At 44.4% G+C, this 72089-nt stretch overlaps 1 long non-coding RNA gene across 1 annotated transcript; it reads left to right on the forward strand.

Annotated features, from left to right (window-relative positions):
• Positions 1-1015: 1015 nt before the first annotated feature.
• LOC310850296 lies at positions 1016-42487 on the forward strand. Its single transcript, XR_014567285.1, has 3 exons — positions 1016-1141; positions 37970-38136; positions 40099-42487. It is a non-coding gene; the product is annotated as an uncharacterized lncRNA (long non-coding RNA).
• Positions 42488-72089: the final 29602 nt, after the last annotated feature.

Here is a 72089-nt window from a genome sequence, read left to right on the forward strand (position 1 = left end):
ATTATTATTATTATTATTATTATTTTATTATTAGTTTAGCGGGTGGCGCTGTGGGTTAAACCACAGAGCCTAGGACTTGCCGATCAGAAGGTCGGCAGTTTGAATCCCTGCGACAGGGTGAGCTCCCGTTGCTCAGTCCCTGCTCCTGCCAACCTAGCAGTTCGAAAGCACTTCAAAGTGCAAGTAGATAAATAGTTACCGTTCTGGTGGGAAGGTAAATGGCATTACCATGCGCTGCTCTGGTTTGCCAGAAGCGGCTTAGTCATGCTGACCACATGACCCGGAAGCTGTACGCCGGCTCACTCGGCCAGTAAAGCGAGATGAGCGCCGCAACCCCAGAGTCGTCCGCGACTGGACCTAATGGTCAGGGGTCCCCGTTACCTTAACATAGTTTAAAGGGCAGCAGATTCTCTTTTCTTTTTAAAAAACAAACAAACAGGAAGCAAAAAAAGAAAGAAAAGCAACCTGGTCAGGTATGATGCTAGTTGTAGGCCAAACATGTGGAGGGCAACATGTTGACTACTCCTGCTATAAAGTTTCACATAGGCCTTACAGTCTTGATGCAGACAAGATCAAGGAACAGTGAGCTGCCACCTGCAACCTGCTGTTCCTCTCCCTCCTGATACCATCTGCTGAATTTGAAGTATGAAACTTGCTCATGCCATTAATGAAGATATATAGACCAATGGTTTTCAGTCAGTGTGTCGTAGCACCCTGGGGTGCCTTGAATGGTGGTCAGGGATGCTGTTCTTTCCTTCCCTCTCTTCTCTTATGCCTCTCATTTCTCTGCCTCCCAAAGGCTTGCACAGCTGTTTGTTGCAGCAGTCCTGGCTACAAGCTCCACAGGCAAATGGTACCTTTGTGGCTGGCCAGGGGGTGCTGGTTGCCAGGAGCTGAGGCAGCCTTGGAGTAAGTAAGCAACTGGGTGAGGGAGCCCAGCCAGTCAGTTCACCAGCCCTTGCTGCTGGGAATGGACTGACAAGTGGGAGGCTGGGGAGGCAGGCAGGCAGGTGTTGCCCTGGCCTTTCTTGTGTTTGCTGTGTGCCATGCCTGCCTGGGAGCTGAGTGCCCAGTGCTGAAGGGGAGCCTTTCTGCCATGCAAGCCTGCCAATGCCTGCTTTTGCCACTGCTGCCTCCCAAGGTAAGGTGCTGGCCTCACATTCAACTTTGGCCAGTCTCCTTTGGGCCACTAAGGCTGGGGGCATCCTCTTCCCAGGCCCGTGGGGCAGTGTGAGGAGGCACCTCTCTTTGGGGCAGGGGGGGGGGTGCCCAGCAGCTCAGAGACCAGGGATGGCAGCAGCGGCTGCCCAGAGGACTCCCAAGGAGAGGGGAGAGAAGAGGAGGCTGAGGGAACACTCCACAAGGGGGAATGTCTGGTAAAGGGTGAGACGCTTTCAGGCAAGGGGTGACATAACTGGGCTCCTGAGCCCCACAGGAGTGCTGCAGAAAGAATGTAGTTGGTCAAGGAGCCATGGATTCAAAAAGGTTGAAAACCACTGATATAAACCGATATTTGAGTAGAACAGAGAATCTCTTAATGAGTATATATACTTGAAAAAGAGAAAGGGGTGAATGCATATCCACCTACAAAATAGAAAACTCTTGCCAACAATGTTCTAGCTATAGTCCTTTGGAAATACTTTTTCTGCAATGTGGCATTCTGCATTCCATTCAGTTGCTCCTCCCTGTTTTCCATGTTTTCTCTCAATAGCCAAACAGCATTCTGTAACTACTGAGCATGCTCATTCCTGTTTGGCTTGTTTCTGGCATTTTTTTCTGGTCTCAAATCACCTATCTGTCAGGCTCGTGTAGTGGTGAGAGTTTTGGACCAGGACCTGGGAGACCAGAGTTGAAGTCCCCACTCAGCTATGAAGCTCACTGGGCCAGTTACCATCTCACAGCCTAACCTACCTCACAGGGTTGCTGTGGGGATTAAATGAGGAGGGGAAGTATTGTGTATACCACCTTGAGCTCCCTGGACAAAAGGAGGGCTATACATGCAATAAATAAATATTAACCAGAAGTAGAAATGATAGAAGTTAAATTTGCAGCACAGTAAGTGGGTGGGTGGGTCTGAGTGGGTGTGCATTCACACTAACAAATATGAATTTTCAACATTTCATCAAAATTATAAGGAAAGTTCAAAGAATGCTCTCTCTCCAGGGAGGTATGCCTAGCACCGTCTGTTTCTGTTTTAAAATGCCAGGTAAATACTTTTCTCTTTACTCAGGCTTTTGGCCCTTAATTTGAAGGGCAGCATTGTGGTCTCCTTTAGTGGAGTACCTGTATAGCTGTGTTTTTAGATTTTTATTGGGTGTTCTTAATTGGTTATAATGTATGTTGCTTTGGGTCCCTCTGTGAGTAAGGTGGCTAACAAATATCGGCCTCAGCATAATCTAAAGCTGCAGTACTGTACACATTTACTCGGGAATAAGCCCCCTTGAGCTCAGTAGAACCTACTTCTCAGTAGGCACACCAGACTTCTGCTTCAGTGCCAATTATTTTTATTGATTTTCCAATATAAACCCAATTACACAGATTCGTTCCAAATTAATACAATTTTGTTAAGAGACTTCCCACATACCATTCTTGATGGATCTTTATGATCTAATAATACTGTGTTTCATATTCTTATTTATTTCTATTACATTCAATTTTTCCCCGCAACATCCTTCCAAACAAAACAACCAGGTTCTCCCCCCCCCTTTACTCCTTTCAAGCCGCACACAGCTTTACATCTTCTTTTAACTCTCAATGTTACATTGTACATCAAAACACCCTCACTTGTATATCTTAAAATTCAATATTAGGAGAGGGCTGCCAAATCATAAATGTAAAAACTCCCATAAAATATAGCAGAGAGCCCCCCCCCCCCTCCATCCATCTCCAGTACAGGATAAAATCTTCTCCCAATTTCAAATCTCAGTTCCATACAGCTGATTGACTGCAGTTACAACGTCCATCTCCTCCGGTGCGAGCCTATTCTTAATGCCAATTAAAACCCAAGTATAAGGAGAACCTCTACATCCAATGGCAAAATTTTTTTGGGGGGGGGTTGCATCAGGCAAAGTGCATAGCACCCAGTGCCTCCACCTGTCCCCATGCTGATCCGTGAGGGACGAGTCATTTAGGCTACCACCAGTACCTCCCGTGCCCATTATAAGAGATGGTTTAACCCCTTCCACCCCCTTTTTCAGCCTTCAATGTTGAGAGAGCCATCCCCATGGCAAAGGACAGGAACCAGAAGCCTGCTTCAGACTGTTTTTCACAGTTTTCAATAAAAGCATTCCAATTTATAATGAAGTTGCCACATCTTTGTCTCATTTATTTTGTTGTAATGTGATGTATTAGTTGGACCATAAGGGTTCAAAACTAGTTGTTTGGTGTGTGGGTGTGAAGAGTAGTTGGGCCCTAATGAAAGCCACTAGCCCTATCCCTGACTCTCCACCTACAATCTTCTGAAAAAGGATGTAAAAAAAAAAGTAGGAAAAGTAGGCTCCTCTACGCTACTCCCCACAAATAATAATTCTAGCACTGAATCATACATAGCTTGGAGCTCAGCTCATTGAATACAAGAGGCATGAAGAATTGGACTGAAATTCACTGAAATATTTCAGAGCAGAGGTTTCCAGATGGTGGTCTGTGAACTTCATTCAGATAGTCTGTTGCATGTCCGTGGATTTGTGGTTAACAATGGAAGACAGCACATCCATCAAATTGAATACTGATATTGATTATTCAGTTTACTTTTATTGCTTCTTTTATTTCTTACATTGTATTTCATTGAATTACAAATTGAATTCTATGCTATTACAGGCAGAAAAATCAAGTGGTTTGCTTGGAGTCTTAGATCCTCAGCAATAAACAAGTGGTCCATGGGCAAAAATGTTTGGGAGCCACTGCCTCAGAGCCAAAAGCACCTTAGCTATGAAGCACGAAGCCCCTGATTCAGATCAGACCTGTGACATACAGTAGGAAGATTACAATTTATCAGCTTCAAGACCCCCACCCTTATCTGCAACATGTCATATAAAAATGATAGCCCACCTTTCAAGGTTGTTGTCATCAAGATAAATGTCGCAGAAGTGCTTTGGACATGCAAAAGCACAGTACAAATGCTGACCATTATCCGACTTTTGCCACTCTCATGGTTTCTATGCTTTCACATTGTGATGTGATGCTTATCTTTCCTTTCACCATGGCACAGACTCCTTTCATCTCAAGGACTCTGTCCTATGTTTGGGAACCTGAGAAATTCCTCAGTTTTTTAAAAAAATCTCCCTCCTTCAAGATAAAGTGACTCATAAGAATAATTGAGGTGGAGTCCTTGAAACAAGGAGTGTAAACGATTATGAAGGGAAGGTCAGTGTACTTGTCTTTCAAGCCTGAGCATGCCCCACTGCTGATGGCACATAAACAATACTCATTAGATGCCTGTGGTTGTGGATAAATGGCTAATGCACTCCAAAGCTTCGTCACACTTTGCTGACTGGCAACATTTGGCCTCAATGCAGAGTTGCCATCACAGACTGTTTAGTTGGCTGAGTGGGCTCAGGCCAGTAGCCCATCTAGTCCAGCATCCTGTTCTCACAGTGGCCAACCAGATGGTTATGGGAAACCTACAATCGGGACCTGAGCAAAAGAGCACTCTGCCCACCTGCAGTTTCCTGAAACTGGGTTTCAGAAGCATTGCTGCATCTGACCAAAGGATAGCCAGCATAGCTAGTAGCCGCTGATAGCCTTATCCTTCATAAATTGGTCTAATCCTCTTTTAAAGTCATCCAAGTTGCCTCCTGTGGAAGAGAGTTCCATAGTTTAATTATGCACCGTGTGTCCTTTGGTGGTTCTGCTCCAGAGCCATTTCTAGAAGGTATTTATGGCAGAGGTATTCTCCAGTGCCATGGAAATTGTCCTGCAGGGTTCCATCTTGCCTCCCCATGTGAAGCCACTGTGAGCTGCAATTGGGAGATATGGAGTGAAGCGTCACCAATACGCAGATGGCACCCAACTCTATCTTTCTGTTCCATCTGAACTGAGAGAGGTGCTTGAAGTGCCATGGAGGCAGAGCACAGCTGCCATGCAAATATTCAGGGGGCAATTAGAATGGAAAAGAAGTATCTGTTGTATTCAACGTATGTATCTTTGGAATATATTTTAGGGCATTTGGTTAAAGAGAAACAAACAAGGTATTAGGTGAAAGTATAACAACATGCAGGTTTGCAGGGGGAATTGCACTTTTGCCAATTTGCCTCAATTTGCCTCAGTTTTGTGATATAGTTCATAATCTGACATTCAAACACCAGCTTGACCTCTGTGCTCATTATTTTTCAAGGGAGGAAAGAGGCAAGGCGTGTTTCAATGCAATATCTAGGCCTCCCAACTGTTGGGCTTTATTAATATGAACTTTGTAAGAATACTTCAGTGAGACTATTTGGAGTCCAATCCAGTTGATTAGAAAGGGCTCCTTGTTTAGTCATAATCTGAAGCTAGCTTGCTTACATAAGCATTAATTAAAAATATATCTGCCTTTGTGTGTCATCGGATGATGACGAGTTCCTCACCAGACTCTGATCTGACAAAGATCAATATTGGATGGCTTTGAAGAATTAAAGCTAGATCAGGTTGACTCTCCTTTCTGTCAACTTTATGGAATATTCCAATGGATTAACTCTCTGTTTTGTAATGAAGGACTATGGGTGGGGAGCCAGTGTGGTGCAGTGGTCAGAGTGCTGGATTTGGACCTGGGCGAGACCAAATCTTCACTCAGCCATGCAAGTCCCTGGGTGACCCTAGGACAGTCACTCACTCTCAGCCTAACAGTTGCACGACTGCTGTGGGGAAGAGAACTACGTAGGCCACCTTTGCAACTACAGTTCTGAGTCACATCTCAAGTGGCTCTCTGACCTATGAAGACAAAGTGGACATCTTTAAGGTACTACAAGATTATTGTCTGTGTGTGTGTAAGAAGAAAGACAAGTTTCCTTGGCTACACATCACTCCTCGGCATGGATTGTTAGCACTTTTAATCTGATTCCAGTGACGCCTGTTCCAGAGTCACCTCCCACAAATTAAAAACGTAATCCATCCAGCACAGACGTCACCAATAGCCCCTGCACCTCCCTACTGCATGATATATAACCAACAGTCTGGATGAGTTGAATAAATTTTACATAGCTTTCCAAACTCTGGCATAACTTGTAACTTTTCCCCTGAGTTCCAGAGCACTGCACTGGAGCTAAAACTGAGTCCTAGCCTCCTAATGCAGTAGAACAAAGTGAAAGAGTCCTTTGTGGTAGAATGTGCAGCTTCAGACTGCAGTTGAGAAGAACCTTACATTTTAGTGCAAAAACAAAACACAAACAAAAAAGAACCTCTAAGTGAAAAATCAATCTTCTGGGAAGAGGTATGGTCCAGAACCTCCTTGCTCTACGATGGTTTTCCAACTAGCTTTCTGCTTGCAAGATTTTTCTGGTGGGGAGGATTCAAAATAACACCCCCTCTATACACATGCAGTCTCATCATGAAGAACCCCCCTGGTATCTCCCACATTGCATTTGCCCCCCCCCCCCCGGAAGGAAATATAGGAGCAAGAGAGATTGCAGAATAAGGGTGCAGATCTGCATGGCATTAGATATGCTCAGGCACACATAGAGATGGAAATTTAGAAATAAGTACTACAGTTTGAATAAAAACACAATACCATCTCACTGTGACCTGTCTGCCTGCTTGGTCTGCGGTTCAGGTGCTGCTCTTGGGCTCTTCTTTTTGGGGCTTTTATCCTTAAACTGGACTTGGACCCAACACCCCTTCAGAGAACTCCTTCACAGGACTCTCCTCTGTAAAATAGCTAAGTGACTGAAATAAAAATAGGGCTGTGTGCAGTCCTCCTGAACTGGGGCCACCCAGGGGCCACCAGCTTCACATCTGGTCCTAAATCCATTTTGGGGCAGAGCTGTTTATTTGGGGTTTTATGAATGAAGGCTGTGCAGGAAGAAATCTGGTGTTCGTGGCCCTTGACCTGGTGGGTACGCCAGAGCTATACATGGAGTAGGAGCTGAGGCAGGAAGAAATCGAGCAAAAGAACTGCTAGTTACTGAGCTCCAGAGGGAACTCTTAAGTCAGGAAAGGTCCAGAGGTGACTGGAAGACTTAGGCAACAACAGCCAGTTCTTGCCCTGCCTTCTCTCTTCTGTATAACTACGTGCAGCTTGGTCTTCTCCATCCTGAAGAGAGTTACTTGGCAGCCACATGGGTGCTCCAGGTTTCCTGACAGGTTCATTGCTGCTGCCACTCTTGAGACTTACATGGACAATGGGGAAGACTAAGGGATCAAGGCAGGGATCAAGATGGAGTCAAAGAGGTTCTTGTGGGGACCAGACAAAGAATCCCCCCAAGTGGGCTCTTGTTCCAGCTGCCTTTGGCCTCCTGTATGTCCCCCTGGACTGGATTTCTCTGCAGGGACCAAAGCCCTTTCCTCCAAGAGGTCTCCCTAGTGATTTGGGCCAGATGACTTGGGAGCGCATGTCATCTCCAAGGCACTTCTGTGGCATTTGTAGTGAGAAAAGGTGGTCTCACTGTTTTAGGCCACACCTCAGCTCTGAACTTTATTTTTAAAACTTTATTGAAATGTTGTTGTTTTTTTCACTCGGGGTAACACAACATGGCTCCCTCTCTCCTGCTGCTGGATATTATTAGCCACAACAATTAATCCCCATTTGGAGGATGTTGATGTAATATCATAAATACCAATCTCTTGTGTTTATGTAGTGTTGTGTTTACTTGGGCAAGCTGCCACCCACACTAAAGAAATAAACAAAGAGTCAGTCTTTGTGGAGAAGGAAAGCTTTGTGGGGGTTTTTCACAGTCCTCTCTCCCTTCATAAGGCACTCCTTGTTATATTGCTGAAAGTGGCTCTTTAAGATATCCAGTTTTGATAAACCATGCAATTTCTGGGAGAGTTAATTGGAGCACCTACAAAACAGGATTCCTGCCCCCCCTCCAGGTTGTTTTAAAAAATAAAGGCCTAACTTGGCAAAATGTTGCTGAAGGAAAATGTTGGGCTCATAAAGGATAAGGAATGTGGAGTGTCTCTTCTGACTGGTGCAACCCAATCCAAATCTACTTTACCTGTGTGGTTGGTGGAATTACAAAGAAGGCTGGAGGTTGGACAAGGCTTCACATTCCATTGGAGCCACACGGAAAACCTCAGTTAGCTTCAGTTCCCCAGCTTCGCAGAGTGCCCTTCCAGTTAAAGTACTTGCTGGCCAGGGGCGTAAAATATGCCCTGCATTTGTTAGAAAGCAAATAGTTAAGCTGTGGAACTCACTCCCACAGGAGGCAGTGATGGCCACCAACTTGGATGGCTTTAAAAGAGGATTAGACAGATTCATGGAGGACAAGGCTATCAATGGCTCCTAGCCACGATGGCTATGCTCTGCCTCTGCATTTGCTATCACATGACCCCATAATCCAATTTGCAAAGGCTGCCTCTTGTACAAGTGCAGTCTTGGCTATATGGAATAACTGGTGGTATTTGACAACCTACTTTTCGTACAAAATTGCAGTAAAATCAAAACATCAATGGAAACAATAATAGATGGTCATTTACAATATTTCATTCCAACTGCTAATTGGGACAAGTTGTCAGATATTATGTTCTCTCTATCCAAAACACTTCCATCTGCCCAATTTATTATTACAGGCGATTTAAATGTGTGAATTAGGACCAACAACCAAAATATTGTATCCCAATTGGGCTTTGAAGGAATAGATATAATACCTACCCTGCTGTCTGTTCCCCACTCTTCTAAGGATAGATTAACTAACAGAGTGGGGTTAAAACTTAGGGAATTTTGTATTGTCCATAATGTAGCTATTTTAAATGGACTGGGGTCAAACCATCGCTAGAGGTGTTGAAATTTTGGGAGGTTGGATAGTTACAATGGAATGGTCTCGATGGTGGGGTGCACATTTTTATTCTTATTTATTTATGATTATTACTTTGTCAAAATAAAATAAAAGCTAAATCTAAAGTTGCCTGATTTATTCACTGGTGGCTATCTAGTCTTTTATATATTGAATGTGTTTGGATTATCAGTGTATTTGGATGACTTTGTATGATTTTATGACTGTTTTAACTTATGCCAAAAAAGGCTAGTAGTAGTAGTAGTAATATTTCACTAGTCACTGATCTGCATCTTGACCCAACATAAAATAAAGAAAAAAATAATTCAGCTGGTTAACAAGAGGACCATATAATGCATTTGAAGGCCCCAGTCTACATCCTTTAAAAAAGAAGGATCATAGCACATATCTTAAAGGAAGATGCAGAGCACTTTCTGCTCCCCTTTCCAGGCACTTCCAGGTCAATGTGATGCGCACATATGCAGTTGCATGTCAATCGGATGTGCATAAATTGGTCACTGTCTGTATCTATCTATAACCCACCCTTCACCCCAGAGAGGATTACAGCATTAAAATGCAACACTAAAAGCAGATTAACTTCATTTGATACATGACAGGCCCTGTCATCTGAAGGCAGCAGTCTTATGAGTATGTGTCACCAACTGGGATTTTTAGCTGACCCAATGTGGTCACTGATGTTTGCTGGCCCAGCCACAGTTGTCCTGCTCTTAATCTCCTCCAACAGCCAGACAACTCACTTAGCAGGCACATGCTTTGCAACCAATGACAATGACATAGCAAGTTCAGGAAACACAGGAGGTCAAGACTGCTGTGGTCAGTACCCAACAGTTGGGAAGAGGTTTGGCCCCTTTATGTGTATTCTCCACATGCAGGTCTGCAAATAATCTTAAGGTTTGTTTAGCTAGTCAATCTTGTACTTGCTCCTGTGTTAAGGATTTATTGCGAAAGTGAGTAAATACAATTGTTGTGGTAACAGCCTAGAGGTATATCAGAGATCTTTGCCTTGGACTGGGTTCTGTTTACATTGCTGTTGTTAAGGGGCATGTCTGCTTCTCAGAGAGAAACTTTGCATTCAAGGGGCATTGTTCATTTCCCCAAACCTGGTGCAAGTGCTCAGTCAATGAAGGAAAGTAAATGAAGGGAGGGGCCTCAGACAGAAGGAAGCCAGAATGCCACACAAAATACCCTTTAATATATATATATATATAATTGGGTCACTTTGGGGTTTGAATCCCTTGGCTTGCTGATGAGCTAGTCTATTCCTCTTGTAGAAGCCAGCAAAAACCACAAAAACGAGGCATTTCGGGGGCAGGGGAGGAGTGGGTTAGGGGCCCCTGGGCCTAAACCTCCCTCAGACTTTGTACAAACAAATCAGAATGCATGTTGAATAAACTGATTGTCAGAAAGCAACCCAGGATGGCAAATAAAAAGGTTCTCAGGAACAGCATTTCTGAAGTCACCCACACTATCACTGCTATCTGAAAGAAGCTGAAGGCTAGAAGATTCAGAACACATAAAAGAAATGATTTCTTCATGCAGCACTTAGTTAAACTATGGAACTCACTTCCACAGGAGGCAGAGGTGGCCACCCACCCAGATGGCTTTACAAGTTGATTAGACAAATGCATGTAGTTGAGAACTATCCATGGTTAGTTGCCATGATAGCTGTGCTGTGCTGCCACAGTTGGAGGCAGCAATGCTTCTGAATACCACTTTCTAGAAACCACAGCAGGAGAGCATGCTCTTGTGTCTGTGTCCTGCTTGCATTTGGTTGGCCTCTGTGAGAAGAGGATGCTGGACTAAGTGGATTGTTGATCTTATCTAGCAGGCTCGTCTTATGTTACGTAAAGTGTGACTGTCCTGGTAAACAGAAACAGCTCAAATATATGTCATTTGGGATTTGGGATTTGAATGCACATGAGCTCTCAAAACACCACCATCATCTTCCTCCTTAAATCTCATCTTACACAAAGATCTTCTTTGTGGTGGCTAGAATAATCATCACTATAGTGGATTACAGCCTGGGAGAGGATTGGTGCAGATAAATATGGACGGTGTTCTTGATGGAGAAACTAACAAACCAAATTAAAGCACAAAAGACACTTTTCAGAAAGAGAAGGCTTCTTTACTTGCCTCTAGTTCACAAAAGGAACAAGGCTGGACGCCCCCTCCATTGCTCAGTTAGCTGTGGTAGGATACACTGGATTAGACTGGACACCCACAACTGACATAAGTTACATATATCACAGTGAAACCTACTGGGATGTCTAAACTGCATTGTAACATAACTGCCCTATTTATTTTTGTTAATGTTACTGTCATTATAGAACTAATAAAATGTTGTTATTGTTGTTTTTAAACTCTTCTTGCAAAGTTTTCCCTTTGTCATTCCTGTGACCGTGACCCATTCCCCTTCTGCCCCCCACATACTATCAGCTACCTTGGCAAACAAATGTTCACCCAGCAGAGACTCAATTACAAAGCCCCGCTTCAAACATGTTGAGCAACTCGCATACCAAGCATACTCTAGAATACCCCCAAATCCTGAGAGGGAGGAGTGTGCAAAATGTCCCAGACTTCTCGAACTCAGGAACTACGCTTCCCATAATCCCTTGAGACCCACATTAGCTGAGTGTGCTCAAACTTTCTCATAGAAGTCCTATTGTTCCTACAGCTCAGCCTTCACCACGAGCCACGACACTGGACCACAGCCTCTGGGGATATGTTCCAGCTGCACAAAACCAGTGTCTCCAAACAATGGAAGAATGTCCTAGCCCAGACGCCGACATTCTGACCTACCATGTCAAGCCGACTCTGTTTTCTCTTAACCTTTGGGGGAACGTTTCTGAAAACACCCAATAATTTCACCTTTCGCCTACTAGCCACTTAAAAGTTTCAGCCCCAGTTAATGTCTGTTTGCAATCAGAACCCCTTTGGGCACATAGATGTGACCTCTGCAACAGTGTTTAGCTGTTGTCATTATTTCTTAATGCCAGATCCACAGTAATAATATGAACATGTGGTGACAAAAACAAAATAATTTAAAACGAAAAAACAAAATCCAAATGGAAGTTCAAATGCAGTACCATTAGTAGCACATGATATTCACATACATTCAATAATAGAATCATAAAACTGCAAAGCTGGAAAGGACCCCAAGGGTCATCTAGTCTAACTTCCTGTAATGTAGTAATCTCAATTAAAGCATCCATGACAGATGGCCGTCCAACTTTTGCTTAAAAACTTCAAATGAAGGAGAATCCAACACCTTCTGAGGGAGTCCATTCCACTGTTGAACAGCTCTTGCCATCAGAAAGTTCTTCCTGATGTTTAGTCAGAACCCTTTTTCTTGTAACTTGAATCCAGTGGTTCGAGTCCTGCCCTCCAGAGCAGGAAAAAACAAGCTTGCTCCATCTTCTGTGTAACAGCCCTTTGGGTATTTGAAGATCTTTATCCTATCTCCTCTCAGTTTCTTCTTTTCCAGGCTAAGCATACCCAACTTTTTCAACTGTCCCTCATAAGGCTTGGTTTCCAGACCCTTGAGCCTCTTGGTCACCCTCCTCTGCACATGTTCCACATTCTCAATTTAAATGACCAAGTGTTCCAAAAAGACTGGAGTAAATTTATACAATATTCGAAGGATCATTGTAAACAACTAACAACTCTAGCAGGGTTGTAAGAAGACTTGTAATGACAATTGTTATTACCTTTTTATATTTATTTATAAGTTGGGATTTTTTATTTAGTGAAACATAAATTGGAAAATATACAAATGCTATGATATATAATATTAATGTTGAAAACCAAGAGGCAGGAGGGAGGGAAGTCGACAAGCTCATAAGAGCAAAAGTATAAAGTGGATAATAAGAATGTGTCATAATTGTTATAAAATGGAAACTTAATAATAATATTAGGTCCCTTATCTTATATTTGCACAGCTGGCTCTTCCTGGCTAACTGTAGAACCTTACATTTGCCCCTAGAAAAATCCATTTTGTTGATTTTGGCCCATTCTCCAATCTGTTAAAGTCTTCTTGAATTCCAATTCTGTCTTCTGCAGCATTAGCTACCCCTCCCAGTTTGGTGTCAACTGCAAATTGGATGAGCATCCCTTCAATTCCTTCATCTAAAACATTTATAAAGATGTTGAACAATCACTGGCCAAGGAGGGAGCCCTGAGGCACCCCACTTACCACTTTGTTCCAGAATGAGGAGGAACCATTAGTTATCACTCTTTGGGTTTGGTCAGTCAACCAGCTACAAATCCACCTAATAGTTACCTTGTCCAGCCCACATTTTACCAGCTTCTCAGCAATACTATCATGAGGAATTTTGTCAAAAGCCATACTGAAATCAAAATACACTATGTCCACAATATTCCCCTGATCCACCGAGCTTGTAACTATATTTAAAAAATGGGATTCTTCTGGCATGACTTGTTTTTGAGAAACCCATGCTGGTAATCACAGCATCTTTTTCAAAGTACTCTCAGAATGACTATTTAGTTTTGCATACTAGGACCTTTTCTGTTACTGATGTCAAGCTCACCAGTCAGTAGTTACCTGGGTCTTCTCCCCCTCCCCCTTTTGAAGATAGGGACAACATGTGCCCACCTCCAGTCTTCAGGGACCTCACCTGTTCTCTGAGAGTTCTCAAAGATTATAGACAGAGGCTCTGAGATTACATCAGGGGAGGGATATTTTCAGGAAAGTGAGGGGAATTTTGCCTAAGCCTTAAATTATCTGGCAAGCAGAACAAGAACTTGGGTCATAAATTAAGCTCTAAACATTGCCTTTTGGAATACTTAAATGCTCTGTAAACAATACAGTGTGGTTGAAACCTACAATCATTATTGGTACTTCCACAGAACCACCATACCCAAAACACTCTCTCCTTATTTTGAGAAGACAGTAGGTAGAACAGTTGGAATTATGCTTCCTGTTAAGTCCTGCCTTTCTCCCTACAGATATTTTTCTTTTTCTTTTTCAATGGTGTCTATGTGAGAATTTTTACGAAGAGTCATATATCATAGAGGTGCTCCTAGGAAAGTAATCAGCAACATTTTAGAGGATGGGGGCAGAGATAAGGGAGTTATGATTTTTAAAAGCTGCCTCAGGCTTGAGCTCTGCTCAGTTGACACAAAATGTCAGAGAAACCAAGTGCATAGTTGATTTGATGGGAGTGGATGCGTGAGCAGGTGGCCCAGAGGCAAAAGGCCTTGAATGTCCAGCATTTCCCAAGCAAGAGCACCATGAGATGAGCAAGCAAAGGGCACAAGACAGATAAGAACAAGGCAACATCATTGCTTCAACATCCTGTTTCCAAGGCACTGTGGCTGGGGAGTCCTGCTAAAGCCAATCCCTTTGCTCAGATGCTAGACCTGTCAACCACATAAAATCTCCCCGCCTCTCTCCCCACTCTGACATTTTCCAAGCTTGGGAGGTTTTTTTGTTTCCAGGTTTTGCAGGAACCTGTCTGTAGCATTTCCCCAACGTCTCTGTTTCTTAAGTGCTCTGAAGCACTTCTGTTTTGGACGAGGGTGCGTTAGGGAGATTCTGCTTTGGCTTGGACAAGAAACACTTTTGGTTCCTGATCCAGGATTCATTTGAATATTTCACATATTCCTGGTTTATTTGTGTTATACACAAGCAACATCTCCAAGTGGTGAGAGACTCTGGGGTTCCAGGCTCAGGTTCAGTTGCAGGCTCAGTTTCCTCGGAATGAAGAGTCTGTGATTAGTGGAGGATATATGATTTTATTTACACATATACACAACCTGAGAATAGGAGGGAGGGGCTGACAGCATCCACACCCCAAAAGACCTTGATTCTCCATTAATAAGATATCTGGATCCTTCACAGAGCAAGCATGTGTCTGTGTCTCCAGCTTCCAGCCTATTTCTCGCCCTGCTTACACACAACTCTCTGGCTTTTGCTCTCTTAACTAACAGCAACGTGAGGGTGCAGGAAGGACCACCCATTTGTTCTAGGGTGTAGAACAACTTCTTTGGTTATGCTAATTGTGGTGCTTAGCTAGTCAGTTGAAGCCATTACGTAGACAAGGGACTGGTCTGGCAAGCTTGCTACCATAAATTCTATTCCCACAGATACAGGATCCCAAGAATGAAGACATCATCCAGACTGACCTTGCAAACTCATAACATTTTGTTCTTATTTTGTGATATTGTATGTGCTGATTAAATTTCCATGTTGTTTTTTGTTTTTATTTTTTGCATTAGTGCGATTGAGATGCTTTTGTATTTTGGGGGCTCTTCATTTTCCATGTAAATAATTTCTTTCATTCTTTTAAAAAAAAATTATACAGAATTATTTTAATTTAATACAATTTATTAGAATCAGTTTTCCCGCTCCTGTTGCAAACATATGTCCATCATTTCACCCCACAGCCTCATCATTTCTTATTTAGTGTCCAGTTGTCATCCATCACTTGCCGTTAAACCATTCTTCCAGCTGACCACTTTTTCCTCCTTACAAACAGCACCTCTGTTATGTCTTATAAATATAAATTCCAGTTCACGTGTGTAGTCCTTCACATACATTTTGTTCCAGACCTGGTGTTCTGAGAGTTCATTACTATCTTCCATTGTTCAGTTCTTTGCGGTGTTTATCTGGATGGTACAAGGCCACATTCCATTCCTTCCGCTGTTTACAGATTAGCAAAGAGCTGCAGCCATAAATAACTCACAGCGTGCACTTCCAGGTTTCTGCTATTAAATTCCTCTCTGGAGTTCTTTCTAAGCATACAGTTAAGAGCAAGATCTTTTCTCAAATTCAGCCTCTTTTCCACATATGTTGGGCTGTAGATCATTCTCTCCCACTGCCCCCCCCCTGTATTATTGTGACAACACGCCTGTCCAGAAATGATTGTTGATAAAATCCATTCAGCCTCAATCGAAGGGGTGGGCATAGCAAAACCTTATTAAATTCATTCTTGATCATAAATCAAAAGCCTCTCCCCTCTTTTTCAAAGTGTCAGGCAGAGTAACAATGCAACAACTACACATGTCTCTTTCATTGTGCAGGGAAGGACAAGAAAAGGAAAGACCATTTGAAAACCATAACAAAGCACAATGCACCTTTACTTCCCCCTTCCTTTCTTGACTGTTGTAAAGATTCTCAAGCTTCAGAAAAACATTCAAATACCTTCAGAGAGCCAAGCACACTCCTTTCAGCAGCTGATTTATTGCAGCCCATTAGCATATGTCAGTCCAGGAGAGCCTCTTGATTAAAGCCAATTGTCCAAATTAAGGAGGAACCATCCACAAATCATGCCGGTAATGGAGGCTCATCCATGGCAGGGACACACTCCCAAGTTGCTCCTGCTCCGCCTTTCAAGTTGGCAGACACAGGATTGCACGGCACCGCAGGATGCAGTGAACTCCCCAGATCCCACTGAGGAGCATCGCAAAGATTTATGCCTCAGAAATCCTCCTTTTTCCCTGCCTGAACTTCCTTGCAACCCATGGAGGGCTGCAAAGAACAACCGCCATTGACTCATGACATAGCAGGAAACCCCATGTAGATAATTTCTAGCAACTTCCCCCAAGGCCAAAAACAAACAAATATAAACAGCAGAATTGTTCTTTTCTTTTCATAAGTTAGCAATGCTATTTCAACATCTGTTATCTCTCACAGCCTACAAGTTCTTTCCTATAGAAAGAATCCCAATGGAATTGTATTTTAAGGCATAACACACACACACACACACACACACACACACACACAAAATAACATTTTACTCCAGATAATTGAATCTTTTCATCCCATAGTTTCCAATCAGTAAAACATATTAGAATCTGGAGAGTAGGAACCTGGCTCAGTTGGCCTTTTTTCTGACAAGGCCCTCATGACCCGAACACCTGCATGGCAGGTGGTTGTTCAGCAGATGAAGCCTTCCCCATCTCAGTGCCAGTAAAAGGCCCAGAAGATTCAGGTATGCCTGCCCTGCAAAGGTGAAGAAAATGGGTAACAGAACTTGAATCAAAACTAAAAAAAATCTGTTTGGAGATTATATTGTTCCCCCCACCCCTATGAATTTGAACTGAACTTGACATCTATAAGGGCCATACTTGATGTGACATCAGAGATGCAGGTCAGGAAGGGAGAAGCATCCATGTGCCTGTAATAGCAGCCATGGAGGGACAGTTTGAATCAAAACAGTGGCAGCAAAGGCAGTCCACCAGCCATGCAGGAAACATTATACTTTTGCTATCTTCCTGGGATTGGCAAAACAAAATACACTGCTGGGCGCAGGGTCTGCCTTCAATTTTGGTGGGTCAAAACTTGGAAGTTGTTCAGAGTGCATCAGTCCATGCCAAATGAAACAAGTTTGCTTTTTTTCTGATCCAAAGAGTAGGATCTGAACCAATGGATTCAAATTACATGGAAGGAGATTCCAATGAACCATTAGGAATAAGGTTCTGACAGTTAGAGCTATTGGACAGTGGAACGGTCTCTCTCAGAAGGTGGTGGATTTTCTTTCATTGGAGGTTTTTAAACCACCTGTCAGGGATTCTTTAGCCACAATTCCCACATAGCAGGGTGTTGAACTAGGTGACTCTTGAGTTTTCTTCCAGCTCTACAGTTCTATGATTCTATGAAACAGGTCAGTGCCAGAACCAGTTACTAAGTCATTTTTCAAAACTAGTCAGTTGTATAAAACCAAGACTTGCTCAGAGTGGCCCCATTTAAACCAATCAAGTATCTGAACCAGAGTCAGAAATGCTGATGAACCTCAACCAGAACTGAACCCAAATGTTTTGCTCCTTGCTGTGGACCTTTGCCCCCACATTCCCGTCCCCTTGCTTTTCAGCCACATTGCAACTGTGACATCAAAAGAAAAAAGAAAATTGTGGCTGCTATCTCTGAGTGGGTGTTTTGTGGCTTGTGTCCTTACAATGGTCACGCCCAAAGCCAACTCCTGCTATGATCTTGGGTGGCCATTTTGAAACCAGATGTTGGAGCCCTAAAGAGGAAGTCCACCAGCTTGAGAGATCTTATCTCAAAGTCACAGATGGCTTTGAAACAGGAAATGAGTGCAAAACGAATGAGCCAGCCATAGTCCCACAGCCTAAAACAAGAGGTTTACAAAATAGATACTGTCAGAGGGCTGCCGCCTCTGTTTTCCTGGCAGGGCTCATGTGCCTTTAAAAAGAGCAAACAACAGGCAGAAATTCAGTGGATGCTAAGATCCCTAACATAGGCAATGGGGTTAGAGTGAAGTGCTGGACCTTTGGCATTTATCTTTATCCTGCAGAATGGCCAGTGGTAGCAGAGCCCCGCCTGAGAAGATGGCCACCCTGTGGAGTGTAAAAAGTGGATGAACAAGCCACATTGACTCAAAACATCTGCCTGTGTTGCTGGAGAGTATAAGTGAACGTTACATCTCATGATGCATGAAGGGTCCTGTCAAAGAAGCAGCAAAACATCACAGCAAGTTCCTGAGTCGGAGGTGTGACTCTGTTTACATTCAGACTTGTGAAACTGGCCTGTGGTGGTTTTGCTGCCATAAGAACATAAGAAATGGCCCACCTAGTCCAGCTTCCTGTTCTCACAGTGGCCAACCAGATGCCCTCATGGGAAGCCCACAAGCAGGACCTGAGCACAAGAGCATTCTCTACTCTTGCACTTTCCATTAACTGGCTTCCACCCTAGCCCTGCCATATGGGAAGCATTTTCAATTACCTTTTGAAGGCACACCTCCACACACACCTTGCTTCCCCTGCTCACTAAGGTGGACCCCCCTTGTCTTCTGGAATATTACAAATTGCTTCATTTCATTCCTGTACTTTTACTGCTATGTTAGTAGTTTGTCCTGACAGGTGCTTTTAGTTGTATGATGGATTTATCGATTTCTTGCATTTACGTATGTCCCATCATTTTCTCCAAGGCACTCCAGGCAGTCTACCACTGAATGCCTGTTGCTAGAGAATCAAAATCAGGGAAGAGAATTCCCTTCTTGCATTTGGCTCACCAGGGTTGGGAAGAGGCAGCAGCGGAGGAAGCCGCTCGGGAGTCTGGGATGGTGTGCCCAGGGGTGGGGCAAGCCGCCCATAGGGGCAGGGCAAGGGCAGGGGGAGCTGCCCATAAGAGTGGGGCGCACCGTGGGGCTTCCGGAGTCTGCCTGTCTCCTCCCACTCAGCCACCCTACAGCTGGGGGGGGGAGGCAGTGGGCTGACCGTTTGGGCTGTGCGGAGCCCACGCACACCCAAGCTACCGTGTCTCTCCCAGGAGAGACTCATGGCTCAGGCATGCTGCAAGCCCCGCAGTGAGTGCCACCTGGCATTGTGCCACCCTCCCCTCAATGGTGACACCTGGGGTGGACCACACCCACTGCACCCCCCTTCCTCTGCCCCTGGGAAGAGGGTCTTGGGCTAGGGGAGAGTTTTCTATAACCCAACAGGGCTGTTCTTTTATTATTGAAACATATATGCAGCAGCAGTGCACTCTAACCTGGTTGCTGTTTGATTTGTTCTTTGCCGAGCGACTGCCCCACATGGGTTTCTCAAAAAGCCAATATTTATGCTTGCACTCTTCCCCACTCAGTGGTAGCATTACCTGGGGAGTACAACCTGCATTACTGGAAGCAGTAGGATTAAGGTATCGAGAAGCTTCAGGGAGACAAAAGCCTCCTTTGTGACAGAGAGAGCATGAGTGGAATTGCGCTAATTGAGAGCACAGCTGAAAAGAAATCAGTGGGTTTGGTCTGCTTAAATCCTAAGGCTCAACATCTCCACCAGTGCTGTTATGATGATAATCCCTTAATTACCAGGCACTGAGGAAGGCCTGCCTTGCAAACAAACTGATCACATTAGCTAAAACATTCTTCGCCTGTAAAAGAAACCCAGCTAAGGAGGTGGTTAGAGGAGAGGGCAAGGAGGAAACCAGCTCCTCTGCAAAGACCTATACTTGCAGCTTCTCTGGCACAGCTGCTGGGAACTGCAGTTTGGTGAGGCTGCTGAGATCTTTTGGTTGTGGCCAATTATTTATGATCAAACATCCTACTTAACTTTCCACCAAATCACAATATTTTTGTAAATAAGTCTTAAATTTCCTCCAATCTTCTTCAACCCTCTCTTCTCCCAGGTCTCGAATTCTGCCAGTCATCTCAGCCAGTTGCATATAGTCCATCAGCTGCATCTGCCATTCTTCCAGAGTGGGTAGATCTTGAGTTTTCCACTTCTTGGCGATAAGTATCCTTGCTGCTGCTGTTGCGTACAAAAAGAATGTTCGGTCCTTCTTTGGCACCATCTGGCCGACAATGCCCAGGAGGAAGGCCTCTGGTTTCTTAAGGAAGGTATACTTAAATACCTTTTTCAGCTCATTATATATCATTTCCCAGAAGGCCTTCACCCTGGGACAAGTCCACCAGAGGTGAAAGAATGTTCCTTCATTTTCCTTACATTTCCAACATTTATTGTCTGGCACATGGCATATTTTGGCTAGTTTAACTGGGGTCATGTACCACCACAAAATCGGATCGGAATGGGATGTAAAGTGAGATTAAGAGAAATTAATTTATAGAGGATTATATTTAAATAAGTGGTTATAAAATTTGCAAATTAGATGATAAATTGCATGGAAAAAATCTATGATGATGAAAATGGCAGCGGGAGATGTGAGGAAGTCCAAAGAAGTTATGAAACTCTGTTGAGATAAAAGAAAGGTTGTTTATCTTTGTACTTTATTTTGTAAAAACCCCTAATAAAAATTTATTAAAAAAAAAAAGAGATCTTTTGGTTGTGCCCAGAGTTACAAATCCCCTGATCCCCTCGGAAGATGGGAATAACTAAAATATCACTTTAGGTTGTGTTGTAGAGAAAGAGGAAGAACCCCTTTGGGTTTGCAAATCCATATAAAGATTTCTCTACTTGATTTCTAAAAACAAGAGAGACCAGAACTACTTTTGCCAACCTGCTGCTTGCCCAGCAAGCAGTTCACATGATCTCCAGCCAGAGCAGTGCAGCCAGTGTTAGAAACTCAAGTTACATAAACTAGGTGCCAAATGACTCCTGAAAATGGAATGCTTAGTTGCCTTTTGGGGGCCAGATGGCTCAAAAGTCATGTTTTTCAAAACTTTTTTGTTTTGTTTTTTGCTTGCTGAAATTCATTCAGATTGTGCAGATAAAATATAATGGATAAAACTCCACAGGATGTGTTGTTAGTGTGTGAAAACAGGCAAGATCTACAAGGCTCCCCCAAGCCTGGTGATACCTCCTCTTTCTGCATGGATGGTACCATGATCAGAGTTCACTATTAGTCTAGAAAGCAACTAGTCTGCAACAAAATATTGCAGTAAAGAGTACAAAGGATCAATGTTCCAGCCAGCTAGCTAGCCAGCCAGCCAATCAATGAAGCATTCTTTCAGGATACATTTTTTCCCCCACCCTCCCATTCCGCATCCACCCAAACTCAGCATTCTGTGGTCCCTGGGGATGGAAGGATCTGTCAGTTTCACTCCTCCTTCAGTCTCTCATTTTCCCCATATTAAATTCAGTTCCCCACATTTTGCAGAAATTTGCAATTTAAAAAAAAATACTCACAAAATTAATCTGCATTTTAGCACAAATTTCTCCTAACACATTTGTATATTCAGTTTTGACTAAAACACATATTTTTGCAAGCAATATAATGCATTTTTGTATTCAATTTTTTTATCAGTAGCTTCCTTTTTATGCACGTCTCCCTAATATATGCATTTTGTAAACACCGCTTGGTTGGTGAAGCACGTTGCAAATTTCAGATAAGTGCAAATTCTGAAAAATTCTGGGTTTTGGTTCTCATATTGTCTCAGAAAGTCTGAACGGAAGAGATTCATTTGAAATGCATACTGAACTGACTTTCTTAGCCATCCCAGGTGGGCTCTGAGAATCCTTCGACCTCATCAGACTGGTTCTCAGGGGTAAGGGGGATCATAAAGATTTGTTTGCTTTGCTGCAAACCTTGGCATTCCCTCAAACATGGCAATATCTCCCTTGCCACACCCTGCCCTGTCTCAGCTGCCTTCTCATTGGCACTCACCAGCCGAGTTTGGTGCTGGTGTACACAGTGATGCCAGCCACGTTCCAGGGCTGAGCCCAGGTGCATGAGCAACGCAAACCAACCCCTGGGTTTCTCACGCTGCCTTGGCACTTTTCAGAAGTGGGTCAGAAAAAAGTTACATTAACCCCATCAATTAAATTTTTATGAAGCAATTGGCTGGACTTTAAAGCCCTTGTGAGTGTCCGATTTGGACACTCTCTGCAAGACAGATGCCAGGCTTTGGTGCAGGAGGACACCGTGTTCTCCTTCAAAGGGTTCTTCTGCCAGCCGCACTGGAAGCCATGGGCTAAGAGCCAAGGGATCTGCTCTTGGAGAACCCAGTCTTTAAAAGCTAAAATCTTGCTCTTTGATCAGAATGGGCTAGCTGGCCTGCAGGGAGTGGGGGCTTAACTCCAGCACTCTGCCTCTCCTTCTTAGCTTAATAGCACTAAGTAAAACTCTCCATCGCAAGGGAGCATGTACATAAGCACATAACATAAGGGCATAAGAACATAAGAAGAGTCTGCTGGATCAGACCAGTGGCTCGTCTAATCCAGCCTCCTGTTCTCCCAGTGGCCAACCAGATGCCTCTTCTAGGAAGCCCACAAGTGGATCCAAGCACAAGGGCACTCTTCCTCCTGTGGTTTCCAGCAACTGGTGTTCAGAAACATTACTGCCTCTGGCAGCGGCTAGTAACCATGGGTAGCTTTATCCTCCAGCAATTTGCCCAATCCCCTTTTAAGGCCATTCAAGTTGGCCATCATTACCTCTTGTGTGCAAAGATTCCATAATTTAACAATACGTGTTTATCTAGCTCCTCTCCCCATGTAACCCAGCAGCTCTCAATGTCAGAGTTTTCATGGTCAACACCTTTTCTTCATAGAACATTTGCAACCTCAGTTTGGGAAGCACATTGAGTGGCTGCAGGAGTTCAACAAAAGGAGCAGGAGGATCTCAAGCATCCAGATCAAGTTTTGCATCTTAAAACAATCTCATCCACTATCCAAAAGCCATTGCATACATCTTTGTATTTAACACTGTGCTTTTAAAAAAAAAGAATGCAAATAGAAGCCACTGAGGGAGAGCTTGATACTTCCTGTGACTGCAGCTGGGGTGTGTGTTAACCCTTTCCTCCCCAGTTGTTGTCCCAAAGCTGCCATTTGTTTTGGGAGAAAATCCTGCTCCTGTTCCCATAATATCTCGCAGCTTGGGCTTCCTTGGGCCTTATGTGATGTGGAGCACTGCCCATGCTCCACAACCTCCACATAAGAACTCAAAGGCCTAGATGGAGCCTGCCTTTATGCAGCTGTGATTCTGCTGCAAGTTTCTCAAGGTCATGTTGGCTGAGACTGATGGGACTTATAGTCCAAAATGCCTGGAGAGAACCGTAGAACAAGAAAGAAGGAAAGAAGGAAAGAAGGAAAGAAGGAAAGAAGGAAAGAAGGAAAGAAAGAAAGAAAGAAAGAAAGAAAGAAAGAAAGAAAGAAAGAAAGAAAGAAAGAAAGCTGGCAAAGGCTGATCCTTGAGAGTTCCTGACAAAGGGAAAGTTGGAGCTGGGACTACATAGACGTGGTTCATGGTGCCATGACTTTGTCACCAGCTGAAGCAGCCGTCATCTAGGTGTGAGGCAGGCAACAGACTTCCTCTTAAAATCAAAATTGTGTTTATGTTGTCAGTCTCCAGCCCGTCTGTCTTCACCTTCTTAGTGCAACTGGAGACATAGTGACTTTCCACTGCTGTGCTTTAGACTGTTTTGGGTGGGAACATTTCTGATGAGGTTCGGCAGCAGAGAATTTGCATACAAAGTGGAATCGCTCCTAAGAGGAGCTTAGTTTTGTCCTTGTAATTATGCCGTCAGCCCCACATGCAAGAAGCCACCCCCAATTTTCTGTGGTATTTAATTAAGGTTATCCAGCAGCCTTGATGTGTTTAGAAACAAAACCACTGGCATCCCTAATAAAGATCTTCCCCATTTTGAGCAAAGAGCAAAGAGGAGCAGATTTCCTTCAGGCACCCTGTTTTATCAATCCTGGGAGCAGAAGAAGAAATATGTAACAGAGTAACAGAGCTATTAAATGAACAGTATACTTGAACTTGGGCAGAGGGAAGGAGCAGATCCTGACATGGTTTGCATAGGTGCAAAGTTAAAGGGGGGGATTATATCTTCAGTGTTGATCTGAAACATCTCAAAGCTGGGGCAGAGGTGTGAAATCTCCTCCCCTCAACACAATGTTAATCCCTTTAAATCACTTTTCTAGCTGCACAAGAACCAAGTTGCAGCACAACACTGGAAGAGGCAAAGGCTGTGTTCACGTAGCAGTTTGTTCCATTTCCCCAACATTTCCCTAACTCCAAATGTTTGCATTATATTTGAGCTTTTGTGTATTGTAAAATCCCCTTTTAGAAAATTAATGGAATATAGGGCAAGTTTAGCCCTAATTTCCATGTTATTTGACTGCAGGAGAAAATCCATTGGCAGCCCCCTTAACGCAGAAAACTGTGAGAGTGAAGTGATGAAATTTGGGGTGGTAGAATGGCATACTGTTCTTTTCTGCCATTTTCATGGGGGAATCATGGGGGAACAGAGGCAGGCATGTACAGAAAAGGTCAGGAAGTCGCAATGTTGTCCAATGACGTTCACACCCCCACTGGTGTGAACAGAATTCAGTGCAACATGCCAGTATGCTTATCAGAAAGCCACAGCTCCACAATGCAACAGGTGCAGCAGTGTGAAAGGAACATTAGAAAACAAGACATTCACATTATCATCAGGAAAACTAACACAATATTTCCCATGTCTGAATGCACCCTAAGTCACTGGGCTATCTCGGGCATCCTTCACTAACCTGGTGCCCTCCAGATGTTCTGGACTTCAACTCTTACCAGTCCCAGACAGCTGGTAAGGAAGGGTACTTTTGGTTTAGTGGCATAGCCCTTGCTTTGCATGTAGAAGGTTCCTATGTGAAATGCTGCCAGTCAGTGTCAGCAATAGTGAGCTCAATGGGCCAACGGTCTGATTTGGTATAATGCAGTTTTCTACATCTCTGTCTTGCTATAGATCTGTGAGAGCACCAGACTGGTGAGGGCTGGCCTAGGTTTCCTTCTTCCACGCCATGATATAAAATGCAGGCAGAACTCCATGGGAGGAGATGCAAATATCCTAATGTGGCCCAGGTAACACAGAGTTGCACTCCCTTCTCACTGCCAACAGAACAGGGCATCTTCCACTCACCCACCTCAAAGCATAGGCAAAGGGGAGGGCAGTTTTACTTCAGACAAACAGCACTCTTCCTGGGGCTTGCCACTCATTCTGACACTTGTTGGGGGTTTTGAAAACCCACCTGCCATTAAGCTTCTGCTGTGCTTTGTATAATGGCTAGCTCTCTGTTTTGTCCCCTGAGCAGGGATGGTGAGTATATATCAGAGTCTGAGCACAGGCAAGGCCAGAAGTTGAAGGGAGTGTGCCAGAGCAGAAAGAGAGGAGCCATCAGTGTCACTTTAGTGTAGCATTACTGCCAAGAGCAGGAAGCATGAGTCACTGCCTGGAAAGTGGGGGTGCTTTTTGCACAGTGGCTCTGCGGTTATGTTCTGGAGGATGGTAGCACCCTGGGTAGTTGCCAGGTTTGCCTCTTTGCTTGCCCAGACCCTGCCAATGACACCAAACCCCCACTTGATATTGGCATTGTTGAATTCCAGTATCTCTCAAACTGACACCAGGTGGCAGACTTTTCAGAAGATTGTGGCTTCTTTCGGGTTCCTCGGTAATGCCTTTCAGGTCTGGCAAGTCAGCAACAGGTAAACCTTCCTTGCCCTTTCTGATCAAGTTGCCGACTGAACCATCCCCACCACGACCTCGTTCGGGCTGTTCCCTCCCACCCTCAGTTCAGAAATCCAAGAGCAGTTGTGTTTTCCTTCAGAGTGGTTTTGCTGTGAGTTTGTTACCCCACAGGACAGAAACAGCAAATCATCAGCAGCACCATCATATCAGTATGCATACAGTGCTTTACAGGAGGGGTGGCCTACTGTTTTGCACCCATAGGCCATATGCAGCAATGGTTAATTATCGGGGGGGGGGGGCATACTCCCTTTTGCATTCCAGGTAAAACAAAAAAGCCAGTCTCTAAACAAAAGAATAAACAGACACAAATCAGACATCAGAAAGGGCAGTATTTAGAAACTAGGGGTGAATATTTCAACCCCATAGGACACTCTGTCCCTTAAGTGGTCATTTTGAAACAAAGGGATTTCAATGAGAAACTCTGGTGTGATTGGTTTGTCAGGAAATTCAGTTCTTTCCTCTGTGACTTGAATAGAGATTGTGGGTTTTTAATCATCATCATCATCATCATCATCAATATCTCTCTCTCTCTCTCTCTCTCTCTCTCTCTCTGATGTTTTCCTTCCGCTTCCATAATTCTCACTCTCTCCCTGCCCTGCTCAATAGCAAATGCAGAAAGCAAAACCTTTGCAAAGAGGGTTAGGCATGTATCCTGCTGTCAGACCTGGACCTGGAAATCATGGACCTGAGCTTAGAAATGTGGAGCACACATGTAACTGGAGGCTACGCCTGCACAGATGCTTATTCTCTTCCTGTATCCATCCCCTCTTGGTTCTGGGAGACACTGATGCAGGAGAGCATGGGGAAACACCTCACCCTTCACTTCCCTGGCCTGCCTCTTCCTCCTCTTCCCCCAGCTCTGAAGCTTTCCTGGCCTCTGATTCTTGCCTCCTGGCTGATACAGATTCCCACAGACCACTCTCCCTCTCTCCCAGCTACCCTTTTCCAGTGCACACTCATCAGCATCACTGACATTGACTAATGTCATTTTTTTATTAGAATCACATTGCTGGCAAATTTAACAGGTTGACATCATTTCCAATTGTTTTCATTTCTGATTATTTTACTGGAATCCCTGACACTCTTCTTCTGCTTGTAACTTTGATGTTTTCCATCCAAACAATGCTACAAGGGATCACAACTTAGCCAAATTTCAGGGAAAGGAGTACTCTTTATGGACATTTTTAAAAAAGAGAAACACGCACATTTTAGCTGATGTTTATACTCCTGGAAATGAACAGATACTTACAAACAGCAAAGCAAATAACTCAGTTACAAGTTTCTGCATTGAATACCCAAGTCATTGGGGGCCAGGGGGCGGGGGGATGCTGACCAAAAAAATCTCACTATAATCCTGAGGGAGTAAGAATAAAAAGGAGAGCTTAGCTGGCAAGATCTGTAAGCATTTGTATTTTAGGCTGGGTTAAGAAGCTCTGAGAGCTTGGTTAGATTACAGATGTTTGAGGAATTTGATCTTTGGCAGTTTCAGTACAAATTTGACCTGATCTGCACTTCCTAGATTAATGTGTACATCAGGACTTAATTATGCACCAGCTTCCACACTTCCTTTCACACAGTTCTTGGAATAAGGCAATTTCTTATGTTCCTAAACATGTATTTAAATAGGTACTTAAATCTAAACGTTCATGCAGGCATTTTTATTTGTTTAAGATACAGATTCATGAAGAAATGGGATGCAACAGACATATGGATGAACACATGCAGATGTGAAATTAACAGCTTCAGTTTGGTTTGCATTAAAATGAGAGTCAAATTTGCGTTTACTAAAACAATGCATGAAATGATGCACAGATATTCTTAAAAATTCACAAGTCTTCAGATTTTGTGGAGCAGTTCTCAAATTAAAAGAACTGAATCAGTATGTGTATAAAGATGCATATCTAAGGGAGCCCAATTTGCAAAACTGCAGTAGGGAAAATTCTTCTTTATTTCTTTTGGGTCTCTGATACAAAACATAATTAACTTTGTATGATCAAGATGACTACAGAAATGTAACTGCCATTGACTTCCTTGCAAGCACCGGCTAACACCTGGAAAGTTTGAATTTCAGGTATCAGAAGGAGGACTGAAGCTCTGCTCCTGATCTGTACAATCTGAGTTACTTGAAAACTGGGAAACAATGTAAGACATTTCATGGAATGGGCAGGAGTAGCTGCCTAGGAAGGAGAGGGGAGCAAATCCAGCCACGGCCACCAGCAGAGAAAGCTACACCCACAGAAACCACTGAGCATAGAGAAAAAGGATGGAATTGATCCTGCGGTGGCTTTTCCTTCTCCACTGTGGAATTCCACAAAAAGCTACTTATGCCAACTGGCTGTGCTACAGTTTCCTCGTTCAGAATTCACATCAGTCTAACCTGCTGCCCTCCAGGTGTTTTGGACTACAGCTCCCATCAGCCCCAGCCAGCATTCACTAACTGGGGCTGATGGGAGTTGTAGTCCAAAACATTTGAAGGGCACCAGGCTGAGGAAGAGAGCCTTAGTGGCTGGCAATACTCCATCTTCACTTGAGTGGATTAGGCTTGATGGCTGAACCACGGAATTTTCACCGACCTCCTGCCCTGTTTTATTTTACCAAAATAGATAAACAAACAGCCCAGCAGCTTGTATCTATTGGACATGATTCTGGCCTGACCAGTTGTGAAACTTTACTCCAACCCCTGAAAGCCACACACACACAAACATCCTGCCAAGTTATTTAAACCCCTGTTTTCATAGCTTACATGCCATTCAGAATAGTTTGCATTATTTAAGCACAGAATCAACAGACATTTAAAACAACTTGGGTTACTGAAACCCCAGAGGAGGTGCTTGCATTTTAGCTGTTTGCTCTGCCTCCTGGCTCTGCAATGGAATTGAGTAACCACTTCCTCCTCTCTTCTTCCAGATGCCAGGGTGCTCTGGGATTGATGGGTCCAAAGCTTGGTGTGAAGGAAATAGGGTGCAGCCGGGACTGAACCTTTGGGGCTGAAACCCATGAGAACATAAGAAGAGCCTGTTGGATTAGGCCAATGGCATCCTGTTCTCACAGTAGCCAGCCAGTTGCCTGTGCAAGCAGAACCTGAGCAGAGCACAAGAGCACTTGACAGTGGAGGCGGAGCAAAGCCACTGTGGCTAAGCCATTGATAGCCATATCCTCCATGAATTTGTCCAATTCACCTTCAAAGCCATCTAAGTTGGTGGCCTGCTGAGGGAGCAAGTTCCATAGTTTAGCTATGTGCTGCATGAAGCATTACTGTCTTTTGTCTGCATCTTCCAACATTCAGCTTCACTAGATGTCTCTAGTGTCACGAGAGAAGGAGAGATGTTTTCCACAATCCACTTTCTCCAAGTTCTCAGTATGATTTGTGGGTACTTTCTTATAGGCCCTTTTGCAGTAAGAAGGCCAGCTCTCTGGCTCTTTGTCCCCTCCCAAGCACATACATATGCGTGAGCCTCTTTTCCAGTTCAACTTCTATCCATCTTCCATTATAAAGAAATTCTGCCCTTGGTATGCCTTTTTCCCCCCTTCTCAGTTTGATTCCCTGGCACCATATCTGTATAAATTAACTATCCCAAAATACAGACGTGCCTTCACACTGGCCAGATTGGATGTGATGCCCTCTGCCATACTTGAGGGCAGATACAAAAGATTCCAACTGAGAAACGACTCTGCCCCTGTGGAGATGGTAATCTGGAAACAGTGGCTCAAGTTCTCCTGTCCTGTCCCCTTTATAAAGTTCTGAGGAATGAGATCATTACCCCACTCTTACTTACCATCCCAGGCCACCCATCTGAGGCCACATTGGTCTTACTTTCATCAGATCAAAATGATCAGACAACAGCAAAGGTTGCTAGATTTATCGAGGGTGCAATGAGATTAAGGGCTACTATAGCGGGACGCAGGTGGCGCTGTGGGTTAAAGCCTCAGCGCCTAGGACTTGCCGATCGAAAGGTTGGCGGTTCGAATCCCTGCGGCGGGGTGCGCTCCCGCTGCTCGGTCCCAGCGCCTGCCAACCTAGCAGTTCGAAAGCACCTCTGGGTGCAAGTAGATAAATAGGGACCGCTTACCAGCGGGAAGGTAAACGGCGTTTCCGTGTGCGGCTCTGGCTCGCCAGAGCAGCGATGTCACGCTGGCCACGTGACCTGGAAGTGTCTTCGGACAGCGCTGGCCCCTGGCCTCTTAAGTGAGATGGGCGCACAACCCCAGAGTCTGTCAAGACTGGCCCGTACGGGCAGGGGTACCTTTACCTTTACCTTTATCGGAACGATAATCTTGGCCATTTGATTGCCCTTTTTACCCATTGCTGTCTTTTTTATTTGTATATATTTTATTTGTATATATGGCTTGCTTTATGTTGCTATGGCCGTTGGCCAATGCGATTAAAGTTTGTCTTATCATCTTATCTTATCTTATCTTATCTTATCTTATCTTATCATCTTATCTTATCATCTTCTATCCATCTGGTTGCTCTTCTACTTTGCCAAAGTCTTCTGCTTAAAACTCACCCAGGACTGTCTGCCTGCCAGCTCCTGTGCCACTAGAAACCTCTGCTGTCTTGGAGCCTTATCCAGATCTGCTCACACGATACTTCTCTGCCTTGCCTAATAGTTTAGATTAAGCGACTTGTGTGTCAAAAAGACACTTGCTGATAATTTAGTTGGCCTTTTCCTTGCCTGCCTGAAATTTTGCAGATGCTGCCCCTGAGATGATTGTGACAAAATGTCATGCCAATTGGACTGAAAATGTTGAAGTTATGGGCAGCAGAAATGGAGCTGGCTCTCCTATTAAAATCAATGGGGATGAAAATGAATTGGAACGACCAAGAAGGACAAAATCTCATGCCAAAATGAATGCCCTTCTAATGAGTGAAGGTTTCAAAAACGAATTTGAATGAGAAACAAAACAAAGCATTAATTGAGTTTCACACCCCATTAATCTCTGCAAAGAGGGAAGCTGAATTCCATGTGTTCTGCCAAGAGATCCCATTTCTCAGATTCAGGGAAATGTGCATCATTGGGTAGCAGACTCTGTCTTAGCTTGCCATCATGTTTGAAAATATTTGGCAAAAGCTGCTCAAACAAAGCAACACTAGGCTCACTGTATGGGAAACAGTGAGAGCCAAACCTTGAAAGAACCTGGAGTCTCTCCTCATCTGGTGTCTGCTGCTAGATGCCAATCCTTAGCATACTGTTAATACTCTGCTACAAGAGTTACAACTGAAGCCGGGATTAGTTTTGCTGCATGTGGTCCACAATGATTCTGGGGCAGGTTTTTAGTGACTTTTCAACACTGGCAATATAATATATTTTAATTTAATATATAGATAGCAATTTTTAACCTGCTTAGTTGTACTGCTTACGTAGGTGCCAACTCCCTGGGGCACTGGGTGCACGAGCACCACAAAATTCCCCATGAAGGGACCAGGCACCCACAAATTTTGGTGCCAGGACCATGCACACTGCATGGCACCCACAGCCCCAGGCACAGTCACAGGGCCAAGCTGGCACTCTTGACTGCTTATAATATGCCTTTATTTCTTTAATTAACCCATGAATTTATTTCTTTTGAACCAGGCACAAATGAAGCTTCCTTATTTTGAGAAGATAGTAGGTAGAACAGTTGGAATTATGCTTCCTGTTAGGTCCTGCCTTTCTCCCTACAGCCATTTTTCTTTTTCTTTTTTAATGGTGTCTATGTGAGAATTTTTATGAAGTTAAACTAACTCCAGTACTTTCCCTTGAAAATAAAGGACTCTCTCTCTCTCTCTCTCTCTCTCTCTCTCTCTCTCTCTCTCTCTCATTCTTCTTCCAAGAATATGTTCTGTAATTTTCAGATCCTCATTGTTCCACAAAAATATTGCTAATGGCAAAATATGTCTTCCAAGGTTTGGGGGATTTTATAACAATTGGCAGAGTGTCTCGATCTATAATTGTTTTTGGACCAATTTACATGTCTCTGAGCTGCCAGACTTCACCAAGGAAGTTGAATGTATTCTTTGTGCTGATAATTTTACAATTGTTGGGGCTGTTCTGTCCTGGTAGAATTTAGATGTCAGGCTTAGGATACGGGGGGGTTGCCCCCCCAGGGAACTGACTTCTGCAGCTTCCAACGAAAACAGAGATGGCTGATTAGAATCCTGCTACAAAGACCATTGAATAGCAGCAATCCAATGAATTTTACACCAGTATCAGCAACAAGTTTTAGCAAAGCAAAGTCGTGGTGCTAGGTGCCAAAATAACAATCATCGAAGTGTCAACAGCAGCAGAGCTTGGATGCTATAGACTCCTTCTGGCTGAAAGGTGACACAGACATATGCCCAGTTTAGGAGAGAAGGTGGTCTGATGCTCTTTAACTGACATGTACTGATGCTCTGAAATGGCTACAGAGTTCAGGACTGTCTGCCAGCTCCAATTATGGGAGATGGCAGAATCAAAGGGGTGGACTATTTGTTCTTTGGCTTGAGAGCATTTGCTATTTGTTCTGCTCCACTCCATTCATCAGACTCAACCCTGAGCCACCGGGCATTAACTTCTGCATCTAGGAGGCCCAACTAGGCTGAGAGGGCAGGAACTCATGTAACCTAAGTCCTCAGTGGAGCAGAATTTCTCTACAAGGGAAACAGACCAAGACATACCATTAGGCAGGGTGCAGCCACCTCCTCAGGCAACTAATACTGAAGGGTAGGATGTGGCAGAAAGGTGATGGAGGACAGCTCTGCATGTGCCACACAGCCTGCACTGTATCTTGTAAGCCAGCCGGTCATCCTCAGTGGCTGTGGAGAATGCCATCCCATCCCCAGTGCTGAAATGTTGTTGTTAATGATGATGATGATGATGATGATATCCCACCTTTCCAAGGAGTTCAGGGTGGCATACACAGCTCCCCCTTCCCCATAATAACCCTGTGAGGTAGGTTGGGCAAATAATGGTGACTGGCCCAAGGTCACCCAGCGAGCTTCATGGCTGAGTAGGGATTTCTGATCTCCCACATCCTAATGTATCACTCCAACCACACTAGCTTTAGCCTGGTCAGCTCCTGCACATGAAACAGGAGGGATGCCATCTTGCCCCAGCAAGCAAAATGCCTTGAGCCAGCGCTGAAGGGAAAGCAAACTAAACTATCAGTTTGACAGTCACAAATAGTTGTAACATACCATGACTTCTTGTGACATGTTTGGAATGGTTCAAATAATCTGTGGTTATTTTTTATATATAAAAAAATTAGTCTTGAACTCAGTGTGTTTTGATAGAGGCTCGGTTTTGATATTGCTATGTTTAGAGTTTGTTTCTATTAGATTCTGATTTCATTTTAAATGAGGTTATTACAAAAAGCAGATGTTAAATGTAATTTATTAGCAGCTTCATACTAAGTGCCATTTTGAAATGTCTAGTCCTCCATCTTCATTTAAAACGGTGTTTGCATGTAGCCAAACACAGATGAATATCTGCTCCTTGGTCTCAGAAATCATCATGTTAGTTATGATAATTTAAGTGGTGTCCAAATGGATAGAAAACAGACAGGTAACTTCTAAAATATGTAGTAGATTTAGTTAGTTAATTTATAATTTATTTGATTCATTAATTTATATACCACTTCACATTTCAACAAAAATCTCTAAGCAGTTTACAATTTCCAACAAAAAGGAATCATATAAAAAAATACAATACCAATTCTACATTCAAACCAAATAGTACTACTACCACCAATATGTTCCTAATCATAATAATCCTCATCATTTGGGGGTGAGGGTGGACTAAATGACCATTGGGAATCCCTCCAATTCTCCAATTCTATTATTCTATTACGTAGAATCTCAATATGATTCTATCTATCCAATATTTGTTGAGGAATGATACTCCTGAAACTACCAAGATTGTTTCAGGGTATTTAGTCGAGATCTTTAAAGCTAAAGCTAAAGTTGCCTGATTTATTAAATGGTGGCTATCTAGTCTTTTATATATTGTATGTGTTTGGATTATCAATGCATTTGGATGACTTTGTATGATTTTATTGTTTAAACATATGCCCATAAAGGCCAATAACAATACCAATATAAAGTAATATAACTACCATATTTTTCCATGTATAAGACTAGGTTTCCCCCCTAAAAAATAATGTCAAAAATTAGGGGGCATCTTATACTCTGGGTCTTCTCCTCCCATTTTCTTAAATCTGAGTCCCCAAAAATATAGTGCATCCTATACATGGGGGCATCTTATAGACAGAAAAATACGGTATATCTAAACAATGAACATTATGTAAAAGAGATAAGAACCACCCAAAAATCATACACAAAATCAAAATTAAAAACACACAAAACATAAAAACACACACACATAAACCCTGCGGTTTTGTCTGCTTTTTTTTAAAAAAATTCAATTTTGATTTTGAAGGAATAATCTCTCTCTCTGCTCCACTTTATCGCAAACCATTCTACTTAGGGAGTTGGTAGCGAGAAGAGCAGCAGTGTTTATTTTTCCAGAGAAAGAGGGATTTGATCAGTGTCCAAATTCTTATTATGCCGAGAGAGTGATGACAAGGACTTAGAAACATAAACAGATGTGTGGAGAAGGTGCAGGTTTTAATTGACACCGGCTGAAAGGATAATTGTACCTTCCACAGCATCCTGCACCCCTGCTCTGCCAGCTCTTCACCACAAGCACTTGGACGCCACTGCTGCCAGGATGCAGATCGTTCGTTTGCTCCTGACAATTTTGCTTAATTGACTGCCGAGCAAAAGCAGCTGTCTGAGCCGGGCCGCGAGTGATGCAAGGCCCAGGTGCTGGCATCTCCAGGATACCATAAACTCAGTCTTATCCTTCTCTGCGGAGCTTTGATTTGCTGGACTGCACTTGCTGAGCCTGATGGTTCCCATGGGCAAGGATGAGCACATGCAGAGCACTCCTCTGGTGTTAGATTTTCCTGTCCTGTTGTGCACCCTTTGTTAATTGAAAAGTGATCGGCAGGGGCTGGTTTCCTCCCAATAATGATTATTCAAAAACATAACTCGGTGTTGCAACAGGGCTTCTTCCTCTCTTCATCAAGGAAGGCGATGGTTCCAATCAGGTCACCTACACCTCACATTGTAGTGTATAAAATGGTGCATAGCATGCAGAAAGTTGCTAGGGAAAAGTTTTCCCTCCCTCTCCCATAACACTAGAACTTGTGGACATCCCATGAAGCTGAATGTTGGAAGATTCAGGGCAGATAAAAGAAAGACTTCTGCATGCAGCACAAAGTTAAACTGTGGAACTCCCTCCCACAGGTGGCAATGATGGTTACCAACTTGGATGGCTTTAAGAGAGGATTACACAAATTCATGGAGAAGGAGGAAGAGGAGGAGGATGTTGGACTAGATGGGCCACTGGCCTGATCCAGCAGGGCTCTTCTTATGTTCTTATGTTACTTACAGCCGCAGCAGGCACTGCAACCTTCCAACAGCTTGACCTCACCCCCCCAAAGGCACACCCCTCCATTTGCTTCTGAGATAGATAAATGCTAGCATTGCCATGATGGATTTCCAACTGATATATTAACTGGTCTTAGATCAGCAAGGAAAACAAGAAGCAGCAGCAGCAGCAGCAGCAGCAAAAAAGTGTTTCCGTGGAAGAACATAAGGAATAATTGCAGAGGAAGCAGGCAAGGCGGGGAATACTGTCTGATGCTGCTACCAACTCTACAGCACTCCTTATCAACCTGTGGCCTCCAGATGTTTTTGTGCACTACAACTTCCCTCTGCCCTAGTCAGCAGAGCTGTGTGGACTGGAACTGATGGTGGTTGTACTGATGGGGCCTGTTTGACAGTGGAGTTTTTAAAGTAGAGGTTGGATGGCCATCTGTCATGGATGCTTCAGCTGAGATTCCCTTGGCTCCCTTCCAACTCTACAATTCTATTTCAAAACAGCTGGAGGGCACCAGTTTGCTAAATATTATTTTCAGCGCTATAACAAGACCGCAATCCTATACACACATAGGAGAAAAATAAATAAATTTTGAGGGACTCTGTGCATATAGCTAAACTATAGAATTTGCTTCCACAAGAGGCAGGGGTGGCTTTTGGGGTGGGCAAACTGAGCCACCACACAGGTTCCCACACTTAGCGTGCTCCAAAGTCTGGTACAAAATCCTGCCTGCCTCCTTTATCATCAGTCAGTCCCAGTCTGCCTTGCCTTTAAACCCAGCAGCATAACAGGCAAGCAAACCTTCCCTACAGAAACACAAGCCCCTCCGCCTTAAGCCAGACCCATGCACATCGCTAGTATGCCAGTTTCTCGGCCAAGAGCTGCCCTTATGCCCCTTTCCTGCACAAGGCCAACTGCCCTGTTCATTCGAGGCATTAGGAGGCGGCAGCTGCCATTTCATTCTAGCAAGAAGGGAAAACAGAAAAGAAGCTCTTGTTTCACAATGAAATCTCAGCAGATTGGAGCATTTTCCACTGGCTCTGACTAGAAGCTGAAGAAGAAGTGGGTGCAGATGGCACTGAAAGACAATTCAGTTGTTGAACAGAATAAGGCTGGGGGGAAGGCTGGATCTCCAGTCCTGCCACCAGTAGGGTTGCCATATTTCAAAAAGCAAAAATCTGGACGCAAAAGTTGTTGAGCTTTTAATGCCACACACCAGTGCAAACGTCTATACCCAAAGAAAACTGTAATCCTAGACACATTTGAGAGTGAATCCTACTGAATATAGTAGGACTTGCTTCTGAGTAATGCATATAATTGCACCATTTTCTTCTGATTGGGATGTGCAGCACTGGATTTTTAGGGAAGAGGCCATTTCTGCATTTCTGTCATGCATTTGATATTTATTGTTGCAAACACAGTACCAAAAGTACTGTGTTTGCAATTAACTGCCTTCTCATTTTGAGCAAACAAAGATGGCAAGTTAAAGAATGAAGCTCAAGAAAAATGCACAGCTTTGACAGTCCTTCCATGTATTTATGAGTATAATATTTAAGGTATTTACCCCAATTTATGTGTAGTACTTCACATTGTTCTCACTGTACATGTTATAGTTGCAACTGGTGAGAGGTCATTTTCAAAGCTGAAATTCATAAAGCTTTATCTGTGCTCTTCTATGTTGCAAGGGCCTGTACTAGGATTAGACATGATTTCAGCTGAACATAAAATTGGGAGAGGTTTGGATTACAGTGATTTGATTGAGAACTTTGTGTCCAAAAAGGCTCAAAAAAGTTTATTGCTTTAAATAGGGCACCAGAGAATTGACTCGTAAATGACTGATTGCTGTACCATTATTTATCAGTGAACTGTCTATCATCAGTCCAACATATATCTCTCCTACCACGATATCCTACAGTGCGCTTTTTAGGGTTTGCTTGTTTTGGCTATTTCTTTTATTTCATTTTTAGAATATATTTTATTGTTTGGGGCTATTTCTATTCACATAAGTGCATCACATATGAAGATAACAGCTTGTTTCTTTTTTGCTTATGACCTGCATTCACGTATTTACAATGTAGTGCTGATATAATGTATTAAGTAATATTCTCTACTCCAGTTGTATTAAAAGTTGACCATAATGAATGTTCTATGATACCTTTATCTATACTTTGTCTCAAGAGTAATTGGGGGTTTTGTTTTGCTTTTCAAATTTTAAAGCTTTCAGTGATCATTGCCACATTAACATAGGTCCTGTCAGTCACACACACACACACACACACACACACACCCAAAACACACACACACCATGTGGTCACTGAACAGGCACTGTCAGATGTGGGACTGCACCTATTTTGTGGCTTGTTTATGTAACAGTCTCTGACTGATATTCCTGTTCCCCTAAATGCTGTTGCTGGCTGGGGTCTAATTTTAGATTGCCCAGCCCTGATCAAGCTGTTTGTCTCAAAGTTGAGACTTCTAGGTTTGCTCGATTTGACCTCCTGCCATGCACAGTTAAGATTTCCTCTGCTGTCTGCCCCCTCCTTACGCAGCCTCCTCTCTCATTCGTTTTTGTCTTGCTAATTATGTTAAAACTGTTTCTGCCATCACTTTCGGCTATGGAACTTTGCAGATGTGGAGGATAGATAACCCCTGGTGGGGGTGGTCTTACTACCCGGGCTTCTTTCTTTTAATTGATGCATCAGATAAGCAGCCTCAGAAGGGGTTGGTTTTATAATAAATGGTCATTGTTTTCCTTTCTCCATAGAATGTGTGATAGGAAGTAATCGACCGCAGAAAAGAGCTGCCCTCCTTTGATTTTGCTGTGGGTCTCTCCACAGGAAGCGTTGCACATTTGGGTCAACCAGGATAAAGAGCGATGGCTTCCTCTTTTCAGAAATCGTCGCAAACCAGAACCCCTCCCCAGGAAAAGAGGTTTGCGATTTTTACATAATGTTGCAGCAGAAGTTGCAAGGGGAAAGTTTGCTCCTTTTGCTCCTTTTCTTTTCTTTTTTACAGAACAGGTTGTGAACTTGAGGGCTCTGACCACAGATCAGTTATGTATCATAACAGGAAAGATGAGAGCCAAGATATTTCCCAACCTTCAGAGAGAGAGAGAGAGAGAGAGAGAGAGAGAGAGAGAGAGAGATGACAAACACCAGGACTGCAAATTCAACCGACAAAAAATATTCAGAAATCTTTCTCTGGATTTCTGGACAAGATCTGCCATGGTCTCTGTGTCCTCCAGCTATAATGTGTGGGGCAGGCCTGTGCAATGAAGCTAGAGGAGAGCCATGGGGGTAATGTGGAATTTGGTAAAATATCATTGAATTGTAGAGTTGTAAGGACCCTGAGGGTTGTCTAGTCCAACCCCCTGCAATGCAGGAATCACAGCTAAAGAATCCCTGACAGATGACCATCTAACCTCTGCTTAAATACCTCCAGCGAAGGAGGGTCCACCACCTTTCAAGAGAGTCTATTCCACTGTCAAACAGATCTTATATTCAGAAAGTTCTTCCTAAGGTTTAGTCAGAATCTCCTTCCATGTCATTTGAATCCATCAGTTTGGGTTGTACTCTCTGGAGCAGCAGAGAGCAAGCTTGCTCTATCATCCACGAGACTGCCCTTCAGATATTTGAAGATGGCTGTCATGTCACGTCTCAGATTTCCCATAAGAAGCCAATGTTTTTTATTCATCCCTTGATCATACCTTCAGGGTGCTTATTTATTTATTTGAATAAAAATGTCCACAAAGAGGAGCCACTGTTTTGGAGAGCAGAGAACAATTAAGGCCAAACCAGGCGTGCTTTGTTCATGAATTAGATTGAAGGGATGGGGAGGATCTGACCAAAAAGTGTGAGGAATGCTGAACCCTCCCCCGCATCCTTCAATTTCCCTCCCCTGCAATCTTTCACCTAAACTTCATCCTCCGCATACTCCAATGCCGGAAGAGAGCCAAGCTTGGCATGAAAGCACTGGAAGCATTTCTTCTGCGGGAAAGAAGGGGGAAATCCTGGGCAAAGGCTGGCACACTGGGTTCATGTGTCACTTCTGAGCAGTCCCCAACCAAATGATCTTGGGGGGCAGAGGCTCGCAATGCACCTCATTCACTCACCAGAGCAAAGAGGGTCCTGGTGTTTCAGCAGGTAACATCATTGCTCTTGCTCTGAGGAAAGTGCTAGAGTTGCCTTCATCTCCATGACTGCTTTTCATCAAACACATAATTATGGAATTTGCTGCCACAGGATAGAACGCTATCCTGTGCCAGAGAATCAGAGGGTGGATTGCTGCCTATTGACAGCTATTAGCTTTGAAGGCTAAATAGAACTGCCACATTCATTCACAGTATACCTCCAAGTGCCAGGCACCAGAAGCAAACAACAAGAGGGGTGAAGGCCTTCCTGCTCTACTGGGACACATTTTGAGGTATCTGGTTGGCCACTACTGTGGGTAAAGGTGGAATGATCTGTCCATTTTAGTTCTCCCAGTTTCTCATTTTTCAAACCTTAAATTCCAGTTATCTGAAATTTATGGGTGGGAGGGGGTATTTTAAAACCTCATGAAAATTCACCTGCATTTTAGTGCAAATTTCTCTTAACAAACACATCTTATATCCAGTTTTAACTAATATGCCCATGCTTGCAAGCAATTTCCCCCAATACATTGCATTTCTGCATGCTATTTTTGCTACTACCTTAATTTTAGTGCACATTTCCTTCAATATGTGCATTTTTGTAAACATTGTTCAGTTGGAGAATTGCATCACAAAATTCAGATAAGTGCAAATTTCATAGGAGAGTTGTGTTTTGATTCACACGTTGTTTCAGAAAGTGTGCATTTGATAAACTGGCATTTAAATGTGCCCTAAATTGAATGCATTCCCCATCCATATAGCAGGCAGGATAGTAAACCAGATGAACTCTTGGTTTGAACCAGCAGAGCTCTTCCAGTGTGGTTCTTCAAATTGTCTTGGTCAAGCTGCATAAATGCAGCCCTCTTCTCTTCTCCAGTTGTGGCATTCTGAGATCCCTAGAGGAAGGAAGGTAAACATCCCTAGATGGCTGTCTTGCCACCTCTTTCTCACAAGAAAGCCAGAACCATGGGTCCTTTTCCAGTGACTTAATCCTCTCTCTTTTTTCTTCTTTTCATAACAGCAGTTAAACCATTGTTTTCAGTCTGGTGGAAATAACTTAGTATTTCCCCACTGAGGAGGCCTCCACCTACACACACAAATTCCACGGATCACATCTGGGCAAGGCAAACCACTTCTCTACAGTCAATGAGGGATTTGCACGTGGGAAGTTACTTGCAAACACTGGCTCTCCTCCAATACAACTTTGAGCACAATTCAACCCACTGGAATCTGTCTGGTGGAGCACGCTAACTCTGAACTAGATTGTGATCACCAGGAAGTAGAGGGGTGCACATAAAGTTGTGGCATGTCTACTTGGAAGCAACCCCACTGAGCTAAAGGGGACTCACTGCCCCCTTACCCAACCTGGTGCCCTCCAGATGTTTTGGACAGCACTCCTGTCACAGTGTTGCCATGAGCCCAGAGTCTAGCAGCAACCAAGAGTTCTGGGCTGTGGAATCATTGGCTAAGGAGCCAGAGCAGGCTCTCCTTTTGTTCTTATGGCACGATTCCAGAGCAGTGGGACCCATAGAGCTAGAGTCAGGAGCCTGGCAGGCAGCTTCACCTGGGCTCAAGGAACCTAGTGCCAACCTACCTCACCAGGGAGTGCTCCAGGCCAGGGAGCACAGAAGATGTGCTCATCGGCAGTTCAAGGGCTTGGTCCTTTAATGGTGGTAGTTCTCTAAGAGGAGGATGAGCCTAGGAGTGGTGGACCAGAGGTACAGGCCCCAAAGACCTCAGTCCAACTCTAGCCTTTGCTGGAACAAGTTGTTCACTCTCCCTGTGGGCTCCTCTGAAGGTCCTGAACAGGACACACCACCAAGCTGTCTGAAGGGACTGATGGTGTATCATGAGTCTGATGGAGGGCAGCATGTCAGGTTATACTGGTCCCTTGGATTGCAGTCTAAGTGATGATCCAAAAGATCCATCTCTTCCCATCAATGAACCCTTTAGGTTGCCTCCCTCATCAGAAGGATTTGGATAATAAGAACCTGTTCAGGTTCTACTGCATCCAGCTGATCTATGTGTGAGCAGTTTGGTGCTAGGGAAAATGAAAGATGGCAGCCACTGCTGCATCCTGTGCTCTTCTGTGAGTCCCCATATACCACCCATCCCGCTCTTCACACATCTAGACCACTTGCACACTTATCTGAGCAGATGAGCCAGCTGCAGCAATCTAACCTGCTGGGTGTTTGCAAAACACTCTTGTGTGCCAAATAATGCTTTGTATTAGCACTAGTTTTATCTGCTTAGGCTTCGTGGGAGGTGCTTCTCTTGGTTAATGTAAGAAGCATGGCACAGCCTTGCTTCTGTTTTCTGTGATTCACTCTGTGGCCTAACGTTGTAGCTAAGTAACTCTGAGCTTATAGGGCAGAGCCTTTACCAAATCAATCATTTCTACCCTGCCTTTCGATGTACTGATTACATGGGGGACAGACAAGGCAGTTCTTGGGGAAGCCTCAAAGCATCTCCTTGGGTTCCAGTCACCCCACCCCATGTTGTTCTTTCATGGGACCTGCAGGGAATCCAAGAGAAGTACACCATCCCCATATGAGTGTGTTGCTGCCTGGCCCTCTCCAGGGCGGCTTGCGACATACTCTCTGCTCAATGTAAACAGTTGAGTCATCTTCCAAGCTAGGAACCAGATACCCCTAAGCAGGCTGAGTTGCCCATGGTCACCCCCACTTTTTCCATAGCCCAGATAGTAGAGCATTAAACTCTTAATCTCAGGATTGTGAAACCCACATTGGGCAAAATGATTCCTGCACTACAGAAGGTTGGACTAGATGACTGGTCCCTTCCAACTCTGCAATTCTGTGATTCCCAGGGTTTGATCTCAAGTGAGGGGCCTGGTGTCATGGAGCAGGCCAAAGTTTAAATGTTTTCTTTAAAACAGAAAGGTGCTTTTCATGTTTTTCAATGCTTTCCATTTTATTTTTCTTGCCTTGCTTTGTTGTTTTCTGCCCTGGTTTTATTCTGTGAACCGCCCTGAGACCCCCAGATATAGGGTGGTATAGAAATTAAATAAATAACAGCAGCAGCAACAACAACAACAACAACAGCAATAATAATCCCAAAGAAAGGAAATACATAGGAATCTGCATTGCACCAAATTAGGCTGATGATCCTTTGCAGCTCCTGGATTGCATTTGTTTTTCCTGAGAGCCAGTGTGGTGTAGTGGTTAAGAGCAGTAGACTCGTAATTTGGTGAACCGGGTTCGCATCTCCGCTCCTCCACAAGCAGCTGCTGGGTGACCTTGGGCTAGTCACACTTCTCTGTCACAAACTCTTCTTCTTCTTCTTCTTCTTCTTCTTCTTCTTCTTCTTCTTCTTCTTCTTCTTCTTCTTCCCATTCTGCTGAGTCTGTAACATTTGTCTGCATTAATAAAATTATTACTTATTTTATTTATTCTTTCAATTTTTAACCCCACATTTCTTCCAAGGAGCTCAAGGTGGTGTACATGTTTCTTCTCCCCACCCTCCAATTTATCCTCACAATAGCCATGGGAGACAAGTGAGGCTAAGATACAGTGACTAGCTAAGGTCACCCAGTATGTTGGCTCTCCAGGGTTGTCATATGTGTGGTTTCTTCGGGGGGAGGAGCCAAGACACTTCCTAAACCTAAAATCATTTGGGAGCAGGGCAGGCATGCTCCCATCCCACTCCCCCTTCATGTCTACCAACACCCTGCAAGAACAAGGCTTGGCTTAACACAATGGATATGTTTCTCCGGCTGTCAATTGGGGGAGCGGAGGACAATCTCCATGACGGCCAAACAACTCTTGACGATGCACCAGAATTCACTTGATGATAATAATAAAAGAAATAAAGACAATAAATTTAAAAACAAGACCTTGCCTAGAGATTTATTGATTATCTCCCAGGATCCCATTATAGCTGTAGTTACACAGATTAAGCTGGCAGGAACATTATCCCTCTGTTTATGGGGCACAGGAGGATGGTAAAAACAGAGATTGTATGGAAAACTCAGCTGCAGAGGAGTGCGTGCAATGGTCCATATCCACCTTCACTGCAAGTAATGGCAATAAAACAGTATGTTGTATGGGGTGGAGGAGAGCAAAGCAATGAGGCTAAGCCTGGCGGCCAAAGGAACAGAACAAATGGAGAAATTATTGAAAGGCTCTGCCAGCCGCATTCAAGCTCAACAGCAGCAGCAGAGCAGTTTGTTTGCTTAAGGTACTTCTGTTTTGCAGTGGACCAACCCAATGCAGCACTCTGCTTTGCATGCAGAAGGCCCATGTTCAATCCCTGGCATCTCTATATAGTGTTGGGAAAGAGACCCCTGGTGGCAGGCAGGCAGGGAAGGACAGGGAGCTGGGGATGGGGCCTACCAGAATGCGCCTGGGCGGGATGGAGATCCCCGCAGAAGCCAACACCTGCGTAAAGGCACCTGGTCCACACCTCCTCAAAACTGGGCACCTGGGACCATGGTACACCCCTGTGACTAACAGCCATTGATGCTCTTCTCCTCCATGAAGATCATCATTTTTTAAAGTTGTTAGCCGCTTTATCTTGCCCAGTGCAACCCAATGTGACTTAAAGCCAACCAAACAGACAGACCAAAAAACCCCACAGAAAACCATTAATTTAATCAATAATAATAATAATAACCAAGGGGGGAAAGAAATACAATAAAAACATCCCACTCCCTTCTAAAAGACCATAGATCTTGAAAGGCCAAAGGCCTGGTTATAGTTGAAAGCTTTTGCCTGGCACCTAAATATACATAATGATGGTACCAGGTGCGCTTCCTTGGGGAGAACATTCCACACATGGGGAGCCATCACAGAACAGACCCATTCTTGTGTTGCCATGCTCTGGATCTCTCCAGGAGGGGGCACACAATGGTCAAAGCAATTTAAATAATACCACAGAACCAGGAGTATGGTTGTTTTTCCTTTCGCACAGTCTTCCCCAAGCTGATTACCATACTGGTAATCCAAAACATCTGGAGGGCACCAGCTTGAAGAAGCTCAGTTAGAGCAAGCTGGCTTGACTTCCCCCCCTGCCTCCTGCAATGAAGTTTCAGTCAAATCTATATTTAGTTCAACTAAAGCAAAGTGCATGTCTATTATTAACAGGGTTGCAGAAAAGTTGTGGTCCAGGGGTGGAGGTGGGCGGGGGGAGCACAGCCAAATGCCCACTTGGAACCCTTCAAGATGACACAGCTCTGACCTTAGTAACCAAATATACACGCAAATAAATGAATGCATGAGCCAGAGATTCCCCTGGAGGAATGACTGCAATGTGCAAATTTGCTTGGGCTTGTTGCCAGTCAATGGGGATTGTGAAGCTCCTTTTCCATGCCAGCACCCTGTCTTGGAGCCGGGAGACGGTTGACTCCTCTAAGGGGAGAGTTTTGGCTTCTTTTCCCAGCCAATGTTGCTGACTCCAGGGCTCCAGCAGAGGGAAGGAATTTTGCAGAAACATTGGCAGCCCCAAACATCTCAACGCGGTGATTGATAGCCGCCGTAGTTGCCAGAGCTGTTCTCTGTGCCCCACCTCCCCACCGCCCCGTGCCTCTGTCGTCTTTGGCTGGCATTCATCCCCATCTCACCTCTTTTGTTCCATGGTGGCCTTTGTAGATCTTAGCCTAGAAAACTCATGTCAGGCATTTCCACAGAACGAATCCCTCAAGAGGAGAGGTTGCAGCATCTAGGGCTTTTTTGTTTAAAGGAAAGGAAAGGAAGAAGAGACCCAATAGAACAGTGCTTTCCAAAGTGGGTGGCACCACCCACTCAGAGGTGAGGGGATTACCTAAGGGGGCAGCAGGGGTTGCTGGAAGTGTAAATAACTATAAGAGCAGGAGCAGATTTTGAGCTGTGCAAGCAGTGGGCACACATTGGGCACTGAGCCAATGGGGCACCATCTCAAAACCTGGTAAGTGAGGCACTGGGTTTTGGGAAGGAGGCATGAGGCTCTGACAGGGTCTTAGAGTACTTCCTCCATCTTCCCAAAGCCTAGTTAGTGCTTTTCCAGCTTTGGGAATGAGGTTGGAAGGCTCTAGCACCCTGCCAGAGCCCTTGTGCCTGCTTCCCAGAGCTGAGTGCCTCCTTACCAACCTTTTACCCAGAAGGGAATGCAACCCTGGAGCTGGAAAAGGGCACAGGGAGTCCTGGGAATCCTGCAATTAGCTGTGATTCCTGCATTGCAGGGAGTTGGACTAGCTGACCCCTTTAGATCCTTTCCAGCACCACAGTTCTAGGATCCTATGATCCTCTGGGTGAAGAAGTCACAAGGATGTCTTGCTGCTACCCGCCACTCCACTTCCTTGTGCATTTCAGGGTGTTGAAAGCCGTGTGCCTCAGCCACACACTTGGCGTGAGGGAAGGGAATGCCCCCAGAGCTGTAAGGAAGAGCAGACACAGCAGCAGCAGCAGCAGCAGCCCTCTGCATAACTGGCTCTTGCTATTCCAGGGTCAAAACCTCACCGTGACCCCTAATAAGCTGAGGGCTTTACAGGAGGTAGTTAAAGGAAGAAGCCAGCATTGTTTTGTGCTCTGAATTGATTGTAGAGTCACCGGCTCATTGAGAAGTTTAAAAGTAACATTATAGAACAATACTTTTATCTGATTGTCCATATCGCAACATAAGTGGTCGCAACCTTCAGCTGATGCCTACTTTCTGCATTTGCCAAGCTTTGCATTCCTTTTGATGACTGTTTATTAGTTCATATGTTCAGTATTGTTCACTGATAATCCAAATCCATAAAGAAATTAAACAACAGCATAAAATAGAAGTTTAGAAGTCCATAACTGTCAAGTGGGCAGTGGACTGCCCTACACTTGAGGTAGCCAACCATTCTGTTTATGATTTGAGATGTGCTAAACTGAATGGAGGGAAGTCCACCTTTTTATGGTAGAGGTCAGTGGGGGGGGGGGTCTGGAGCGTTGCTGCAGCTTCCTGGGATGGAGAAGGGCATGGTAGTGGAGAGGTTGCCGTGGTGCAATCGCACTGACAAATCCCCACAGAATCACAGAACTATGAGGGTGGAAGAGATCCCAACAGTCATCTAGTCCAACCCGCTGCAATGCAGAAATCACAGTTTAAGAATCCTCACAGAGTTACCTAGCCTCTGTGTTGTTGTTGTTGTTTAAAAAAACAAGCCTCCAGCGAAGGAGAGGCCACCACCCTCTGAGGGAGTCTGCTCCAATGTTGAACCACTCTTACCATCATAAAGTTCTTCCTAATGTTTATTTGTCATTTGAATTCACTGGTTTAGGTCCTACCCTCTAGAGCACCAGAGACAAGCTTGTTCCATCTTCCATGGGACAGCCCTTCAGATATTTGAAGGTGGCTATCCTATCACCCCTCCCAATCTCCTCTTCTCCAGGCTAAACAAACTCAGCTCCCTCAGCCATTCCTCCTAAGTTTTGCTTTGGAGACCATTCCACACCATTTCATCAGATACAGGATCACAGCAGTTTGATATTGATTTGTGCACCTAGCTAGGCAATGCTTCTTTAGCTGGAGCCCAATAATGTGAAGTCTGTGCAGTTACTAAATTAAGGTACAGTGGTACCTCGTTTTATGAACTTAATCTGTTCCGGAAGTCCGTTCTTAAACCGAAGCACGCTTTCCCTAATGAGGCCTCCTGCCACCAGTGCCCTTCCACCGTTCGGATTCTGTTCTTAGACCGAGGTAAAGTTTGCAACCGGGACACTACTTCTGGTTTTGCATTGTTTCTATACTGAATCGTTCATAAACAGGGCTGTTTTTAAACCGAGGTACCACTGTATTATGAAATAAATACATAAATACATAAATGGAATCTTGGTTGTCCTTCTGTGACTGGGCATTGGGGTATGATGCATTCTCTAGCCATTAAGCTGGGTTGGGGCACAGTGCTGATTTTGACGGGTGTTCTAATATTGGGTTTTATATTGTGGCTTTTTATTGCTTATGATGTCTTTTATCATTGTTTCTACACCATATGGGGATTTCCTAAAATGTAAAGTGCTTTAAATGAAAATGCTTTAAATAGATAAATATGGCCAGAATGATAAATTATATTTTATTTACCTGCTCTTTGATTATTACTGATTGGTCTTCATTGGCTACCCCTAATTTAGTTACTATTAACTTAATATTTTTTTAAATGTCGAATGAAGGCACCTGCCGATTTATGGACTATAGTAAAGTCATTTCTATAGGGTATCAGGATCAACTGGTTTTTAGGATTGGGGGAAAGTTGGGTGTTGTGTATTAAACTGTATTAAGATAGTTTGTATTTATGCTAGAGTGTAGTGAAATTGTTGTATTTGAAAATTGAATCTGTAATTCTCTTTTCTAACACACACATCAAATTATCTAGATTTGGGTAGGTAGCCGTGTTGGTCTGACGCAGTCGAAATAAATTAAAAAATTGTCCAGTAGCACCTTAGAGACCAACTAAGTTTGTGTATAAGCTTTCATGTGTTTCTGAAGAAGTGTGCATGTACACTAAAGCTTATACCCAGAACAAACTTAGCTGGTCTCTAAGGTGCTACTGGACAATTTTTAAATTTATTAAATTATCTGTTTATCCACTTCTCTGACTCTACTCCCTCCCGTTGCCCCTCCCCAGTAACTCAGTTTATTATTACAAAATGAGAAAGTACAGTAGATGCTTCACTCTCAATAGTCTGGAAAGTTCTCTGTGAAAATCATGATGGAAAAGGATACACGTGTGTGTGTGTGTGTGTGTGTTTTCTGAAGATAAAGAGGAACACTGGGTGCATGCCCTAGTTACTGAAAATGGACAGAAAGGCATTCCAGTAAAGTTTCCGAGCAGAAGAGTGACTCATCTGATCCCACTGTGGATAAGTTCTGGGTTAGATGTTCTCACTGGATTGCTTTTGTCCAAAGACAGACATTTAGAAAAGGAACTGAAAAAGGCTGACTCTTGAGAGTGGGTGCCGATAGTTCCTTATTTGTGCTTCAATAAAAGAGCTGCAACATTTGAGCTTCTAAATTAGATGAGGGCAGTGTGTGCCTTGCCTTCTCTTACTTTCTTCAGTTCTCTGGACTTATTGGCTGCAGTTAACCTTGGCTTGTAAGTCACTGTGGTCAGGGGTGAAGATGGAAATTGTGCCATCTGGGAACACAGGAAGCTGCCTTTCCCTACATTAAGGATGAATTAATCTGTCAATTTCAGTTCCTTCTTTTGTTCTTTCCTACACAGAGCAACCTTTGCCTCCCTGGTGCCCTTCAGATGCTCTGGACTACAACTCCCATCACACACATACCCCCCAGCAGCACTTATGGGACTTGTGGTCCAACACAACTGGAGGTCAACAGGTTGGGGAAGCCTGCCCCCAGAGTTTTAGATGCAGCACCAGAAGCAGACGTTATCTGCAAATCTAAAAACTTCAGTGAATTCACCTGTGCATGCCCACAGAATGGCAAAGCATAAGGGGATGACTTGCTTGTGTGAAACAGCCTGTCTGCAGCTTGCATATGTCAGATTCAATACTTTCCCCATTGCAAGCAGTTCTTTCATTCCCCACCCACAAGTCACAGATCAGCAAGATGCCGAGAACTGCTTTGAACATGACACCTAAAATGAAAGTGACTTCACTCTCCTTGACTTGCAGGCTCCTGGATAATGTGACCACCTGGCAGCAAATTCCAATTTGCCTTTGCAGTTATGTTGGGGAGGGAGGGAGAAAACTGTGCTTCCCCCGGCTGGAAATGGGGGAGAGATTCATTTGTTTTGCATTTCATTCATCATTCATTTAATGAAATTTAGACCCCACTTGATTGTAACAAAAAACCAACAAACAACCCTCAAAGCATTTTACAAAAAAGATAAAACCATCAAATTATCAATAGATAACAATAATAGAGGAGAACCTGCTCCTTGATTTCAGGAACCATCATGCAGAATTTGGTGGTGAACTAGGACCTGGGAGAGCAGGTTTTGAATCCCCACTCAGCCATGAAGCTCACTAGGTGACCTTAGACCAGTCGCCATCTCTTAGCCTCAGAGGCTTGTTGTGAGGATGGAATAGGTCAGGGGGAACCATGTATACCTGCTTTAGATCCTTGGAGGATAAAAAGGTGAGATATAAATGTAATAATGAATAAATCTTGATTCAGAATGGTGTCAGGTTGTATGAAAACATAGATGAAAGCCTGTTCCTTGATTCCAGGAAACATCATGCAAAATTTGGTTATGATATCTTAAGAGGTGTCCAAACCCACAAACAGACTAATGCTTTTCCAAAATACGTAGTGTATCAGACATAACTAGGCATGTATTTTCAAGAGACCCTAAAGTGTTTTGTTTTTGGACTCAAAGCCATGAGTTACTCAGAGTAGATGATTGTGGGTATGCTCACAACAATACTTATGTAGGAAGGGTCTTTAGATGGGAAAACATTCAGGCAAACACTGAATTAATTGTTGTAATATAGTTGGCATGAACATACTGAAATTTTCTAAGAACACAGGTGGGAAGAATGTCCTCTAACACACTCCATGTCAATTGTCTTGGAAACAATTTTTGAGATATCAAATATCTCCTTGACATCTTTTCCCCTATTTTAAAAATGACGTGTGTCCTTCTCACCATCACTTCCAATGAACTACTTTTGTATATTGCTCTCTTCTTAAGTGCACCCTATTTCTTTACATAGCACACTTTCCCCAAAGTCATGTTTGCAACCCATTTCCCTGCAGTACAAATTTCAGTGAGTGAAGATCTCTAAAAAGGAAGATGACTCAGACAAAATCAGCAGCATGCTCACTTTCCACTCCCTTAACTTTGGGGGGCACCCATCCAACTGTAGAGAGAGAGATAACATTAGGCAAGGTGCATCACGCAGAGAAGGAAAATAGGGAAGTCTTCTTTCTATAAATGACCAAAAAAAACCTGCTTCCTGTGTCCTGCCCGCCCCACACCCACTGAAATGCATGTTGATGTAAGCCAAGAAGGATTTCTTCTTATCAAACTAGATAAGATTTGCATGTTAACAGAAGATCCAATTGGTTATCTTTCCCTGTTGAAATGGTCAGAACTCAGACCATTCTCTCTCCTCCCCAGGGTGACATCACCAGGAGAGATTTATTCTTGTCCCGCTTCTGCTGTGCTACAGCCCCTCCCAACAGGAATAACCTGGTAGCAGTGGGGAAGCATTGCAGGACAACTCAGAAAGAGGAATAAATTCACTACCAGTGTACTATCAAGAACACACCCACAATAAATTTAAAAAACCACCTGGAGGGGCCCTTTTTGTGACTTCCAAATCTGGGTCATGCGTAAGGTCTCCAGTTCTTCACCACGGCCCATAACAATAGGACAAACTTGATGGCAAATTGTGGTTAAGGAGGAGGGACCTTAACCATGATCCTGGGTTCAGTGACATGTGAAGCCAGTGTGGTGTAGTGGTTAGAATGTTGGACTAGGACCTGGGAGGTAAAGGGGAAGGGACCCCTGCACTTAAGTCCAGTTATGAACGACTCTGGGGTTGCGGCGCTCATCTCGCTTTGCAGGTCGAGGGAGCTGGCGTTTGTCCGCTCCACAGACAGTTTTTCTGGGTCATGTGACCAGCATGACTAAGACGCTTCTGACACAACGGGACACCGACACCAGAGCAGCGCACGGAAATGCCGTTTACCTTCATGCCGGAGCAGTACCTATTAATCTACTTGCACTTTTTGGGGTGCTTTCGAACTGCTAGGTTGGCAGGAGCAGGGACCAAGCAATGGGAGCTCACCCCGTCACGAGGATTCGAACCGCCGACCTTCTGATCGGCAAGCCCAAGGCTCAGTGGTCATTCACTCTCAGCCTATCCTACCTTACAGGGTTGTATTATAGGCAAAATGGGGGGGGGGGTCTATACATGCCATCTAGAGCTCCTTGAGGTAAAGGTGGGATAGAAATTCAAAACACACAAATAAAAAGTCTGTGGAGAAAGCAGTCGTGATCTCTTCCTCAGGAGCCAACACTTTTGCATGTGTTGTGGTTTGGCTTAGTGTGACATGCAGACATGGCTCTGGTGTTGTAAGAGCTTTCACTTCATTGGATGCTTATAGATTACAAAACCTTCTGACCAGTTGAATCCGCTAATCCTTAAAGTACCAGAAGTTATTATTGCTGTTTCTGCTGTAAGCAACAAATATGGACTTGCCCTTCTGGAAGTTGTCTCTAAAAAAAATAAACTGCTTTGGATCCCTGGCTCTAATTTTAATTAAAGGGGAAAATGTATTCTTTGGCTAAACCAAATGCCAAACTCCTCCCCCGCAGATAGGAGAGCACCGCTGGGGTCGTTCAGCAGCTATCCATCACATGAATGTTTTTCTCCAAATCTCACATAACAGTTGGTCTTTTTCTGTGCCAAAATGATGCATATATTCAAGTTGGAAAACAAACAAGGGGGCTGTTCAGTGTTTCGAACAATAAACTCTGAATCATCAATGGAGGCCAAAACCCAGTACCTTTATGACTGAAACCAAGGTCATAGACCAAGACCCAGCTCTGAGTATGGTGTCCCCCTCTCCAAACATTTGAATTAAGAAGGAGCAGGCAATCAACCCTAACCGCGAACACAAATGGTACGCAGCATCTTACATAGGAATCTGCCTAATACTGAGTCAGACCATTGGTTCATCTAACTCAGTGTTGTTCACACTGACTAACAGTGGTTCTCTGGGTTTTCAGATATGAGTCTTTCTTAGTTATACCTGGAGAAGCAAGGGATTGAACTGGAACCTTCTGCATGCTCTGCATAAACACAGCAAGAGAGCCCTCCTTAGAACATCCATCCATCCATCCATCTACCTCAGGATTGTTTTCACTGAGTAGCAGCAACACTCCAGGGTTCTGGACAGGAGTCTTTTCCTCAGCTGCCTGGAGACACCAGGGCTTGAACCTGGGGCCTTTCCGGTGCAAAGCAGATGCTCTACCCTTGAGCTACGGCCTTTCTTCTGTTCACCTCATTGTTGAGACAATGCTATCCTCCTTCTCTCTTCCTACCCCTTGCCAAATTTCGACAGCAAAGTTTTTTCCCTAAAAACCATGTGACACAAGGATTTTAATGAAAATGGTGGCTGCTGAGCTTAAACCTCCTTCCCCTACACAAACCAAAACTGCACCCCATTCCCTATGCTTGATATTTAATTTTAAAAAAACAAACCCAAAGCAGTAGTTATGTAACATGCAGTTAGGCCCTAACTGGTTATGCTCTGACTCTATTCAGGTGTCATGCCTGGACAGTCTTTTTCACTATGGCAGAATATATTGCATTTCTAGTTAAATAGTAATTATTTCTATATTTGCTCCTATACCTATAGATTAACATAGGCAACTTGTATGCAAAGTGTTTTCCTTTTTTGTCCTCTTGTTGGGTGATGCGTTTGCTCATGGGGGGGGGGTGTTTAAGTGGCCACCCCAGCCAAGGTCTGCCTTGTGAGTGGGCGTTTTCTCCATCGAAGTGGAAACATCAGCATATCTGCACAGACCTCGACTCCCGCTCGCCTTTGCAGAAGATGGGTGCAAATCAGCTGCAACCTGACAAAATTATGTGTGGGTTTAAGCCAAAGATCATGATCATGAATTCTCCAAATGGACTGTGAGTCATGTTCATACAGTTTGTTCCCCCCCAGGCACATGTACACCACAATGCAAACCACAATGATAAAGAGGTATTTTCTTTTCTTTTCTTTTTCCTCTTTGCTCAGTGGTTGAGTTTTGTAAACACTGCAGCGATGAAAGCCCTGCTCATTGTTTCGTTTACTACAAGGGGTGGAAGGGAGAAAGCACTGGGGCTGCAATCCCATGTATAGCTAACAGGAAGGAATTCCACTGAAACAATCAATCTCCCTTTCTTGTTCACAGAATCACAAAATTGTTGAGCTGGAAGAGATCCAAGGGGCTCATCTAGCCCAAACCCTGCAATGCAGGAATCACAGATTTCTTGTTGTTGAACAACAGGCCATCACAACCTAATTGTCAACAATTCCCACATATGTGTTGAACGCCAGTAGGCTAATATGCTTAGGTGAGGTTCCTCCATAAAATGAAAGAAAAAAATAATAAATACCCTTTAAATGACATACTTCTAAGGTTCATCCATTTCAATGGAAGAGTTAAGCACATGCTCAGTTTTATCCTGGCCTGTTTCCTAGCGCAATTTGAAGTGCTGTTTATGACCTATAAAGCCCTAAACAGCTCAGGTCCAGGCTATCTAAAGGACCATATTCTCCCATATGAACCTTGAACCCCAGTTCTGGGGGAAAGGCAGGATGTAAATAAATATGAACATAATCCCACTGGAAATCAATGGAGCCCAATCGTGTCATTATAAAATTGGACAGGTTTTGCAAAATGCAACTACACAGACTCAGGCAGGTGATTGTGAAATGCCAGGGACCAATATATTAAATTGGTCCTTAGTGTTGAAAGGAAGTCGATTTAAGCCCTCACTTACAGTAATAGTGATAACACTTCCCACCCATTGCAACTGTAGACATTGCCAAACTAGCTTCCACACTGCCTGGGACAAATTTTGTCCCGATTTTATCTGCTCTGCTTGATGCAACTATTGCCCTAAATCTGCCTGCCTTGCCTTCCAGAAAACACTTTGTTCTCTCAATCATCAGGCATTTCCCAAGTTGTCAATATTTCCTCATGTGGGGAACATGACAGCACGTAATAGTGAACAAACCCAGTGACAGAACATAAGAACATCAGAAGGACTTGCTGGATCAAGCCCATCTAGTGTAGCATTCTGTCTTCACAGTGGCCAATCAGATGCCTGTAGGAAGCCTGTAAGCAGCAATTGAGCACAAGACCGGGCAACTGCAAGGGTTCAGCTTGCCCTGGGACACCCTCCTCTCCCCAGAGGAGGATTGTGCTGTTGTGCTTGGATCCAGCTTGCAGACTTCACACAGGCAACCAGTTGGCCACTTTGAGAACAGGATGCTGGGCTAGATGAGCCAATTGGCCTGATCCAGCAAAACTCTCTTCATGTTCTCCATATATACTTTTGAGCTTTTGTGTACTTTCTTGGCTTTTGTTTTTTAAACTAAAAAAAGGTATTTATGCATAGATACAGAGGTAACTGCACACGTGTCCAGAATGGGAAAAGGAAGCTGAGCCTGAGGATGGGGAGTGATTGAGGCAGACCCTCCAACCGTCCGCTAATGAAAATAAGGATGTGCTGCGTCTTCCTGTGCCGCATTCTCGGGGAAGTCAGCTGACTCACACAAAAGTGCAGCGCAACTGCAAGCACCCACGCTTGCTCACCCTCCTCCCTGAGCTCGGTGGTGGCATGGGGGGGGGGGACAGGACATTCCGGGATCCAGTTAAAAGCCAGAGTGGCTTCTATAATTCCAGCATGTCCCTGGAAAATCGGGACAGTTGACAGGTATGGATTGAGGGAAGGGACAGAAAAGACAGCCCACATACATTCCCATCAGGTTCCACCCACCAGTGTGGATGGCAAGCAGCAGGATAGCAATGGAAGTCCATGGCTGCAAAAATTGGACTGTATGAAAGCTAACAGGCCAATGCGCAGACAAATAAAATCAGATCTAAATGATGCATGTGTGATATGAGGCCTGCTTCTGAAAGCACCTAATTCAGCCTAATTACTTCAGCAACTGTTCCTCTTTCAGCTCCTTGGAAGAAAAATGGGATACAAATATCAATAATAATAATAATAATAATAATAATAATACAGTGGTACCTCTGTTTAAAAACTTAATTCATTGCGGAGGTCCATTCTTAACCTTAAACCATTCTTAACCTGAGGTACCACTTTAGCTAATGGGGCCTCCCATGCGTGAATTCTGTTCTCATCCTGAGGTAAAGTTTTTAACCCGAGGTACTACTTCCGGGTTAGCGGAGTCTGTAACCCAAAGTGTTTGTAACCCAAGGTACCACTGGAAGAAAAAGAAGTCATGTTTCCACTATTTTCAACTTCCTTGCCATGCATGTCCCACTCCCCCAGGAAAGTTGTTGTTGGGTGGGTGTGTTGCAATCCACAAGAGAGGATTCTCTTTGCACCTTTTCACTAAGAGTTGTAGAGTTGTTTAACTTATATTTTCTCCAGAGCAACAAAGGGTTAAGAAGAAATCCAAAATTCCCAGTGCCAAGGACACTATAAATCCTGTGCTTCTTCCAGCATTTTCACGCCTGTTTCCACCAGTTTAGAATGACAGCACCCCATTCTTCAGTGGCATTTCCCTAAGGTGTGGCAGATGCCTTGCACTCTTCCCAGCCTGAGGCACACACACAGCAGTTGTAAATATTGTCTGTGCTGGCGGGGTGTGTGTGTGTGTGTGTGTGTGTGTGTGTGTGATGGGTTCCTGAGATTTCCACTCCCCAATGAAAAGGTGTATCTAATGTGAGGATTTTTCCGAAGAGAAATTCATGACCACAAAATGACGGCATGTTTCTGGCTGTCGTCTTTCAACAAGTTCTAATATCTCCTCTCCTCATTTTGAGGTTCTTCCGAGAAATCAACCATTTGTCTGGGAAAGAAAAGAAAAGGAGGGCAATGTATTCAAAGGCATTCTTTTAAGTCGAGAAATGCAGGCTGGTAAAAGACGGTCGCTCAGTACTTTTCTTCTGCTTTGCTTGCAGAAGATCTCCGGGTCAATCCGGGTAATCTTGTCTTCTGACAGATATATATCCTGTCTTTTTCCCCATCATGGAACCCAAGGCAGTGTGCAAGTGGTCCCAGACAGTTGCCCATCCAGCCACTGACCAGGTTCGGTGCCCCTTAAGCTTCAGCAACATGGCTGCTTCATGTGCCTCTATGGAGAGCTGTTTCCAGTCAGAATAGACAATACAGAGCTGTGGTGACCAACAGTGTGAATCTAAAGGAGGCAGGTTCCTCTGTTGATACAAGTGCTATGCAGGATTTGGAGACATCGATAGAATTCATTGTTTGTTGTTTAAGAGTATTGAATATCTTCTGGAAAAGTGTTGAATATGGTCTGAAAATGCTTGTAGGGTGCATTCAGACATGGAGAGTATTGTGTTAGTTTTCCAGGTTACGTTGTCAGCACTTCTATCTCAGTTGCAAAGATTCCTTTTGTTGAAAAGGGGGTAGACATGACAGACGACACAGCGATTTCTCCAAGCAGCTCTTTATTTTGTAAACTGGAATAGAAACTGAACAGCAAACAGCTCAGCCAGCCTGCTTTTATAGGCAGCTGGCTGTCAACATTGTAGCAAGAACAACCCAGGGTTTCCCGCCTAAAATAACTGACGTGGACCTGAGTGAAAACTACATACACAATACTCCTGGTGGCCTGGGTGAGAACTTCAATACATAACACCTTTCACACTACAGTACCTGTTGCATTATGGAAATGTGGCTCTTCAACCAATATACCTGCACATTGTGCTAAATTTAATGCACACCAGTGTGACAGAACTGTGCAATGTTGCTACTCGTCCACCCTTCCTGCACATGCCTGCTTCTGTTCCCCCATGATTCCCCCATGAAAACAGCAGGAAAGAACCAAATGCTGCTATATCACCCCAAACCATGCCTGGGGGCATGCAAACAGATTTTTTCTGGACTCAGATAACATGGAAATGAGTGCTAAACATGCAATTTATGCCATTAGCTTTCTGAAGTTGAGAGAAAGCTCAGATATAATGCATGAATTAACAGTTTGGGAAACAGCAGAGAAATGGCATGAATTGTTGTGCACACTTTTGCCTACAGATGAACTTTTTGTGGGGGGGTGTATTGCTTTCAAACTTGTAAAACGAGAGGAAGGCATGCAATGTGTGCATACCTACTCTATGGGAAGAAATGCATCTCTTAAACCGCATGCAGACATGTGTGCAGCTTTTATCTTACCTCCAGCCTCACAAGCAGGGCCGTCTTACCCATAGGTGCTAGGGGTGCAGGGGACTCTGGTGCCAGGCTCTCAGGGGCGCCAGGCCAAGAGTCAGGGGCCCAAGAGTTGAGTTTGAGGAAGAGCCCGCCCATCGGTCGGAGTGCCACAGTGGACTCTTCTGCTGCAGGTGGCTCTGCGCCACAAGTTTGGGGGCGACTGAGCCAGTGAGACGCTGAGGTGGCTGGCCAGCTCCGCCCTCCTGCACACCTGGGACTAGGCAATCGGGGGGCAGGCGGATCTTACAGCCCTGCTCACAATCGGGGGAGGGGGCACCAGGCTTAAGACTGCAGCTAGCTTTGGCTTGACTGTGATCCTGCATGAGGGAAGCATTGACATGCCTTAACTCTGACACTAAAGTACTTCCTTCAAATATCAAAGAAGGGCCATAGCTCTGTGGCAGAGTTGTTGCTTTGCGTGTCCCAGGTCCCAGGTTCAATCCCTGACAGCATCTCCAGGCCAGACTGGGAATATCCCCTGCCTGAAACTCGGGAAAGTCACTACCAGTAGACAATACTAAACTAGATGGGCCAGTGGCCTGGCTCAGTTTAAGGCAGCTTATTATATTCCCGAGCATGTGTTTACAGATATTTCATGACTGGCATTTAGGGGAGTAGTTCATGGTTCTGCACCTGTTTGCCTTTTAATTATTATTTATTTATTTATTATTTATATTCCGCCCATCTGGCTGGGTTTCCCCAGCCACTCAGGCGGCTTCCAACAAAATATTAAAATACAATAGTCTGTCAAACATTTAATCATCTTGTCATTACTCATATTCAGTCCATTGCTGTTAACATTCCATTAAATTTGTATGAACTTGGCCCACTATGGACATTTGCAAAAAAGAGAGAGAAAAGCCACTGTTTTCTATTTTTCAGGCAGCGGCATTGTTGCCTCTTGCACAGTGGATACTGTTACTATGGGTCAGCCCTTTTATTTATTTAGGGCAGGAAACAAAACAAAAGGTTTAAAGTCAGTATCTGCGTGTGAATGACACAGATCTTAGTAAAACATCCCGGGCAGAAACAGCCACTGTAACATGACAACAAACCCAACAACTTCCCTCACCCCACCCTCCCTTCTCTGTCGTCTTGCAAATTGTGAACAGCCACATGCAGAAAAAAGGCATTGCTGTGAAAAGCAAAGAGAGCAGCAGTATTGTAAAAAATGGACCAAGATTTTGGACTACGCAGGGAGAACAAAGAAGGACACAACACACACACACATATAGACAAGAGAGGCATAACTATTAAATGGGTTTGCCAAGTTCACTTTATTTCCTTTTCTTCTCCATTTTAGTCCTGCTATGATTTAAGAGCATTTAAAAGTATTACTGTTTAGAAATAGTATTTATTTCATTTTTATTTTGCCCTTCCTCCCATGGGAGCCCAGGTTTGGTGGACAAAAAAAAAGGGGGGCAATCTCAGAAATAAAAATGTCTTTAAAATGCATCCTGATCCACAATGTCCCTGTGGACACCAGGTGTGACCCGTCCTAACATTCCCTTGTCCAGCAGGATGGTCTGAAGGATCCCAGCAAGCAAGTTCACCAGCTACTTCCAAGCCTTCTTGCAAACAGGAAGCCTTGTGGTGCAAAGTTTGTTCCTGCAGCTACACCAAAACCTCTTTGACTTCCTCAATCCCTTCTGAAGTCACCATTTGAACCTCTGCTGGTGGACGAGGGGAGCTACCTCACCCCCCAAGTTAGTGGTCGCCAAAAAAAATTGTGTCACCACCCACTTGGTTCCATAAACTCATACTTAGTGCCCCCTACCCTATAAAAGTGTTATTCAGATCAGTGGTTTGCTTGACCACTAAGGAAGACAATGACACAATAAAATTCAAAAGAGGAACAATTAATGACACATTTATTCAGAATCCAGTTATCTAATTCAGCAAAACTGATGAACTTGATCCAGGGATACCAGCTTTTCAAAGTCTGAAAGTCATTTACACCTCCAGTCCCCCACTTCCCTGGCTGCCCCCTTGCCTCTTAGCACCCCCTAAGTAATTCCAGTGCCTCCAGAAGGCGGTACCACTCACTGTGGGAACCACTGGTTTACACTGACCAGCAGCCGCTCTCTGAGGTTTCAGAGAAGGTTGTCTCTCAGACCCATTTGAAGACACCAAAGACTGGACTCTAAGCTAAGGCCCTCTCTGCAGAAAACCGTTTTCCGTGCATCACCCTGAATAGCCACTGAAACACAATTAGCTGGAAGTGGCTCTTTCCTAGAACACAGCCAAGCTGGAAGAGATGGTCAAGCCAAGCAGTTTGACACTCAGCCAGGCGTGCAGGCATCTGCACCACGGCCCTCTCAATTTCACATCAACTTTTGTGTTCCAAGAAAAAGAGAACTAGCGCTGGGCTGACAAGCTGTTGCAATCGTATCTGCTGTCAAACGGAGATTATTTTTACCTAAATCTCTCTAATTATGCACAAGCGGCACAAATTAGATGCTATTATCACCTCCCAGGCCTCCTCTGCGCCCTGTTCTCCGTCTGGCCAAGGGTTGCATATATTTAGACGCACTAAGGACATTTCGTATGAAAGAATTAGGAGGACCTCATTGCAAAGATCTGTTTCCTGCTGGCCTGGAAGTCATGGGTTCCATCCTGCAACCCTTTCTCCTAAGCCCTGTGGGCCTAGAGCAGAGGCAGCCAAATCCAGACCTAGGGTTTCTGATGCAGCTCCTGCCCCCCCCCCCCAGCCTTTCTTTCTGGCCAAGACCCCATTGAGTTTTGCAACAGGAAAAAGGAGACACTGTGCTGAAGTGGCTGCAGAGGTTTAAACCTCTCTGCCCAGACCAGTGTCCTGGTGGGGGGGTTGAGCAACTGCTCCATCTCTTGTCATCAGATCCATTACTTGGTAAAAGGGGAGGCAGCGATAGTCCCCACCCTTTGAAGTTTAGATGCACAAATCAGCTGGTGGGGGAGCTCTGCTCTTCTGTGCATAGGAATATGGGGTGGCTACCCCCACCATGGCCCCCCAGCCCCCAAAAGGTATGTCAAGGGTGAATGTGGCCCTCAGGCTGAAAGGGGTTTGAGGTCCCTGTTTTAGGGAGCGGTGAGGAAAATGCACTCTGCACATGCTCAGAGGCACTCTCTGATCTCTTCACATATTCCATAGGCTGCCTTGAGGTGGGGGGGGGGGGGTAAAATGACACTAACATTAGGCCCTGGAGAAGACACGGAAGATGCTGCCCTCAGAGCAGCTAGCATGGCAGGAATATATTTCACCCCTTTTATGCCCACCACTGCCATGGGGACTTAAGGCCATCTGTGAGGGTCACTCCACCCATGAGGTCCCCTGCAAGCACCCTTGCCACTGCTGCCACCACCTCCACCAGGTGGAGCAACCCTGGTAAGTGAGGCTTCTGTGGGTGCGGGGCAGCATCCTCAGGAGGCAAAACAGGATGAGCCACCCCTGGCATAGACTGCCAATCCCCACCCACACACACACAGTTGCCCTAATTTGATATGATGGAGGAGATCCCATTTCATTCAAAAAATTCTTCCCCCCCCCCCATTTTACTCATTCATTCATAAAAGAAACACACACACACACACACACACACACACACACACACACACACAGCAGTTCTTATTTCCTTGGCTAAGGGTCAGGCCCAAGGCAGCCTTTCCTTCCATTCCGCAGCTCCAGCAGAGGCGGTTTTAGGGTAGCATGCCTGGTTCGGCTGCACTGGGCACCATGCTGCAGGGGGCGCCACAACCATGCTGCTGGAATGGAGTGAGAGTGAGAGAGGCAGGGGCACCCAATTTTAGCGCTGCACAGGGCGCCACTGAAAGAGCTCAAAGTCTGCCACTGGCCCCAGTTCTGCAAATCGCACTTGGAGCTAGGTGTTTTCTCTCTCTCTCTCTCTCTCTCTCTCTCTCTCTCTCTCTCTCTCTCTCCCTCTGGTGGCATTTCCCCCCCTCAGGCCGAAGGTCAGTGGTATTTGCTTGGCATGCAGAATGTCCCTGGTTTTCCAGGTAGAGGCTGGCAATGTTCCCTGTCTGAAACCCTGGAGAGCCATTGCCAGTCAGTGTAGACAGTACAAGCTTGATGGATCAATGGTGTGGCTCGCTTCTTATGTTTCTATGTCAGTTAAGACCCCCAAAACCAGAAGCAGCAAAGCTGTGAGGAAAGCAGCCAGATTTGTTTGCTCTGTGGATGAAAGCCTTGTCAAGCCACCACTTAATATTGCCATGATTACGGCCAGGACTTCTTGTGCTCACTGACGCACCTCCTTGCCTCTGATCTGGGCTCAAAAGGCACTTGCTGAGATTACCTGAGTGTTTAGCCACCCAATCAGTTCACGGGAGCTTTGGGAAGGAAAAAAAACAAAACAATAATTCACCGCAAACTCACCGCTTTCATTGCCAGAATTACAATCTAGTTGAGGCAATTTATCAAAATGCCCTGACAGCCTTAATGACTGGGAGTTTCAAACCTGGCTGAGCTTGTAAACATGTAGGAGGGAGAGTTTTTGGCAAGCCTAAGGCTGGGTATGCATTATATGCCTTCAAAGTACATTGGAAGCCCATTCTTTCCCTCCAATAATTCCGGGCACTGTAGTTTGTGAAGGGTTGCTGAGTATTGCAGCTCTGTAAGGGGTAAACTACAGTGCCCAGAATTCTTTGAGGGAAAGAATGAGCTTCCAATGTACTTCACAGTCTTGAAGAAAAAAGAGAATCTTGCATCCCACCCACACAGACACAAACTGGGACAAACTGGAGGTTGGAAAACTGACAAAACCAGAACAACGAATTTGGACAGATTTGTCCATCTGAATCCCCCCCCCCTCACAGACACACACACACACACAGAGAGAGAGAGAGAGAGAGAGAGAGAGAGAGAGAGAGAGAGAGAGAGAGAATCAAAGGAAACAACTTTGTTGTTATGTACAACATGTGGGAAATCGCTCCATGGTCACATTAACACCACACATTTCATAGAATCATAGAATCATAGAGTTGGAAGAGACCACAAGGGCCATCGAGTCCAACCCCCTGCCAAGCAGGAAACACCATCAGAGCACTCCTGACATATGGTTGTCAAGCCTTTGTGTGAGAGCCAGTGTGGTGTAGTGGTTAAGAGTGGTAGTCTCGTAATCTGGGGAACCGGGTTCGAGTCTCCGCTCCTCCACATGCAACTGCTGAGTGACCTTGGGCCAGTCACACTTCCTTGAAGTCTCTCAGCCCCACTCACCTCACAGAGTGTTTGTTGTGGAGGAGGAAGGGAAAGGAGAATGTTAGCCGCTTTGAGGCTCCTTAAAGAGAGTGAAAGGCGGGATATCAAATCCAAACTCTTCTTCTTCTTTAAGCATTTAAAGCACTGTGATACCCTTTAAGCAGTCATAGCTTGCCCCCAAAAGAATTTTGGGTAGCAGTAGATTATTCAGGATGCTAAGAGTTCTTGGGAGCTGTTTGTTCCTTTCCAAAGGCTATAGTTCCCAGAGTGGCTTAGAAGTCAAGCCCTCTTCACAGGAGACACTGGGAACTGTAGCTCTGGGAGGGGAATAGGAACCTCTTAATAACTCTCAGCATCCTTAACAAACTACAGCTCCCTGAATTCAGAGAGGTGGGGAGCCAAGACTGCTTAAAGTTGTTTCATGGCATACCCTCGAACATTTTCCCAATGAAAATAGGGACATCCTATTTATCACCAAATATTTGCAAAAATAAAATAAAAAATCAGCTTCAGAAATCAGAGGAGTCAGGAACAACCTCATGCAATGACAAACAAGTTAGGGAAAGCATCATTTAGATAAGTTCACCGGCATGTACCTGGCAAACTGGCCACAGGTTTTTAGCATTTCCATGTTTTTGACAAACTATTAAAACTGTGAAACTTGACTTTTCAATTCACTGTAAAGTCACCAAAATAAGAGAGGAGACCTTTTCTTTTCTTTTCTTTTCTTTTCTTTTTTTGCAGACACTTCATCTGTTTTCCGCATTTTGTGAGGAATTTAAATGATTCTTGATGCTGGTTAAGTTCAGTTGTGAGTTGGCAAACTGTCACATAAAAGTTTGGACTTTTTCTGGGTGAAAGGTTAGGTACAGCTTGCAAGTTTTCACCAGGGCATTAATCCCGCTGTGCTCTTTTTCCCACATCGTGGGAGCCTTTTGCTATCAAACCCCAAAAACAGAAGCCGCAGAGATGAGAGCAGGGCGCAGTCCAGAGACGGAAGGCAACCTGTGAGGGGAGTGAGGGTTCCGCACAGCTCCGCCCTGTTTGCATCCAGAGTTACAAAATGTTCTTTGTGTGCAGAAGGTCTCCAGCTTGATCCCCAGTGGGAGACACCTGTCCCTGGAGAGCTACTGCCGGTCAGTGCAGAATGTAGACCAGTGGTCTGCCTTGGTATAATAACTGTAGGGGTGGGACAGGTATTGCTTTTGTTTGTCATTATGCTATGCATCTTTGTGTTTTTATATTGTAAACTGTCCTGTAATCTTTGGATGAAGGAGTGTATAGAAATTTAAGTCAGCTTCCTACGTCCGTATGTTTGGTGTCCCAGTGGCACATCCTGAAGGGATCCTACGCACATACAGATGTAAACATATAGATGCGTAGAGCTACTCCACCTAAGAGATTATCTTGATAACCCCAGATCTCCCTTCCCACCCATAGTGGAGGAACTCTATGCACTCGTATCAGGGTGTGTGCATAGCCCCGTGTCAGGCGTGCAGTATCCTCTCCTCCCCCGGTAGCCTCAGAGGGAAGAAGAACAAACAGTTCATATTGTACGGCTTTTGATTCAGTCGTCTGGTAGCAAGACAAAAGATCCATGTCTCCACACATAGGAGACCTCATTGGCTACTCTGAGCCCCGTCTCCCACAACATCCTGGAAACCTACGGGAAGTCACAGGAGTCACATCCCTCCGCATTCTCTGTTCTTGAAGGTGGTGGGACCGTCAAACCCTTGGACTAGGAGGGTCTCCCATACTCTCCAGGGAGGTCTCTGCTGTCTGCTCTCTAAATTCCACCTCCTCCTCCACTATCTCGTAACTGGGCATTTCCTCATCATCCCTGTCTCCCTCTCCTCCTGAAACTGCTGGAGACGGGGGTGGGGGACGGGGCCAAAACTTCCCACTCCTTCTCTTCTGAGAGGAGCTGATCAGACCGAGGACTCATTTCCCATTCCTCCTGTTCAGTCCAGTCCGTGACACTCCAACAGTGGCTGGGTGGCATGGGGATACATCATAACCCTGCCACCTCTCAGGACATTTCTTCAATTTCTCTCTGCAGTGGAGGCTGGTCCGTTAGGGAAATTGAGGCACTGCCCCACCAACCTCAGCCAAACTCCACGTCCCTGCCTACAACTAGTCCAGGGCATGTCACACCATTCAGTTTTTCTCATTTTTCCCATCCACATTTCCACATTTTCTAAAGATGTTCCCACACACAAAAAAATCATTAGCATTTTAATGTGAATTTCTCTTAATATACACATTTTATTGCAATTTTGGCTAATATACCAGTACATGTTTGCAAAGCGATCCTCCCAATACAATGCACATATGGATGTTATTTTCACCATTATATGCATTTTTGTACACAGTATTTGGCTAGAGAATGCACTACAAAATTCAGAGGGTTGCGAAATTCAAAGGGCAACTGTGCTTCACCTATTGCTTTGGAAAGTGTGAATCAGGTGAATTCACCTTTAAATGAGAACTGGTGCCCTCTTCTGTTCATCTCCCTGCCTTCTGTCCTACCAATGAGCACCAGCCACCACTGTCTCTCATAATGACAGTATGCCATGGTGCATGAGGATTGCCATCGACCTGATGCTTGGAAAGGTTTTTCTCCCCTTTTTAGCTAAAAGAAAGATGATGAAATCCTTTCCTCCTTTGTCCATCTCATTAAGACAGCACCCCCAAAAATATTGAAAAAAATTTCTCCCAACATCTTGAGCAAGCAAATATATGAGAGAACTGTTTTCACCCACTAACTCCCAGAAAGTGATGGAAATTGCTGGCCTGAATATTTTGGCTACCTGGAAAGGATCTGTGCTGCTTGCAGTGATAGAGATTGTGATTTGTTGACACTCCCTTATCATTAAGGGAGAAATTTGAGGACTTGCCCTGGAGTCACATGGTCTGGGCATTTCCTTAGGTCTTGAATAGCAGTTCTAGCAGAGGGTCTTAGAGGCTCCTCTCAAAAAAGCATGTCTTATAAAACTACTCATTCTTGGTGCCTATTGTTAGACTCAGAAGCATTACACTGCTGTACATATGGTGATTTGCATATGGCGAACCTTAAGCGTCTGGTGAGATTTCATGCAATCGAGAAAGCCCTTGCAGTTTTTAGAGCGACACTGCGAAGAGGAATGTCTAGTCTACTGGAACAAGCCTTTTGCTGAAAATGTTCCACTTGCGATTTTGTAATCTTGATGGATGTTTAAGTTCAGTTTAGCCGATGCTCCTTTCTCCCATTCTGTTCTTTGAAGTTGCAATAAAGAATAATAAATAATACAGCCAGTCACATTGTGTGCGATGATACCAAGCTGAAATGATTCCAGCATCCCCGCTGTGGGATGGCACAACCGCTAGAGGCTTGGCTCCCTCTTCTGGGCAAAGGAGAGAACTGGGGATTTGCTCAGCAAAGAGGCTCCATATTGAGGAGGGTGCAGTATATATTGGTTGGATTTCCAGGTGGTAAAATAAAGTCTCTGTCACACACTCTGTACCAATAGAATTGTACATGACTGAGGGAAGATTCTCTATTTCAAGGCAATAGAAAAATGGTGTGAAGGATCTGTAAGTTCCTAGCCCAGGTTCATAACAGCAATGCTAATTCCACAGAGGCAAGACAAATCTGGGTATAACAGTGTTTGAGCAGGGGGGGTCATATTGCATCCCCTGGCCCCATCCATCTGCTCCCTGGTGTCTCCACACATTGCTTCAAATTTTGCACAGAGCCTATAGATAAAGGAGGATGAAGTAGATAGATTCCAGCATGGTGGAGTCAGCAGCAGAGAAAGCTGCTAAGGGTACCTGGGGCGGCGTGCCCAGGGGCAGAGCGAGCTGCCCATAGGGTGGGGCAAGGGTAGGGCGAGCCGCCCATAGGGGCAGGGCACACCGCAGGGCTTCTGGAGTCTACCTGCCTCCTCCCACTCAGCTGCCCTGCAGCTGGGGGGGAGGCAGCAGGTGAACCGTTTGGGCAGCGCGGAGCCTGCGCGCGCCCAAGCCACCGTGTCTCTCCCAGGAGAGATGCGTGGCTCGGGTGCACTGCAGGCCCCACAGTGAGTGCCGCCCGGCATTTTGTCACCCCCCTCAGTGGTGACACCTGGGGCAGCCCGCACCCACGCACCACTTCCTCCGCCCCTGGGTGGAGTGGAACACACCACTTCAAAATTGCAGAGAGTCACCCATGTTTGTTTGTTTGTTTTAAAAAAACCCTTCTTCCTGCATCTGTTGTCTTTTTACAAAGAGTTCTCTTTAATGTGGGGAGAAGTCACTTTACAGAAGAAAGGTGACCCATACAGTGGTACCTCGGGTTACATACGCTTCAGGTTACAGACGCTTCAGGTTACAGACTCCGCTAACCCATAAATATTACCTCAGGTTAAGAACTTTGCTTCAGGATGAGAACAGAAATCGTGCGGCGGTGGCGCAGCGGCAGCAGGAGGCCCCATTAGCTAAAGTGGTGCTTCAGGTTAAGAACAGTTTCAGGTTAAGAACAGACCTCCGGAACGAATTAAGTACTTAACCACTGTACATTGGAATAAAAACATTTGAATATACATTCAAAATGCTGGTTGCACAACTACAGTCTGAACAGGTTCAGTCCATTCTACCACCTCATCCCTACTGCATCTGTAAGCCAGGCCTTCGGCATGGTTTGCTCTGTGAACACCTTTTGGTGGACCAGATGCAAAAGGTTATCTGACCAGCACATGCAGGCACATGATTACTCTGTCTTGAGGATCTGGGCCTCTATATTCCAACCACAAAAGGCACATGTTTAAAAGCTTGCTCACTGCTCCACAAACACAGCCTGGTTTAATGTCTATGCAAGGAGCACAGTTAAACTACAAAACACACTCCTGCAGGAGCCAGTGATGGCTACCACCATGGATGGCTTTAATAATAATAATAATAATAATAATAATAATAATAATAATAATGTTTAATCATATCCCGCCCTCCCCAGCCAAAGCCAGGCTCAGGGCGGCTAACAACAATAAAATAGTACAACATTCTAAAATCATTTCATTATAAAATTAATTCAAACCAAATTGATGGCAACCATTGGGCTAGAGTTCTGTGAAGATTGCCAAAGGAGGGAGTCAGGCTGTGCCTTGACCAAAGGCCTGGTGGAACAGCTCTGTCTTGCAGGCCCTGCTGAAAGATGTCAAGTCGCGCAGGGCCCTAGTCTTTTGTGACAGAGCATTCCACCAGATCAGAGCCACAGCCGAAAAAGCCCTGGCTCTAGTTGAGGCCAGCCTAACCTCTCTGTGGCCTGGGACCTTCAAGATGTTTTTGTTTGAAGACCGTAAGTTCCTCTGTGGGACATACCAGGAGAGGCAGTCCTGTAGGTCCAAGGGTCCTAGACTGTATAGGGCTTTAAAGGTTAAAACCAGCACCTTAAACCTGATCCTGTACTCCACCGGGAGCCAGAGAGGATTGGACACATTCATGGAGAAGAGGGCTATTGATGGCTACTAGCCACCATGGCTATGCTCTCCCTTACGAATACCAGGAGGGGAGAGTGCCTTTGTGCTCATGTTGTGCTTGTGGGCTTACTGTGAGGGATCTAGACTAGATGGGCCATTGGCTTGACCCAGCAGGCCCTTCTGATGTTTACATGTTGAACTTGCATGCATACGCTTGGAAAATAGTGATCACAAGGTCACTGATCATTTGCCTCTCTTTGGATACAAAGAGAAAGTCTTGGGTGAACCGCAGCCCTTTGCTCAATTTTACTGCCACTCTTCCAGAATTCATCTCTGTACATGCACATAGGAACCACCAGGGAGACGTCATTTTAACAGCAGATCTCGTGAAACGCTGAGTACATCTCCTGTCCCAGGGCTCTTGTTAATGCTGCAATTTCTCTATCAGGGCTAACAGTTCAGACTTCTAATTCATTTAGTTGGCTCTCTCAACTCCTACTAAACTTTTATGGCCTCACTATTCCCAGATTGCGCCGTTAAAATCTGTGCGTTGAACTTGGTCATGCCCCAAGATTATATAATGTGAACGTCTGCAGTTTGTTACAGTTACTGAGCATACAACTTGCAACAAGAAAACCAGGGTTGGCGTTAGAAACACAGGAAGCCGCTTAGCACAGAGTCAGCCTACTGGTCTACTGAGCTCAGTTTTCTCTACATTGACTGTCACCAGCTCTCCAGGATTTTGGACAGGAATCTTCCCAGCCCTACCTGGAGATGCTGGGGAATCAAACCTGGGGACTTGTGCATGCAAAGCAGATGCTTTAACCACTGAGCGACAGCTCTGGAGCAATCTCCCCCTCCCTCTTTTTTTTCCTTTTTAAGAGTTTTTGCCCAAGGCAGATTATCCATTCCTTCTTCCTGGTCACAATGTTGGAAGGGGCTGATAATTTATGGGGCTGGCAGGGGTTGCAATAGATGACAACCTAGCCAAGGATGCAACTAGATGTAAAGCAGGTTCTCAACAATTAAATATATAGCTGTATATAAATTAGCAGTCCAATGTTTGTTTGTTTGTTTGTTTGTTTGTTTGTTTGTTTGTTTGTTAAAAAAACCCTTCTTCCTGCATCTGTTGTCTTTTTACAGAGTTTTCGTTAATGTGGGGAGAAGTCACTTTCCAGAAGAAAAGTGACCCATACATTGGAGTAAAAACATTTGAATATATATGTGCCCAAAATCAGATCAGAGTAGTTTTGGTTGGAAAGGGTGACTTATTTATTTCATTGAAAATTATACAGCGCTTGATTGTAACAAACACACACACACACCCTGCAAGCAGTTTAGAGGAAAGATAAAACATTTTTCAAAAAGAAAAACTTTCAAAAAGTTGAAATGACAATAGACTAAAAACATATTAAAACTCATGCCGGCTTTCTAAGCCTCTGGGCAGGCTTGCCTAAACAAGAAGGTTTGTAGCAGGAGCTGAAAAGAGAGCCGTGAAGACCCCTGCCTGAGATCAATAGGCAGGGAGTTCCAACGTGTAGCTGCTGCCACACTTAAAGACTGATTTCTTACATATGTGGAACAGGTATTATATGGCACCTGTAACAAAGCCAGTTCCACCAATCAAAGCACTCAAGTAGGTATATAAGGGGGAAGTCGATCTCACAGGTAAACTGATCCCAAGATTTAGACTTCACATGCACATACCATTCCTCTCATTTCCTCCCACTGTGGCTATTTACCCAGTAGGGTAAAACATATCAGTTTCCAAATGGTGCCTACATATTTTCCCCATGTGGCAACTAGCAGTTTGAGGAACCCTTGTAATTGGGGGAAACGATGCAGTGGGGGGGCGAGGATTATGGCTCTCCACCACCACCACCAAATACCCCCAAACACCACAATCCTATCCTGATTTGTGCTCTCCTGGAACTACAGTGTTTATGTATTTAAAGCAAAAGGAAAACCCACAGCACAGGAGATGGTGTAATTATTATCCTGGATGATCCACATCTGCTTTGGCTTCTAATGTGCCACTGGACCAAATGTGGTCAGGCATGCTTCAAGTGAGAAGGGAAAAGGGGTATGTATCATTGGCACATAGAATCAGCGGGTTGGGGGGGCTGCATAGAGCACAGTATTCCATTTGAAGGGCTGTCCAAGTGAAGCCTTGTTTGAAGAGAAAGGAGGGCCCCTGAAGTCACCTATCAACCATAGCAGTGGTGGTTCTTTACCTTTAATCAGGACTTGGACCAGACAGAGTCTTCAGAGAGGGTGCACCTTCAGGAAGAGGACTTCTCCTGACAGCTCTTCAGATAGAGGACTGTCTTCTGTCTGAGAGGACTCTCTCATAACACTAGAACTCATGGACATTCAATGAAGCCCAGTGTTGGAAGATTCAGGACAGATGAAAAAGAAGTCCTTCTTCACACAGCACAAACTATGGAGCCCACAGGAGGCAGTGATGACCAACAACTTGGATGGCTTTAAAACAGGATCACACAGATTCATGGAGAGGGCTAATGATGGCTATTAGCCACAAGGGCTACGTATGTTCTGCCTCTACAGTTAGAAACAGAAAATCTCCTGAATAATAGTCGCTGGAAACCACAGGAGGGGAGAGTGCCCTTGTTCTCAAGTCCTGCTTGCAGGACTCCCTTGGGGGCAGCTGGCTGGCCACTGTGAAAACAGGATTCTGGACTAGATGAGCCACTGGCCTGATCTAGCCAGTAAAAACATAGTCGCATGACAACTCCAAACCCTCATCTCTCCCTTAGTCAACCTGAGTTGTAGAAATGTCTGTGGAAGGCAGCATGAAAACTGATTATTAAGGAATTTGGTGTCACTGCAGTTTGTCTAAAAATGTCCTCTTTGAGCACAGAAAGAATCAAGGAAGTCCTCCGCATCAAGCTAAGCACTTTTTTAAAAATCCATTGTCGGCCAATATTTTTGTTGCTAATCTCCACATGGGATGTGTGGGTGTATGGATGGGTTTCCTCCAAATAGGTTCTGTCCACAGGATTCTTTCACAGCCTGAATGGAGTGAAGTTAGTGGCCTGAGATACATCCAGATTTTATTATGCTTCCAACTGATTCCCCTTCCCACCTGGTGAGTGGAGTAAATTTTTTGAACACTGGACTCTTAAATATTTACTGGACCCAAAATGTTGGGAAGCCACCATTCTACATGCTTGGATTCTGAATCAAGTTTGATTCTCAAAGTTTCCCACTATTGCAGATGGAGATAAAATTGATTTAGTTCACTTGTAATGGTGAACCCACTTAATTTGCACTTTCTGAAACAATATGAAAACCAAAATACAGACGTTCTTGGACATTCTCACTTCTCTGACTATTGCAATGCAATTCTCCAGTCAAGTTGTGTGCCCAAAAATGAACATATGAGGGTGAAGTGGGCATTTAAAAAAATGCACATATTTGTGCCAGTAATACAAAAAAAAAAAAATTAGGAGGAATTGATTTGGGGAAATGTGCATATTGGGGGAAATTGCATATAAAAATGCTGGTGAATTTTCCCGAGGACTTTTAGGAGGGGGTGGGAGCAAAGTGCTGTGGAATTTTAAAGAAATGAATTTAAGGTTGGGGAAAGGTAAACCAAAATTGACACCCACTCCTGTATCCCACTGTCAACTCAAACTGGTTGTGGCGAAGTTGCAACACCATCTACTTGCTTCCTTGTTCAGTTATAGGTTCACGGAGCAAGTCTTTTTAAACACTTTCACCTCTTAGCTGAAGGGAGCAACACCAGCAAAAACCCTGAGACCTCTTTCTTACCTTTCCTTGTAATATTCCTCCCAGAAGAACAGAAGATCTAGGTGGGTTTCATGACTGGCACTGGGATGACAAGTCACTTGCATTTAAAACTCAATCATGCTATTGCACATCTAATGTGCTTGCTACCAAAACCTCAGTAAGCTTACTCCAGTTCATCATGGCTGCAATGACTATTATTTTTTATTATTATTCCTCATATTTTGGGATGTGAACATAAGACCTTAAGAAGAGCCTGCTGGTCAGGCCAATGGTCCAGGAGGGCGCACTCAAGATGTTGCACCCTTTCCCGACCTGGTGCCCTCCAGGTGTCTTGGGAAACAGCTTCCATCAACCCCAGCCAGAGCAGCCTTGAAAATGTCAGGTGTGAGCAAATGTGGCAAAACCCACAAGTTTGTGCCTTGTTCACATCCACTCATTAAGTTGATTCCCTGCTGGATTTGCACAGGGTAATATAGAGGCCCTCCCAATAACCC

This window comes from Podarcis gaigeae (genome assembly GCF_964106915.1).
Source record: "Podarcis gaigeae genome assembly, chromosome: 8".
NCBI classification, from domain to species: Eukaryota; Metazoa; Chordata; class Lepidosauria; order Squamata; family Lacertidae; genus Podarcis; species Podarcis gaigeae.